Here is a 72,089-nt window from a genome sequence, read left to right as displayed (position 1 = left end):
AATTATTGTTATAAGCAATAAATATTATTTTCCTAGTCTTGAATATAATTAATAAGAATAACTTTGTACATTTGACCACTTAAAAATGCTTTCTAGAAAATATGTGTTCTTAATTAAATTATACAATTAGTCTTTTCTCTATTTTTATTTTTCTTAATTTTATGATTTTCTAATAAAACTTCAAAATTTTATAATTTTATATAAACTTTTATTTAAAAAATGATTTTATATGATTCTTAAAATTGCTAATATTATTTCATCTTTTATAATTTTTCAAATTATTTTTCATTTCAATTATTTTATTTTTTAGAAATTTTTTATTAAAATTAATTTAAAGTAATATACAGTAAATATTTAAATAACATTACCCATTATACAAATTTACTTTCCTTACTTTTATATATTAAAAAATGGAGCTTATTATAATAACTTGATGGTAATCCCGTAAATTTAAAAATAAAAAATTAAAAATTGTTTTAAATTAAATTAAAAAATCCCTTAGTTCTCTCTTTTATTTCACTGCTGACACCATAGAAATGAGGTAGCCATTTCGTGGGAGGTCCACTTGATATGGTTGGTCCATTTCGTGGGCATCTTCATTGAGATGATATAGAAATTCATTTCGTGGAGATCGGCTAAGAATTGGAGGTGCGCATTTTCAAAAAGATTTCAAACCATACGTATTTAGGGAATTAAAGTATCTCTCGTGCGCATTTTGGTAAAAGAGCTGTGAGAAGAGTGTGTTTGGATTTGTGAAGAGAAAAAAGAGGAGTATTTATGAAATTATCAACAAAAATTTAAAAATTGATTTTTTTTTTTGCAAACAAAATATATCATATATGATATAATTTTAATTTCAATTTTTTCATGGTCAGTTTGTCAACGTTCAAATTTTTTATGATAAGAAAGGATTATTTACTCTTATTTTTATTATCGTTTTACAATAGTGTTTTAAAAGACAATAAAAAATAGTTAAAATAATCAAAATTTATTTTATTTAATATTTATCAATTGTCATATTTATCAATTATAGCGACAATTGATAAATATTAAATAAGATAAATTTAATTTTTTTCTTTTATCTCCTAACATTACCGATAATTTTATAATGCACTCTCTAAAAATGCAAAAACTCACTTTCAGTCTTTACTGCCAAAACAATTAGTAGAGGTAAAATCTTTGGCATTAAATCCTAAATCTCCTTAAATTGATTTAAACAGGTAAATAATATAATTTTTTAGAATAATATTGAGGTAAAAATAAAGTGAAGTTTTGATGGATAGTGAATATTATTTTTATTAGTGAAAATAATTTACCAATTTTTTTTAAAATATTATTTTTATTCTTAATATTTGAGATAAATTTTAAAGTTGTCTCTAACATTTTAAAATTATTTTAATATTGTTCTATTATTAATGATCTGTTAATAAAATTGATGATAGGACAATATTAAGATGATTTTGAAACGTTAATGATTTAAATAGAATGAAAATGTTGGAGACAAAAATAATAAATCATTTTTAGAAGAATTATCAAATCAAATCAAATGACAGTCAATTTTAACGGAATGAATTATATTACAAATTTAAGATTTTTACTCATACTTATAGAATGATTAGTAGATAAACTTCTGAAAAAAAAAATATAACATGATACATATATAATAAAATATAAATTACACATTTTTATCTTTAATATACCGAATTTTTTTAATGTTTAATTTAATTAAATTATATTTTTAACTTTGAAATAAATTTTAGTTTTATTCTTTAATAATATTAATTTTATGATAAATAATTATTCAATTTATTTTTTAATTTTATTCTTAATAAAAAATAAATTCACTTAGAATAAAAATAATGTGATTAAGAGTAAAATTAAAAAAATAAATTTATTTAGAATGAAAATAATGTGATTAAAAATAACTTACTTAGATGTGATTAAAAAATTGAATAATTATTTACAGTAAAAATTGATATTATTGAAGGATAAAATTAAAATTTATTTTAAAGTTAAAAATAAAATTTAATTAAATTAAACATAAAAAAAGTTCGGTATATTAAAGAAAAAAAACATATAATTTATACTTTATTATATATTTACCGCATTTTTTTCTACTTTTTTAAAAATTTTATCTACTAGCTATTCTATAAATATTTTATGATGAGTAAAAATCTTTAAGAGTAAAATTAAAAAAAGTAATTTTACTTATAATAAAAGTAATGTGATTAAAAATAATCTACTTAGATGTGATTAAAAAATAATTGAATAATTATGTTCGTAAAAATTTGATATATATTGAAATATAAAATTAAAATTTATTTTAAAGCTAAAAATATAGTTTATTTAAATTAAACAGTTAAGAAGTTTAATATATTAGAGACAAAAATGTATATTTTATACTTTATGGTATATATATATATATATATATATATATATATATATATATATATATATATATATAATTTTTTAAAAATTTATCTATTATTCATTTTACAAATATTTTATGTGAGTAAAAATATTGAATTTGTAATATAATTTATTTTATTAAAATTTATTTTTATTTTACTTTATTTGATAATTCTTATAAAAATAATATCTCGTTTTTTTTAATATTTTTGTCTTATTTAAATTCCTAATATTTCAAAATCACTTGAGATTGTTTTACTATCAATTTTGTGAATATATCATTAATAAGAGGACAACTTTAAAACTGTTTTAAAATATTAAAAATTTAAATAAAATAATTTAAACATTAAAAGATAATTTGAAGACTTACACCAATTTGAGAACAAAAATAATATTTTTTTAAATTTAATAAAAATTTTACTCTTCGCCAAAAAAAAAAAGAATAATGTCTAATGTAACACATTAGATCATATAAAGTTACGGATTCTTTACTCCCACATTTACAAATATTTATAGATTGAACCCATTTTTTCATTTTTCAAAAAATATAATTAAAATTTTTGCCTCTCTGATTTTGCTTTTTACATTTTTCTTCTTTTGCTATTAATTCTGCAAGGGTTTTTTTTAAGGTTCTAAAAACCGATTTAAAACTGTCCGGTTAAATTGGTCGAGCCGTGAACCCACAAAATTTGCGGTTCGATTAGAAACTATTACCATTAGATTTAAAAATCATTATTGAACCGTCAAATAAGCCGAGAATCGGTCAGTCAAATCGTACCGGAACCCGGCGGTTTTCAAAAAATTTTCCAAACGGCGCTGTTTTGTTACAAACCAAAGAAACCCTAACCAAACTCAAGCACCCTCACCACCTCACTGACTCACTCCTCCTTCCAGCCCCCTTCCTGAATCAGAAAGCAACCCAGCCAACCCTAGCCTCTAAACTCCAAAGGCTCAAACGGCAACCCTAGCCTCCACCACCGTCGTCGTCTTTGTCGAGCAGCTTCGTCGTGGTCGCCGTCGTCTTCGTCTGCCCTCTGGTCGCCGTCGTCCTCGTCTGCCCTCTGGTCGCCGTCGTCTTCGTCTGCTCGTCGAAGGTCCGTGCTCAGTGCTCCCATTGTCTCTTTTTTGCGTCGCGATAGCTCCACCGTGCTTGTTCGTGAGGTCGCGGTGAAGCACACCCGCAGAACCACTAGCGCCACCACCGTTCATCGCACCTCCATCCTCGTTGCCGTTTAGCACCCTGTCGCTGCCTTCAATCGCGGTTTCTTCTCCTTCCTAGTTCATTGCTTTGCTCCGCCGTGCGACAACAGATCCACAGTGAGTGAGGTCGCATTTTGCTCAACTGAATTTCTTAGATCCAAACTCTCAATGTGCAGTTTTTGTGCTTCTTCTACTGCATCTCTGATTTTTGAATTTTGGCATGAAGTTTTTTATTTGTTGCAGTTGGTTCTGTTGTTTCCGAATTTCTGTTGCTGCTTCATTGTAATTACTAATTTGCTATCATATAATTTTTGTTGCTACTGATTTTAGATCTGAAATTGTGTTTGATAATTGTTGAATTGTTGCTTGATTTTGGCAAGATTGAACGCATATCTGGTTGTTAGCTATGATTGAACCATCTTAGAGCTTTTCCTCCCATAACTTGAATCATTGAATGATTAGCTATGCTCCAGTACTGTTCTATACTCTATATTCTGTATTCTTGTGTTGATTGAATCATTGAATGATTAATTCACTGTTGGGTTTTTTTTGGTTAATTTTTGGAAAAAGATTGTTGTTAATCTTTGTTAAAATTGTGCTAAAATTTTGCTAAAATTGTGATCAGCTGAAAATCTTGTTAATCTTTATTAAAATTATGCTGTAAATTTTGTTAAAAGTTTTTTAGGGTTTGTATTTGTTCATTATGATCCATTTTTGTTATAGCGCAATATTTGTGAGAAAACAGGACTGCTGATTTGCTCATTTGATTGTCGATCAATTTTCCTATGAACATACTCTTGTTATTAAACTTAGTACTTACATTGTTTTCAAGGCTTTCACACTAGTAGGTGTGTTTATTGTTCAAATTGAAGAATAATTGTATGCAATGGTAATGGGAACCTTAAATACTGCTCATTTTAGTGCGTTTAATTCTTGTCTTCAGAATGCTTCTGTTTGAATTACACCACTACCATGATCCACTCAAGAAATAAGATATTAAACACAGGTGTGACATATTGTCAATAACTTTTTTGTTATTTGACTTTTGAGTTTGTATTTGAATAAGATTATAACATTGTGGTTTATGTTGTACTTTTAATTTGGATGATATTTTAAAGTTTATATTAGAGTATAATTATGTTTTAGTGTGTTTATTTATATTTTATTTATTATTTTATTATAAAACGATGCTTTTGGTTTAACCACGATCGAAATGGTTGAACCAATAAATCAATGAACCAGTAGCTAAAGCGGTTCGATGATCGGTTCGGTTTTCAGAACCTTGGTTTTTTTCACTAATGTTCATGTTCTCGTCCAATCCCTGCAGCTACTACCGTCGCTGTCGCTGCCTGCACTCAGCACCGCCACCACTCCTTCTACCGCTGCCGCACCCCACTTTCCGGTTCCTCTACATTGTTGTGCTTCTTCTCTGCCCCTGCGAACTACTCAGGTTCCATTTTAGTTTGTTTTATTGCTTTTTCTACGGCAATTTTTGTGAATTTGGATGAACTTTAATTTCAATTTGTCCTTTTTCAATTCTCACTCACAGTCTCACACTCTAGTCCGCTTCTCGAGCACTCCTCAACCCTCAGTCAGATTCAGTCCCTCTCCACTCTCCTCTGAGATTTGAGAAGATGAAGCACGAGGCTGAGGCTGAAGCTAAGGTTCTCCCTCTTGAATTGGTGGAGAAAATCCTACTATGGTTGCCGGTAAAATCCCTGATTCGGTTCAGGTGCGTCTCTAAAAAATGGCTTTCTCTGATTTCGGATTCACGTTTTGTAAAATTGCATTACGACACTGCTGATGCCGCACCCACCAATAAGAACACTAGGCTTTTGTACTTGTCGAGTGAGGTTCCTGAGGCTCGTTGTGTAGATCTGGAAGCTCCGATTTGCGGCGATTACGCGCTTCAGCTTCCTCTATGTTGTCGTCATTTCAGCCTTAGTATTCTAGGTTCATCCAGGGGCTTCATACTGCTGCGCATTCATGTTTATGGCGCACCGCTCCTTCTGTGGAACCCTGTCACTGGTTCTTACAGATCAGTGCCATACCCTGTTGTTGACCCTGATGCTTCTTGTTGGACGGATTCAATTAATTTATGGGGTGGTCTTGGTTATGATGAATCCAGTGATGATTATTTAATAGTAGTAGGATGGGGTGACGGACATGAATGGAGACCTCAGTGGGAGTATTTCTCTGTTAGAACCAATTCCTGGAAAAAAATTGAGTGTGGCCATCTTCCTCCCCATTTGGTTACCATTGAAAGTGCACTGTTTTGTAATGGGGTTCTTTATTGGTTGGCCGTTAAAGATATGGAAGTGAATTTTGTGATTGTTGCCTTCGACTTAGCCGGAAAGCATCTATCATTGGTGTCATTTCCAACATCAGGCGGTTCCGGCCGGCTGTTAAATTTGTTTGCTGGATGCCTTGGGCTATATTACTTGAACTTCACGGAAGACCACCAGAAGTTTGAGATCTGGGTAATGAAAGAATTATCTTGGACTAAGCTCAATGTTGTGCTTCCTTATGCTCATGGAATCCACCCTTTGTGTTTAACTAAAGGTGAACTTGTTGGCATAAAAAACAATGAGTTAATCAAAGTCAGTGATAAAGGTGTATCGGTGGAGTCTCTAAGAATTAGTTGTCGTGACAATGACTTGAAGATGGTTATGTTTACTCAGAGTTTGCTGTCACTTCCGGACGAGTTTGGCTGCACAGGGGAAGAACAAGGAAAGTAGGGTATGTGATGTTCTGAAAACCTTATAAAGCAAGTTAATTCTGTTCTTATTTGGTCATACTTAAACATTTCTCTTAGAATTCTCTTCTGAACTCATTATGGGGTTTAGTCTTTTTGTTGGCATTTACAATGGTTAATGGCTGAACACATTATACAATTGATTTAATTCTACTGCTGTTTGATCCTACCTAAACATTTCTCATGGCATTTTTCTCGTGTCATTTTGCAATTGATTTCTCATGTTTTGATTCAAATATTCATCAATGCCACTGATTCAGTAGTTTTTCGGTTAAATACTTAAATATTTTCTCTTGTTGCATCTATAGGTGGTCACACATGAGATATCAAAAGTTGTTTGTCAGGCTCTGGTGTGCATGTTTCAGCAAGTTAGGAGCATCTTTGATAAGGTGTTTTGTATATATCTTCTGTCCAGACACAACATTACAACATATGCCTTCTAAATTTTGTATTAAATGTATTGTTTTAGGATTAATGGACTTATGCTTTTGTTTTGTTCTTGTTCTTGTTCTTAGAAAGGGATGGATTGTAAATTGCACAATACTTTGATTAAGACTAATGGAATTTTTTTTTCCACACATTCATTTAATTATGGAGGACAAAGTCCGGGCTAATGGGGCTCGCAAAACTGCTTCACACCGAAGTTTGTCTTCGATATAATATATATGGTAGAACGAATGTTTAAGTCTTATTTCATTTCAATTTAAATATTTTTAAGTTTATAACTTTCTAATTAAGGATTTATCATTAATAAGTCATCTTTCTGTCGATATTTCTATATTATTAGGAATGCTTATAATAAAATTATTCGTTACTAAAGTAAGATAATTTGTATGAAATCTTTTCTTAACGTTCAAATGTGTTCACATTTAATTATGTAAACTTGATAGAAATAACGGCATAATTTTTGTTTAAAAAAATTTTAAAATTTATAAAACTTATCTTTGGAGGCGTGAGTCTAATTATATGTAGAAAATGGTAGAAACTTATCCCCCTATTATAAAACGGTTACAAAGTATACTATGCAAAGTAATATATAAATAATATTTCTTTCCTCCTAAAAATAGATGTTTACAGATGAATAAAAATAGATTATTTACAACTATCAAATAATCATCATAATAAATAAATAAGCGAAGAAGAAAAGAAAAAACAAATTGAAAAGAACCAAAAGAAAAGATGAGGATTGAAAAAAAAAATAGAACATTTGTATTTTTCTACAAAAAGTTGTACTTATTGATAAAGAGGTGAAAAAAAAGCTTTCCATATTTTCTTTCACAAATTTATGTATTTTCTTTCAAAATTTGGTATTATTATAGTTCTCCAATAATAGTTGAGTAGTTAGAACATTTTAATAGTGTGTGGATAACATGATAAGTCTAAAATTATTATAACATATATATAATAATAATAACATTCATAATTTTTCTATTCATAGGATTTGAATCCATAAATATTTATCAAGAAAATAACGTATTATAAACTTGTTAATCTACATTATTATAAAATTCAATATAATAGCAAGTATGTAATAGCTATTATAGTTAATACTTTATTCTCTTATTGAGAGATCTTAAATTAAGTTTTAGAAATAATAAATTATTTTTATGAATATATCAAAATAATATTTTAGAAAAAAAAATAAAACCAAATCCAACAAAAAGATATTAATAAGGGATTACGATTAAATAAGAAAAAAAAAAGATGTGGGTCAATAATAAGGCCTAACCCGATTAACTATGAATGAATGAAATCTGATCCAATAACAACATCCGCGTGTTCAAAAATATGAAATCACAAATAAAAAAAGCCCATTACAAATGAAGAACCCTAATCAAACTATATATTTTCAAGTATCTAGGGTTTTGTTCCTCTCTGCACTTGCCATCTCTTCCAGAGTCCAGCGACAATGGTGGCCGCCAAGAAGACGGTAATCTCTTTCTCTCTTTATGTCTCTATCTGATTTCCCCTTTCCGATTTCGAAAATGGTATTAAGTGTTGGAGTGGTTTGAATTTGATGTTATGCAGAAGAAGACCCATGAGAGCATCAACAACAGGCTCGCCCTTGTCATGAAGAGTGGCAAATACACCCTCGGTTATAAGACCGTTCTCAAATCCCTCAGAAACTCCAAAGGTATTTGTGATTTGTGGCCTTTTCAGAATCTGGAGATTTGTGGTTCCCCTGATTTTTTTGATTAATTGAAATCGAAATGATTAGATAATTGTTTTGAATCTTGCTCTGTTTTTAGGTAAGTTGATTATCATTGCTAACAACTGTCCACCTTTGAGGAAGTCAGAGATTGAGTACTATGCCATGTTGGCAAAGGTTGGCGTGCACCATTACAATGGGAGTAAGTTCTTAATCTCTCTGTGTGCTTGCACATATTCTGTTATTGTAGTTAGCTACCTAGAACCACTTTGGTTGCTGTAAACCTAGGAACAATATGTAATTCCCCATTAAAAAAGTTATGTGATAATTAGGGGCGGCCGGTGCACAAGCATCCCTGTTTAAGGCAGGCTCCATGCATCGGCCGCACCCTTAACGTAGGTGGCGTACTCTGATAATTACATGTAGCTGATTTTACGGTTTGAACCCGTGACCTTGAGGTTACTTGGAAACAACTCAACCGCTGCTCCAAGGCTCCTCGTCAAGTTATGTGATAATTAGATTTCAAAATCTGTTGTCCCAATTGGAGTGCATCTATGCTTTATTATGTGAATTATTAGAAGTCAGTTTCTGAGTCTGTGGTTATCAATATTAGGTGATGGAGATTTTTGTTGTACCATGTCTATTTCGATATTGTTTTTAGTTGCATTGTATCAATCATGTTTTGAAAATGATGTCTTGTATTCGGGAATTGGCATTTTGATTGTTATAAACATGGTGTTTTCTGCTGGACATGATGTGAACTTGCTATTTCGCTTTTATAACAGTATTGTACGCAGACGTCCAGCTGATTTTGTCGATTAATTTACATTAAATTGGTCCTGGTTTATTTCGGTCGTCATAAACAAGTAATGGAATTATTTCTTGTTGGTTGCAGACAACGTCGACTTGGGCACCGCATGTGGAAAATATTATAGAGTTTGCTGCCTTAGTATTATTGATCCTGGTATCTTTTCTTTCCATGAACACTTATCATTCTACATCATAAACTAGGTTTACATTTATGATGAGGTTAATTGTTGCCTTTATTTTCAGGTGATTCTGATATCATTAAGACACTCCCTGGCGAACAGTAAAAGTGGAAAGTGTTTTGATTGTTATATCCTGCTTTTAGTTTTAAGCTATTCGGTGTAAGGTGCATTGCTTTGGGGATTCTAGCAGATTGTGCATTTGAGCAATTTTGACATTCAAAATTTTGAACATTCTGTTGATGTTTAGTTCATGGAAGTTCTCATATGTTTGGTTCATATTAAATTTGTAAAAGCAACTGATGGTGCTATTGGTATAAAATTTTGAAGATTTGCTCGTTTAGAATTATAAAGTTGAGTAAACTAATAAAATGGTATATGAAGGTAGAGTGATTTTCTTCCGTTTATTTTCAATTTATCCAAAAGACGATGGAAACAAGGGAGGATGAGTGAGTTCAAGTTCAATTTCAATCTATCCTTTTTAATTTATCATTTTTATGATTTTATCAAATTTCAATCTCTTTTTTTCTTATTTATCCATCTGCTTCTTTATGAATTTATTTAAAAGGATCCTCCTTGCAATGTGTCCCTCCTTAATGTTGTTGAAAAAGATTGAGTGAGTTCAATTTCAATCTCACACACTTTTGTTCAATTTCAATTTATCCAAAAGAATGATGTAAACAAATAAGGTTGAGTTTAATTTTAATTTAATCTTTTTTAATTTATCATTTTTATCAATTTCAATCCTTTTCTTATTGATCCATCTGCTTCTTTATCAATCTATTTAAAAGGATCCTACTTGTAATGCGCCCTTCCTTAATAATTTGAAGAATGATTTTATGCAATCTGTAATGTGTTATTACTCCAAGTAAGATCTTTCAAACCTTCCTCTAAGAAGGAAGCAAGTTGACTTGTAACAAGCAATTGAATACCATAGTGTCCTCCTTAGCTTTAGCTATATGTAGGTTTTAGCAATTAGCATAGTGTTAGAGTAAGTTACTAAAATGCTACTCAAAATATTTTGGCTATTGATAAAAATAATCTCAGAAAGATATAAATAATAAATTAACTCTAAAAAATTTACCAAGTTTGAGAAAAACTATCAACCGTCAATTGATTTTGTTTCTGTTAATGGAAAATTCTTCCACGTCACTATGATATGATTTCTGTTAACATAGTGTTATTATTTATTTATTTACTTGATTTTTAAAATCCTTCTTCAAACCGTATTTAAAGGGGCAAGTAGTGTTCCTTATTTATTTTTTGCACTCCCTTCTTTAAAAACGCAGGCTTTTGAAAACCGTCATAATTATAATTTTGAAGCGGTGGTTTCCTAGTTTTAGCTTTTTTTAATTTAAATTTATTTATTTTATATATTTTACGTGTTAAATAATTTAAGATATTTTATTTTTTTATAATTTATTTTTTAATTGTAGATATTAAAATTTATAATTTTAAAAATAAAAATATAAAAAAGTATTTTAAACTCAATAAATATTAAATAAAATAAATTTTAACTATTTTTGGTTAATTTTTTTTCTTACCAAATATTTCTATTTATTCATAATGCTTCAAACATTCTTCCAACAAAGTGATCGGCAAAAAAAAAAACAAAAAAAAATCAAAGTAAACATAGTTGAATAATTAAACCTGTCAAAATAGAATAATAAATTATTTTATACTTAAATTTATAATGATGCTTAAAAGAATATTTTACCAATCACATAATTTTATAATCATAGTTTTCCTTTAGTTTTTTTTATTGAAGATTTTTTTTATTATTTACACATTAAATATTTATTTAGAGTGCGTGTTTTAAATCTGTGTAAATAATCTTTTACCTAGTTAATCAAATCTAAATACAGTCACAAAAAAATAATCTAAATACGAATCATCAATCCATGAGTCAAAGATTAAGTGTTTGTTTGGATGTTATTATCTTGATAAAAAAAAAAATTTTTCAATAATTTTTTTAAAATTTTTTAACGTGTTTGGCAAATTTCTAGAAATAAAAATAAAACATTAGAAAAAAATATCTTTTTTGAAAAATTGCAATTTACATCTTTTTTTAAAAGATTTTTTTCTTAAAAAAATATTTTTCATGTAATAAATAAACAAAAAAAGTACTTTTATATTGTTATACCCAAATATAATTGATAAATAAAAATTTTTTTTCATAAGATCTTTTAAAAAAAAAGATAACACGAAAAAATATCTTTTTTTAGAAGCTCACCCAAACAAACGTAAGATATTTGATTAGATTAGATTAAATTAATCGAATTCAAATTTTATGTCTAACTTATCTAACTATAAATCTACGATTCCCCCATTCCTCTATAAATTAATCTTAATAGCCTCCTTAATCAACCAATAGTTTCAACATTAAAAATAACTCTCTAATATCAAAATTTGCAAAGTGCTATATTTTTCTTCTCAAAGGACATGGATCCACCACTTTGTGTCAATGGTTGCGGCTTCTATGGTTCTGCTGCCAACAACAATCTTTGCTCAAAGTGTTACAAAGATCACATCAAAGAAACCTTCATCATCGAGGAATCACAAAGCAATAATAATAATGGAACATTATTATTAGATGATACCAAATCTAATGATAAACCACCATTAGCTGATGTGTTTGAAAGATTTACCAAAGACCTTGGTGCAACGGTTGATGATATTTCTAACAATAACAAGAAGAATGAGACGAAGAAAAGGTGCAAGACGTGCAATAAAAGAGTTGGATTAACAGGATTTGAGTGTCGATGTGGAGATTTATTTTGTGGAAAGCATAGGTATCCAGAAGTTCATGAATGTAAATTCAATTTTAAGGATATTGGTCGCAATATTTTAGCAAAGCAGAATCCTCTTTGCATTGGTGATAAGTTAGATGAAAGAATTTAGGATGTTTATTGAATAGTTTTTCTTTTTAGTGAAGATTTTTATTAATATGTTTTAATTTTTGTCGTAATAATTATTTTCTTTTGCTATAATACTAAATATTGGATATTTTTTATTTAATTTACACTGATAGTAATATTTTATTTTGTTTAATACCTAATAAATTAAACTTGAAAAATGAGAATTTGGTGTCCAATTATTTCTTTCCATTATAATACCCTGTACAAAATACACGTGCAGTAATGCTGTTTATGAACAATTTTAAACATGTATAAATCGCAACAGGATAGAGCGGTTCATGAAGAAAGAATACTCAAAATAATCTGCTGGAGGTATAGTGATTTATGAAGGAAGAGTGTTTAGGATAATCCGCTAGCCAATTAAACTTATATATGGTATTGAAGTATTTTGGACACGGTATTTTAGATTCTATATCCTAGCCAACAGATTAAAGAAACTAGTCAAATTACACAGTGCAAACAAATACCTTTGTACTCTTCTTGTATACTCCTACCTTGAGATATTATACATTTGTTTTTATAATTTAAAATAATTTAATATCAATAAAAATAATAATTTATTTTTATTTTATAAATTATCATTTAAAATAATAGTGATTTGATGATTTTATATTAAAATAAAAAAAATACAAATGTCATAAAAGACCGTAGGATTATAGTTACCGTTATAAGTTTTTTTTTAATATCATTTGTTATATTAATTTCAACTCTGGTATAAAATGATATTTTTATTAATCATAAAAATAATACACATAATACTTTAAATATATTTAGATATACTCATAAAAAAAATATGATCAATATTTTAAAAAGAAATTATAAGATGAAGAAATTACCATATTTAAATTATTAATTTATTATTATTTATGAATTTAAGATATTTAGTGTACTCATAAAATTTATTATATATTATAAACTTTTATATTTAGAGAGATAAAGCTAATTAAAATTTTATTAAAATTTTACAATATAGAAATATAAAAGGACAGATGTTTAAGAGTTTAAATAGGTAGCATAAAAAATATGTATTTTTTTTAAATAATATTTTATAACTTTTCAAAAGTTGTAATCGCATAATTTTAAAGTTTATTTAATTTATTTACGTAGCTTGTCCAAAAAAAATGAAATAAGGCATGAAGCTTCTGCTACCACTGCTGCAGCAGCCATTCCCGTGAGGAGATACGGGCGAAAGAATGAAAGATCCCTTTTCTTTGAAAGGATTGGAGACCTAAGAGATTTTTATTCAATTACCTTCCACCTAGTTAAAAGAAATTAGTGCTTATAGAGATACAAGTGTTGCCACTGTGATAAAGCTATTTTTTTTTATCACAAGATAAAAACGGAAAAACATGTAAAAAAAGCACGCTTTATATAAGATCATTTGCAATTTTTGTGGTAATGCTTTTACGAAGAGTTGAAGATATAAAAGACCTCAATGACAATGTTCATCAATTGGAGATAATTAGACTCAATTTGAAGAAATAATTTAAATAATTTTTATTAAAAAAATTTAAAATGTAAGCTTTTTTTATTAATAATAATTTATAAATAAATTATATAAATTTAAATTTTTAATTATAAAAATACTTATTTTAAAGTTATATACTAAAAATTTATGATTAAAATAATATTAATTTAATTTTTATTTTTAAATTAATCTAATTTTAAAAATTAAATATTTTTATAAATTGTCTTTCTAATATAATTTAATTTTATATAATAATATTAATTTTAATTTTTTATCTAAAACTAGTGATTTAAAATTGTTTATTTAAAATGAGTATATTATTTTTTTTAAAAAACTCATTTAAATTAGTACTAAAAAGAATACATAAAAAATATATTAAATTAGATTGATTTAAATTAAAAATAAATAAATAAAAATAAATTATAAACCAAAAGTAAAATACAATTTATTTATAAATTTAGTGGTAAAAATTTATGGTCCAAACGTTATAAAAATTTTGTTGAGTTGAAAAATTCACTAATTATAATTAATAATAACAAACATTATTTTATTGGGTTAATCATCCAATTAGTTTTGATTGCATTTGTTTTTGGTTTACCACGGTATCCCCCAACCCGGCAGGCCAAGGACTAATCTGCCGCGGTACTGAGCTTTATTTAAGGGTTTGCCGCTGGCCAATGGGTTGTTGCATGCACAAGGCGGGATTCGAACTCCCGACACTTAATGCAATCTTAAATAAAAGTTGCAGCAGCTCAAACAAATAAAAACAGAAACAAAATCTTCAGTGGGCCTTCTAACACTCAAAGCCCAAAGAAGAATAATACAAAGCAACTAGCTGAGCTGAATAAAATTATTCAAACCCAAGCCCATGAAGACTCCATTCAAGCTGAAGCCTTCCAATGCACCTCACAAGTTTGCTTCGGTCAGAACCTCAGAGAAAAAGAGATAGAAAGCTTCGTTCTTCTTCTTGCTCATTTCATCAAAGAAGAAAGAAAGAGAAAGCTTAATCAAAGAAAGCAAAGGTCTAATCACCCAAATCAAATCCATTTAAGCTAAGTCAGAAGATAAATGTGATTTATTTCCATTTGCATGCATGTTAATTTCTTCACTCCTTCTCCAACTTTCTGCAATACCATTTTTGGTTAAATGAAGAAAAAAGTCTTTGATTGCTGCTGATGTAAATCAATGGCTTATAAAGTTTCTGGAGTCAAAGCACATTACTAATGGTTCGGATTTAGGTTTTCCATTAAATACCTTTTTCACTGTTTCCTTGAGGCCTTCGGTCAAGTAAAAGGGTCAGATTCAAAATTTCTAATTTAGGGATTAATGGAAGATAGTGAAAGGTTAAGTTAGTAGCACACAGCTCGAGAAGTTGACTTGGAAGAAAGCAACTCAGCAACATGAAAGGAGATACAAAAAAAAATGTTTCTTCTTTCAGAAGACAAGGAGAGAGAACCTGGGTTTTGAAGTTTTGTTCTGAGAAGCTTTCTCAGAGTAGAGTTCATCAACTTAAACAATGCTTTCTAGTTAAAAAAGTATTTTGCCAGAATAAGGAACGAAATCAGAGTCAAGTGAATCCGGTTCAACCTATAGCAACAGAGGCTGTTAAAGCAATAATCTCTTTCGTGTTCTTACAGTTTGTATTTTATTTTCTATGTATATCTTTCTGTAATTTCTTAAGAGGTAAAAGGCAGAAAGAGAGGAATCAAGAAAAAGCTTATGAGTGATAAAAGGCTGAGTGATACACTTGAGTGAAAAGCCTAGAGTGATTTCAAATTTCTTTAGGTTGTTTCTTGTGTCTTGTATCTTGTACCAGTGAGGTACCCCTTTCTTAGTTGGGTAAGCACTAAGAGTGAAGAGTTAAATATTAGCATAGGCAAGTCAAGTTAGGTTAGAACTTGAGAAGGAAAGGATTGTGTCAATTATGTAAAATTGGTGTATGTAATACTTTAACTATAGTGGAAATTTCACCACTGTTGTAGTGGAGACTGGATATAAGTTGCATTGCACAAGGCAACTGAACTAGGATACATGCTGGTGTCATTCTTCTTCTCTTTCTCTGAGTTCGGTTTTTTGAAATTCATGAGACAAAACCAAATTGTCTCATAAATGTTCCGCTGCTGAGTTCAAACTGATTCAGATTAAAAGTTTAAAATTAAAGAGTTATTTCATTAAATTAAAAGAAAGCCATAGATTCAACCCCCTTCTCTAAACCTTCCACAACCTTCAATTGGTATCAAGAGCCAAGATCTCAAGAATCAAGCTTCACCCCTTGGGGCAAAAGTCCAATGACAAACAACTTGGGCACAACCACAGTTGTCTACACTCTAATTGAAGGCCAGTCAAACAGCAGGCCTCCCTTCTTCAACGGAAAAAACTATGCTTACTGGAAAGAGAGGATGCAGATCTTTATCCAATTCATTGACTATAACATATGGAAGATCGTTGTAAACGACCCTAAAATTCCAACAAAAATAAGTGATAATGGAGTGGTGACTCCAAAAGAAGAAACTGAATGGAATAAAGATGACAAGAAGAAAGTGGAGCTAAATTCTAAAGCCACCAACCTTCTACACTGTGCTATCAACTTTGAGGAGTATCGAAAGGTGTCAAGATGCAAGACAGCCAAAGAAATCTGGGAGAAACCTCAGGTTACACACGAAGGCACCAAGTAAGTCAAAGAAACGAGGATTGATATACTGCGAAAAGAATACGAGATATTTATTAACATGAGGGATGGAGAAAATATTGATAAAATGTTTGAGAGATTCTCAATCATAATCAACGACCTCGATGCTATTGGTACAACCTACTCGGAACAAACTCTAATGAGAAAAATCCTTAGAAGCCTCATAAAGGAATGGGAAACAAAGGCCATTGTCCTAGGTGAGAGTAATAACCTAAGTCCCATAACCTATGATAAGTTGAGAGGGAAACTCCTTGCCTATGAAACCACAAACACAAACCAAGACTCAAAGAAAAAGGGAATAGCCTTTAAGTCAAGAGTTGAATCAAAAGAAATTTAATCCAGTGATAGTTTTTTAGATAATGATGAACTTGTGTTTTATGCTAGGAGACTTAGAAGGCTAATGAGAAATAAAGGCAAGTACAAAGGTTCAAGTTCAAAAGAGTACAAGAACATGAGTAAAGTGATTTGCCACCATTGCAAGGAGGCTGCGCATCTCAAGTACAACTGTTCGAAACTCAAAAAGGAGGATAAAGGAAAGAAAGAAAAGAAAAGAGTGCTCATGGCATCTTGGGAGGATCTTGAAAGCGAGTCGGATGAGGAAGAAGACTCCAAAAGCGAAGCTCAAATCCATCACATGGCTGGTGAAAATCAACTTAATGAGGTAAATTACTATGACTTGTCCATAGATGATTTACATGTTATCATTGATGATCCCACCCTCAATTCTGAAAAATTGTTGAATAAATATAATAAATGCAAATCTGAAAAAGAAATGCTAAAAGCTAAAAATGATTTTTTGAGAGAAAAAGTGAAGGAAACTAAATGTGCTTTGGATATTATTGAAGAAAATAGATTTCTGAAATCTGAACTTGAAAAACTAAAAGGAAAGCACATTGTGGATCCTTCTCAAGAGCTCAATGCTGAAAACGAAAGATTAAATGAAATGATTAAAAGATTGAATAGTGATTTATCATAGTTTGCTCATGGTTCGAGGAACTTGGACAAACTACTTGCAAATCAAAGACCATTGTTTAAAAAATCTGGTTTAGGATATGTGACAAAAGATGATGCAGTTTTTGATAACTTCTCCACGAAATTCATGGCCTCTTCTTCAAAAACAAAATCCATTATCAACAAACCTGGTCTGAGACTTATTCCCACCTATGAAGAGGAATTTGAAAATTCTTATTTTGGGAAAACTAAATCATCTTCAAGAACTGATCCGATATCAAACAAGGCAGGTCTGGGCTATGTTTCAACCAATGAGGTTACCTTCAAAAATCCATCTTTTCAAAACATAAACTCATCTTCAAAAGGCCCAAATGCCTTAAAAAATTCTGGTTTGAATGCTTTTGCAAAAAGGAACAATAAAAACAAAAATCACTTTGTCAAAAGAAATGCATATCCTCCAAAAACCAGAAAAACTCAGGTCATTAATCATTTCCAGCATCAAAATTCGAATCAATTTCAGCAACATGTATCAAGAAATCATTGCTTAAATTAAAAAAAAAAGAAAGTAGGAAACCAAACTTATAATGTTGTTTGTGACTTTAATGCACTTGGGCAATCAAGATGGATTAACTTCAAAAGATCCAAATTAATTTGGATACCTAAGATTGATTGAAATCTTATGCAGATGTGTCTAGCATCCAATAAAAAGAAAGATATGTAGTACTTGGATAGTGGGTGTTCTAGGCACATGACTGAAAGTTTAACTTTTTTCATCAAACTCAACAAGTATGATGGAGGTTTTGTGACTTTTGGAGATGATGAAAAAGGTAAAATTGTTACTGTTGAAAAAGTAGGTAATAATCACTCTACTTTCATTGATGATGTCTTTTTGGTTAATGGTTTAAGGCATAATCTTTTGAGTATAAGTCAATTGTGTGATTTGGGTTATTTAGTGACTTTCAAAAGATTGGAATGCTGTGTTGTAGATGAAAAGACCAATGATGTATTGTTTATAGCTAAGCGATGTGATAATGTGTATGGACTTACACTTGATGAACTAAAGGATCAAAATGTAGCTTGTTTCCACTTTAAAGAATCTGAAAAGTGGCTATGGCACAAGAGATTAGGCCATGCTAGCATGTTTCAAATAAACAAGCTTGTCAAGAAAGGATTAGTAAGAGGTCTTTCTTTGATAAAATTTGACAAAGACATCACTTATGATGCTTGTCAAATGAGAAAACAAATAAATAGTTCATTTAAATTAAAAAAAAGATATCTCTACTAATAGACAACTTGAATTGTTACATATTGATTTATTTGGTCTAACAAGAACTCAAAGTTTAGGTGGTAAACATTATGGTTTGGTAATTGTAGATGACTATACTAGATTTGGTTGGATTTTGTTTCTTGCTCATAAAAATGAAGCCTTTTCGACTTTTGAAATTTTTAGCAAGAAAGTTCAAAATGAAAAAGATTTAAATATCACATCAATAAGAAATTATCATGGAACTGAATTCGAAAACCAATTATTTGAATCCTTTTGTGAGGAATTTGAAATATCACACAACTTCTCTTATCCAAGAACACCACAACAAAATAGTGTTGTTGAAAGAAGAAACAGAAGTATTCAAGAAATGAAAAGAGCTATACTTTGTGAGAGTAATGTTCCAAAATTCCTTTGGGCTGAAGCAGTTAACACTGCTTGCCACATTTTGAATAGAACTATCATAAGAAAATTTTTGTAGAAAACACCTTATGAACTTTGGAAAGGTCATCCACCAAATTTAAATTACTTGCATATCTTTGGATGCAAATATTTTGTTCTAAATAACAAAGATAATTTGAAAAATTTTTATCCAAAGGCATATGAGTGTTTATTTGTAGGATACTTCACAAATAATAAATCATATAGAGTTTATCATCAAGATGTCAGAATAATTGAAGAGTCCATACCTGTTACATTTTGTGATACTAACTTGGTTCAAAGTATTTTGGAAGATTGTGATGCAGGAAACCATGTTCAAAAGGATGATGAAAAAGCCCAAATCATGATTGTGAAAATTCTGAACAAAACAAATAAGAAACTACAGCTACAGAAAATCCTGTACGAGACAATTCTATTTTGTCTCATAAAACTGGAGAAAATCCTGAAACCACCAGTTTATTGAATTCCTCAATGTCCGAATCTGCTTTTAAGTCCACAAGACTTTGTGAATGGAGATTCCTCAAGAACTATTCTCAGGAGTTTGTCATTGGGGATGTCTCACAAGGTGTCAAAACTCGCTCCTCCACTAGAAAAGCAAATGAAGAAACAAACATTGTTTTTCTCTCTCAAATGGAGCCTCAAAACATCAAGGAAGCTCTTGATGATCCCTCTTGGATAAAGGCAATGGAGGAAGAGCTTCATGAGTTTGAAAAGAACTAAGTTTGGGCATTGGTTCTAAAGCCAAGTGACAAGAAAGTGACAGGAACCAAGTGAATTTTCAAGAACAAGATGGGTGAAGATGGAAGAATTGCTAGAAATAAGGCAAGATTGGTGGCACAAGAATACAACCAAGAAGAGGGAATAGATTTTGATGAATCCTTTGTCCCTGTTGCTCGAATGGAAGCTATAAGACTTCTTCTTGCTTATGCTACTTATTGTGGTTTCAAATTGTATCAAATGGATATGAAGTGTGCATTCTTGAATGGTGTGATAGATAGAGAAGTGTATGTGGCACAGCCACCTGGTTTTGAAAATAAAGAATTTCTTAACCATGTTTTCAAACTATCAAAAGCTCTCTATAGTTTAAGGCAAGTCCTAGAGTTTGGTATGAGAGACTTAGCTCTTTTTTTTTGAAAAATAGTTTTTAAAGAGGCACCACAAACACTACTCTATTTATTAAGAATTCTAATGATTCTTTTATTCTAGACCAAATTTATGTTGATGACATTATTTTTGGATTAGCAAATGAATCTCTTGGTACTGAATTTGAAAAACTCATGACAAGTGAATTTGACATTAGTATGATGGGTGAACTTAATTTTTTTCTTGGGCTTCAAATTAAGCAAACTAAAAATGGTATTTTTATTCATCAAGAGAAGTATGCCAAGGAACTAGTTAAGAAATTTGGTATGAAAAATGCCAAACCCATAGAAACTCCCATGCACCCTAATTCAAAATTAGAAAAGGGAGAAACTGAGAAAGATGTTGATGAGACTAGGTATAGAGGAATGATTGGCTCTCTTATGTACTTAACTTCCTCTAGACCTGACATTGTGCAAAGCGTTGTAATGTGTTCTAAATTCCAATCTAAACCTAAAGAGTCGCATCTTTCAGCAGTTAAGAGGATCATTAGATATGTTCATGGCACATCCAATTTTGGCTTATGGTATCCTAAGATTGATGATTTTTCTGCAGTCGGTTATTGGGATGCAGATTTTGCTGGAGATAGAGTAGATAGAAGGAGCACATCTGGCATATGCTGTTTTCTTAGAAAGTTTCTAAACGTATGGTCAAGTAAGAAGTAGTCCACAGTGGCTTTATCCACTGCAGAGGCTGAGTATATAGCTGCTTCTTGGTATTCTCAGCTTATTTGGTTGAAAACTCAACTTGCTGATTATAAATTAAATGCTAAAAATATTCCTTTATTGTGTGACAATATGAGTGCCATTAATATTTCTAAAAATTCGGTTTTGCACTCTAGAACTAAACATATTGAAGTGAGATTTCACTCAATAATAGAACATGTTTAAAAAAGAAATATTAGCATTCAATTTGTCAAATCAGAGGACCAATTAGCAGATATTTTCACCAAACCTCTAGCTGAAGACAAATTCTGCATGCTTAGGACTAATCTAGGAATTTTAAGTCGTGATTCATTATTTGCGCATTGCTACTGTGTGTGTTGAAATTTTTGTCTCACAGGATGGGATGAGACAATTCTGGACAAATGAAGAATCATCTTTCTGAACTTCATTTTCTGGGCTTTTATGCACATGCTAAATCAGTTGGGTCAACCTTAAAATTCAGATTTTGTGTTGTGCACATGTCATTTTATTTTGTCTTTTAGTAAAAAAGGTTTGATTTTTTAATTTTAATTTATTTTATTTTTAATATTTAAATAAAATCAAATCACTTTTTGTGATGTCAAGTCTTTTCAATGTCTAGTCATAATAATATAGCTGCATGGGTACAAAAAAATTCTATTTTTGGCAGTTACTAAATCTCTCTACTTATAAAGCCTTCCACTAACCGTTCGGTTTCTTCCCCACTACCATTAGTGCTCCTCTTCATTCAAAATATGGGTTCACATAAATGAGGAAAAAAACTGTTTTTTAAAAGCCTCCTCGTGAAAAGATTTTCAAGCTCCCAGCAAAATCAAAACCTTCCACACGCTCTCAAGATCAGACCTTTACACCATCTCTATCTCCTCCTACCTCTCCTCCTCGCACAAACCCTATGGCTCGCACAAAGAACCCTTTGAGGTCTCCTCCCTCCTTCAAGCCAACCGCTCCTCCCAGCGCTCCTTCCAAGCCAAGAACTTCGAAAGGGAAGCACCCTACTGCAGAGAAACCTGCGTTTGAACTCACAAGACCTAAACCTAGGTCTGCTCCTTCTCGTCCTCAAAGAGGTAAAACTCGAATCCTTCTCAAATCTATTAAAGAGCCTTTCATAGACCATTTTGCACCCAAAGCTCATTTCATGACTTCCCACTCAAACTACAATCCTCACTGTTTTCGATCTGTCATGAATAATGATTTCTATGAGGGTGTCATTGCTCACCATACCTTATGTCACACCTTTTTGGTTGATTTATCAAATCTAAAAAGAAAGATTTTGAGTTTGTTGATAATCTTATTTTTCTGGACTGGGACCATCTTTTTAAAATAAAAAAACCGATTTATCCAGTGTTAGTCAAAGAATTTTATGCAAACATGACTTACCATGAGGGGACTGTTCATTCCTATGTAAAAGGCCATGACATAATTCTGAATAATGAAACCATCAGTAATTCTCTAAAATACACTGATGTTGGCGCATGTGCCTATACATCGGGTAAGCGAGATAAAGGGGTAGGTCTCTCTTTCATTGATGCTCTGGCCTATATCTATGAACATATTTCTTTGATTGATGGCATCACTCTAACTCACAAAGCCCTGGGATATACTCGTGCTCAGTTGCATCGCATAGTAAACCATATCATCCTTCCTCAGAGTGGCTCATATCAAAGGGTGTCTTACACTGATATTCTAGTTTTTTATGCTATTCTTACTAAAACTAAAATTTCTTTTGCTTAATTAATGGTAAGATATATGTTTGATTGTGTTAGAAGTGAGAAGAAGGATAAAGCTCTTCCTTATGGCATGTTCTTAACCTGTATTTTTGAATATTTTGGTGATGACTTGTCAAATGAGTCATATGAAAATAGACACTCTTATCTAAAAGGATGTGGTTTAGTGAAACAGAAGAAAAAGGGACTCACTTGTTCTGAAAGGGTGGTTCTTGATGATGATGATGATGATGATGATGACTATGTACCAGAAGACACTCCTCCTCCTTCTACCACGAGTACTTCAGCCTCCACTGGATACAAATTTGTCTTATATAGAGTGGTTAAGGATGTGGTGCAAGAGTTTGTCTCTCAGTCAAACTATCTGATTGCTATGAGTAAGGAGCAAAGGAAACTAGCCACCAAGCATGAGAACTTCCTCAGAAAAATCTAGAGATAGAGTGGCCGTTTTCTTAAAATTTATTGATAATCTCCAAGAGCATGACAATGCTACCACTGATCCTGAAGAAGATGCTGACTCTGAAGAGGATGGTTCGGATGTCTGAATTGTCTCATGTTGCTGCAGCCTTTTGTTCACTTTTGTCTCATAGAACTGTTGTTGTTTACTTTTGAACTACTTTATGTCTATTTTGGATAACTGTAATACTTTTAACAATTGTTGCACTTAATTTTAGTTACTTACTTGTTTTAGACTTTGAACTAACATTTTGTTGTAGGTTTTTTTTAGTTCATCTTTGTTTCACCCTTAATGACAAAAAGAGGAGTAGTAGCATATGAAAATTTTGAAATTTTGCTGTGATTCTAAAATTTTTCTACTGTTGTATTTTGTTTGGCATGTGAATGTGAATTTGCCTTACATGATCTGTTGATGTTTTGCCATTATTAGTCTTGATGCTCTGTTTTGTTTAAGGTTGAGGAGTTTTGAACTGAATATTAGTTATTATTGTTGATATGGTTTGTTCAGTTATGGGATGCACATTTTGGTGTTTGCACACTCCCTTGATTCAGCTTCATTAGATGATAAACTGTTGAAAAACTTTACTGATTGCTTCATCCATGGATAACATATTGTATATAGTTCATTATTATGTTTCCTATTAGAATATGCAAACAAGAAAAAAGAAAAGAGCATAAATCTAGGGAGAGCAACTCTTGAAAAAGAAAGGGAGAGCAACACAAAAGCAAATGACATCACTTAAAAGGAAAATTTCTTAACTTTATCCAAATTCAATTCCATTTGATCAATCTTACAATTATGTTTGTCATCAAGGGAGAGATTGTTGAGTTGAGAAATTCACTAATTATAATTGATGTGACAAACATTATTTTATTGGATTAATCACCCAATTAGTTTTGCTTGCATTTGTTTAAGTGATGCAAGCCTAAATAAAAGTTGCAGTAGCCCAAATAAATAAAACAGAAACAAAATCTTCGGTGGAACTCCTAACACTCAAAACCCAAAGAAGAATAATGCAAAGCAACTAGCTGGGCTGAATGAAATTATTCAAACCCAAGCCCATGAAGACTCCATTCAAGCTAAAGCCTTCCAATGCACCTCACAAGTTTGCTTCGGTCAGAACCTCAGAGAAAAAGAGAGAGAAAGCTTCGTTCTTCTTCTTGCTCATTTCAACAAAGAAGAAAGAAGAGAAAGCTTAATCAAAGAAAGCAAAGGTCTAATCACCCAAATCAAATCCATTTAAGCTAAGTTAGAAGATAAATGTGATTTATTTCCATTTTTATGCATGTTAATTTCTTCACTCCTTCTCCAATTTTCTACGATACCATTTTTGGTTAAATGAAGAAAGAAGTCTTTGATCTCTACTACTGTAAATCAATGGCTCAAACGCTTCTTGGAGCTAAAACACATTATTAATGGTTCGTATTTGGGTTTACCATTAAATACATTTTTCACTGTTTTCCTAAGGCCTTCGGTCAAGTAAGAGGGTCATATTCGAAATTCCTAATTTCGGGATTGATAGAAGATAGTGAAAGGCTAAATTAGTAGCACACAGCTCGAGGTGTTGACTTGGAAGAAAGCAACTCAGCAACATGAAAGGAGATACAAAAAGAAAATAATGTTTCTTCTTTCAGAAGACAAGGAGAGAGAACCTGGGTTTTGAAGTTTTGTTCTGAGAAGCTTTCTCTGAGTAGAGTTCATCAACTTGAACAGTGCTTTCTAGTTAAAGAAGTATTCCGACAGAATGAAGAACGAAATCAGAGTCTAGTGAATCTGGTTCAACCGATAGCAACAGAAGCTGTTGAAGCAATAATTTCCTTCACGTTCTTACAGTTTGTATTATGTATATCTTTTTGTAATTTCTTGATTGGTAAAAGGCAGAAAGAGAGGAATCAAGAAAAAGCATATGAATGATAAAATGATGAGTGATACACTTAAGTGAAAAGCCTAGAGTGATTTCAGATTTCTTTAGGTTGTTTCTTGTGTCTTGTATCTTGTACCAGTGAGTTATCCCTTTCTTAGTTGGGTAAGCACTAAGAGTGAAGAGTTAGGTATTAGCATAGCCAAGTCAAGTTAAGTTAGAATTTAAGAGGAAAAGGATTGTGTCAATCCTGTAAAATTGGTGTATGTAATATTTTAACTATAGTGAAAATTTCACCACTGTTGTGGTAAAGAATAGATATAGATTGCATTGCACAAGGCAACTGAATCAAGATACCTGCTGGTGTCATTCTTCTTCTCTTTCTCTGAGTTCTATTTTCTGAAATTCATGAGACAAAATCAAATTGTCTCATAAATATTCCGCTGCTGAATTTAAACAGATTCAAATTAAAAGTTTAAAATTAAAGAGTTATTTCATTAAATTAAAAGAAGACTATTGATTCAACTCCCCGTCTCTAATCTTTATGCTCTTCCACAACCTTTATCCATTATACCTTAATTTACAAAAACACTAACTTTTCCTGAAACCCTCTGCCGTTGCTTGGTCGCTAACAGCTCCTCAAACTTGTTCAAGCAGGGTTTACAAACAATGGGAAAATTTCTCTCATATTTGCCATTGGAATGAACTTTCATATCCTCCTTTTTCGTAAACACGGCCCGAACACCTCATACAATGGTAGGCCAGCAATTCTGAAGCCATCACTACAACTCAATCTCGTGAAACCCAACACCCGACAACCAGTATCGTGCACCACCTGCCAACTCCAGACCGGCGGCAACCAAAGGATAACGATCGTCAGCCCAACAAAACTCAAGCACCCGAATATCCGATGGCTTAGGAGAAAAAGTAATTCTGTCTCTAATTTACGTCCATAATCTCGATCAAATTTTTTCTCTTCTGTTCTGATACATTTGAAACATTCATTCATCTTTGGGGTGCCGCCCTTCTCCTCTCAACAATTTGCCGCTTCTTGATTGCCCAAAACCATCCTTTGCGTCACTGTCTCATTAGGATTTGTATAAACGTGTGTAACGAATAAACTTGTGTATAAATGTCGTCTCAATGAAGTGTTGGATATTTTTTTATTTATATTTTTATTTAATTTATGCGACAATAGCATACTTAAATATAAATAATAATAGCATAGTCATTTAAATAAAATTGGACACTCATATTACATACGCTATTAGCAAAAATAAATAAAGAGTTTTTTCTAAATAGTCAACAACATAGAATAAAAAGTATTATTTTTTGTGATAAAATTAAATACACTTATAGCATACCTATTCAGATTTGCATGTAAAATAATATATCAACTTATCGGATCAGATTGGGACTAGAATGAAAAAAAATAAAATCTAACATAAAATATCAATAATAAACACTAAAATATATGTATTTTTAAAAATTCTAACTCAAATCTAATAATAAAGAGAATAAAATTAAAAAAATAAAAAATAATTTGGGGCACTAAAAAAATATGGTTATTAGTAATATTATTCTATAAATATTACTTAAAACTTAAAGTGTCTTTAAAATATTTATTAAATAATTTAAAAATTTTTATTTTTAAAATATTTATAAATATCAAAATCTCATCTTTTATTATTTGTGAAAAATAAAAGCTTTTTTATATTTAAATCTATATTTTGAGCTAACACTTTTAAAAAATGAAGACAAAGATAAATATTTATGATATTTAAATATAATTTATTTTTATAAATAATTAACATATATTTTGTTTTATATTAATTTTTTTATCAAAATAATATTATAACCATTAATTTTTGAATTATTTATTTTTCAAAAGATAGATATATGTTTATTGTGTATTTTTATAATTTAGTATTTTAAAAGTCTTTAATATTTTAGTGATTTTATTTTCAAAACAAAAAGTTAATATCAATAAAGTCACAAAAATATTAAAATAATAAAAAATATTTAATTAACAAATTAAAAAGTAAATAATATATAAATTTTTTTTATAAAAACAATAAAAAACGGCTAAACAGGCCGCTAGTCTTTATAAAACTATAACATCACATGAAAATTTAATAATCATATTTTATTGCATGTCACATTATAATTTACAGCAATGAGACATCTATAACAATTGGGCTTCGAACATGATAGGTCCCATCTGACCATACCATTGATGAGATTACCGCAGTTTCATTTGGTATCATACCAATGACATTCACTACAAATGATTTTTTCTCGTTTAATGCTTTGAAGGATAAAACCCTTGGTTTCACCGTGATGTTAATAACTTCTGGTTTCGGTGTGAGTCTTACCCTGTAACTCGAGTTGGCTAAACCAACATTTGTAACTATTCTACTAAAACTGATGTTAATATGCACCCTGGGTTCAACCAGAACTGTAAGAGCTGGATAATTTAAATTTCTTATCAATGATTTATCTGCAGCTCCCTTGCACGGATTCAATTCTCCAGATATCAATTTGATTTTGCGATTATCGTACCCTAAGTTACACATCATTTTCACATAATCTCCCTTGTTAATGTCATAAACTAGTCCAGGATTGATTGCTAGAATTGGATTGGCTTGTCCAGATCCATATGCATATTCTCCCACATCATATGTCAGATTCGTAATCATCGGTTTTGCTGACGTCATAATAGCAGATTTAATTGCCGCAGGTGACCAATGAGGGTGAAAACTTTTCACATATGCGGCTATTCCAGAAACATGAGGACAAGACATTGAAGTTCCACTTAGAATATTGTAATACACAGATCTGTTATCCGTACCAGGATCTTCTGTTGGTGAACCAATTGGCGAATAAGCAGCCAAAATATTAACCCCTGGGGCACTTATATCAGGTTTCAAGATCTCTGAAATTATAGCATTTGGTCCACGGCCAGAAAATGCTGCGGCTCTAGGAGCACTCTGATCTTGACCGCTCTCACTCTTGAGAATCTCAGCTTTTGGATCTTTTGTTGAGTTTGTGTATAATTTAACAACGTCATAATCTTTTGGCAGCAATGACACCGAAGGCATTATAGTGACATAACCTAGGTTAAGATCAGCAAGATCTATTTTTGCAATTGTACCAACTGCGCCAGCAGATTTGGGTTCAGCTTCCGCATGATTGTCACATAAAACTATCTTTCCTTTCACTAATTTTTTATCCAAGCACCCACATATATCCGCGTATTCTTTTTCACACTCACTTGAATTGTCGTTGCTCAAAGCAATAGGAACTCTTCTTCCGTTTGACTTGAAAGAATTAACCGACCTCCCGGTTAACACTTTTCCATTTCCAAGAATGACCTTGTCAACGATTTGCCGATCTAGGGTGCTTGCTGCGACGGTTATCAACCATGGCGCAACGCTTGCTACAGTGCCAGGATAAGGACCAGCATTTCCAGCGGATTGGACTACAAGTACTCCTTTGGCCATTGCATGAAATGAACCGATGGCAACTGAATCTGTGTCAAGCTTCAATGCGGCAGTAGCCCCAAATGAAACGGAGATGACGTCAACTCCGTCAGCAATTGCGTCATCAAAGGCAGCTAAGATGCCGTGGTCTGCACAGCCTGCAGAGCTGCATACTTTGTAAGCAGCGATTCTTGAGGAAGGAACTGCTCCTCTCGCGGTGCCTTCTGCAATGCCGTAAAAGCTGGCATTGTCAACGTCGTTTCCGGCTGCTATTGATGCTGTGTGGCTTCCATGGCCATCATTGTCTCTTGCAGAGTCCTCTGTGTAGAATCTTGCTCCGATCAACTTCTTGTTGCATGTGAAGTTCTTGCCACCTGCACATGTACCTTTCCACTTTTTTGGAACAGGTTCTGTGATACATTTGTCGCTGAAGCTTTCCGATTCCGGCCAAACCCCGGTGTCGAAGAATCCGACAACGAGATTTGTCTCTATTGTTTGATGTCCTTTTGGAGCCTTTGGAAGTCCCAAGAAATCCCAAGATCTTGTTGTTTGGGTTTGGAGAGTCTTGCTTGGGAAAACTGAAACAACACCTTCCATTTCGGTTAACTTTGCCGCTTGCTGATTCGTGAGCATGGCAGCAAAACCGTTAAAGCTCCTCTTGTAGCTACGGACTAAGGATTTTGTTGGGTTGCTACCATCAAGAACTTGTTGCAGCATATTAAGGTGGTGAGAGGTGGGAGAATAAGAAGTTTTTGTTTCAGGTAATGAGCCCAAATAAACAATATGAATTTTCGGATTATCACCATCATTAGCATCACAAATAAAAAGTGTGAATGCTAGAGTGATCACCAGTACACTGCACACAACATAATTAAGCTTCTCCATTGTTTTCAAATGTTGACAGGAATTAGATATTGTAATAAATACTTTTGACTCTATATATATATATAATAATCCATAAGGAATTCATACCAGTTTCTATTTACGAAATACATGTCATAAATATTAATTTTTGTTGTCATAAACATTAAATAGGAATTTAAAATATCTTTTTTTTTTTAATTAGAAAAAACTAACTTTAATTTTTATTGTAATCCTATTTAATTAATTAATTAAAATAATTAAAATTAATATAGTTATTATTTTGTTTACAATAATATTATGAAAATTTATAAATTCAAAAATAATTTACTATTAAAAATATTAAAATTAAAAAAAAATTAATAACTTCATATATAACAATAGTACAACAATTATTTAATCGCTAGTATTGTAATAGTTATTTTTGTAATATAGTTAGTATTTTAAATTTTATAAATAAAAATAAATAATTGAACTAAAAATTATTTTATAATGTGTAAAAATTAAATTTATTTTTTTATGTAAATAAATTTAATTAATTATATTTAATATAACAATATAAATAATATTCACTACAAGAAAAAGCGTATTTTTCGACGCCAAAAATCGACGGCCGTCAATATTACTAAAAAAATAATTAAAAATAAAAATATTAAAATCGACAGCCTAGTCGTCGATATTTTTATAATGCATTAATTTATTTTCCTATTATCGTCATATTATAGATGAACCAGAAGTCGAAAATAAAATCGACGAATATGGCGTCGATTTTATTATTTTAAATATCGACAATCTTGCCGTCAATAAATTTGAACGGTTTTGATTACTTTCTAAAATGGAATGAACGGTCTAAATTTAATCTATATAGTAGATGCTACATGTGTTGTTTTTTATATTAAAATCGACAAATATAGCGTCTATTTTATTATTTAAAATATCGACACCTTTGCCGTCGATAAATTTAAACGGTCTTGATTGCTTTCTAAAATAAAATGGATGATGTAAATTTAATCTATAAAATAGACGCTATATGTGTTTTTTTTTTAATTAAAATCGACAAATATGTCGTCGATTTTTATCACTAAAAAAATATGTTCTCGCGGCAGCTCCCGCTTCCAAAGTTCAGAAACGCAAACTTCCCCAAATTCAAAATAGGTATTCTTCAAGCTAGGTATCCTTTGGTTGACTTCGCTTCCTCTTCACCACCGCCTCCGTCTGACACCACCACCGGCGACCACCATTGCCTACCCTCTCTCTCTTCCTTCTTCTCTTTCTTCCCCATTTCTCCATTTCTTCGTTCCTGCGTGCGACACCCCTGTTCGTGGAGTTATCCTCTGTCCGCGTCTTCAAGCACCGACAAGCAACCACCAGCAGCGGCGACCTTCTGCGCCACCGCGACATCACCACCACCCCACTGCCTATCCTTTCTTCTTCCTCATTTCATCAATGCAGGTTCCCTTCCCCTATTTCCTGTCTTTTTTTTCTTTATTTTCACTGCTTTTTAATTCTGTTTTTAGAAATTTTGGTTAGGCTTAGGTTTGTTAAAACTTGTGTTTTTGGACTGAAATTGTTGTTGGCCGTATCTTTCTGAAATTACTGGGTTGAATGCTGCTTAGATTGAATTGAAATTTACTGTTTTGAACTCTGCACACCACATGTTCGAAAAAATGCCTGAATGTAATTTTTGATTTAATTTCTATGTCTGATCAGCATAGGCTTTACATTATGGAACACTTAACTTAATTAAAGTAAATATAATATTGCCGGTGGCTTATGTAAGCTAAAGTTTCTTTTGAAAGTTTTCAACACTTTGATAAGTAAGCGTGGATAACTTATTAGGACATATACCAACAAAGGCGAGTGACCTAAAAATTTGATTTATGTGAACTTCTTTCTAACAAATGATTGGTATAATGTATGCACAGCTAACTTGTATTGTGCCTTGGTATTCTGTTGTATTTGTATTGTGTCTTGGTCCTTTTGGGGTTATAGTAACTAAAATCTTTTAGGTGTGTATTTTGTTGGAACAAAACAAATAAATAAAAGATAGAAAATAAAATCCGATCCATGAAAAAAAATATCATTCAATAAACCTAGAAAGTATATATTTTATCGTTTAAAAGCATTGATAAGAACTAAAAAGGTTATCGATTTAATAACATGGAGCAGTTTATTTTCTCTTTGTAGCTTAAACATGTAATGAGTTGATGAGATAATTTTATTGTGATTTTAGAATTTGTATATGTGAACATTTATTCTGTTTCTTCTTTGTATATTTTTTATCTATTTGATCTTAAGAAAATTGAGGTCATTGAGTTTGAAAGATTTGTTCGATTATTGAGTATAACTTTTTCAAATACACTCATGAAAAATAATCAAATGTAAGATACAACTCCTAAGACATTATTATTTGCACTACTTTTATAAGAATGATTAGTTGTATAAATTTTTCTTTTTACATTGATATTTATTTTGTTTTTTTAAAGAAAAATCAAGGTGTTTCTTTAATATGTGAAGAGAGTTTATATTAATAGTATTTTAAATTTTAAATTTTTTAGTTATAATAATTGATAAAGTTTCTGAATCTTCTAGTTATACTTTTAAATTATATCTATTAAAATCGACGGAATAGTTATAGCTTTTTAAGTTTAAAATAGACAAGCGAACCCAAATACGGACATATAATTTGTCGGTATATGAATAATAAAATCGACAGCAACTGCGTCGATTTTATTGGATCCAATATCAACAGCAAAATTGTCGATTTTAATAAACATATTGTCGATTTTAATAAACATATTATAGACAAAGGTATCATCGATTTTATTTGTATCAAATATCGACAGTAGAGACGTCGATTTTATATAATAATATCGACGCCCTTGTTGTCGATTTTAGTAACAAGATATGATAGCTGATAATTGTTTTTCTTTAAAATCGACGGATTAGTTGTCTATTTTAATAATTATAATATCGACAACTTTCGCCGTCGATAAATTTAAACGATGGAAATCTTCTTTTAAAATAGGATGGAAGGTGTAAATTTATTATATAAAATAGACAGTTAGCATGTTGATTTTTGTTTTAACTAAAATCGACGAACTTACCGTCGATTTTTATCAACAAAAAATTATGCCGCGTTTATTACCCGCGTCCTTCGTTTCAATTTCCCAAACATTAACCCCAAACCTCCAGAGAATCAAAGTTCAGAGTGAAGCTGCTTCTTCTTCTCCAACGCTTGAGAGTACAGACCAGAGAAGGAGTTACCGTCACGGAGAGAGGCAGAGAGAGCTTCTTCTTCTCCGACGACTGAGAAAACCCACCGTCTTTCGTCGGAGAGCAGAGCTTCTTCTTCTTCTTCTCCTCCTCCGCCGAGTCCGCCGCCGTGCCATCCTCTTCATGTAAGTTCCTCTCAGTCTCTCTGATTATTATACTTATTTTTGCAATTGTTGTATCTACTATTTTCATAATGAAATTCTGAATTTGCGTTCATTAATAACAATCGCATCAATATTATTGAAACCTAATTAGCATAATCAATCGCTTTGTCTCTCTGTGCCGTTGTTGCTGCTGCCTTCAATTGACCGTGCTCAATCAAAATCAGTTACTCTCTCTCTCTTTCGTTCTTCAATTGATTTTTTTCATCAATAAAAAATTTGCTCAGCATTTGTAGATGATTCACTACTGTTCTCAATGATATAGGTCTTCAATTCAAAGATTGATGAAGGAAGAAAGGCATTGCAGGTGTTATCACTACTTTTGTTCATTTTTCTGTGTTATCCTGCAATTTTGTATTCTTTCTTCATGACTGACATGGATTTATAGGATTCTTCTCTATTTTCGGTGTTAGTTCTCTAATTTTTTATTTAGATTCAATATGCGGATCAACTATATGTAATCTTGTTTTATGCTGAAGAAATCTATAAAGAACTTCAGTGTCTTGCAATGCTTTTTACTAGGGACATTAGAGACACTTTAAGCTTCTGCATAAAGGACATATGAGTTATATAAAAAGTTTACTGGTCATTTCTGATGCCATTGTGTTGTAAATTTAGTGTCACTATTTATAGGCTGGCAAGTACAAGTAGCAAACTTACAAAGAAATGTATGTATGAGGTGATACAGAAAGTTGGAAGCTCTATCCGCAGTTGTGGTTACGGGCAAGTAAGTCATCTATGCCTATTTAACACAAAAGGAAACCTTTTTTTTCACTTGTTTTGATCAATGCTCTTGTATGGTACTTCTTTGATGCTGCTGCTATCCTTTCATGAAGAGATTAGAAATGATCATTTAGTTATTTTATTTTTCTTAGGGAAGAATCATCTCTTGTAGTCTGAGATTAATCAATATGATGCCAATTTTCAAGGAGTGAAATGCGGTATCTATGGTGCCAATTGCCCTGGGTGGATAATAAGCATGGAGGTTCATTTTTATTTCTTCGCTTTCACATTTTTTTTCGTCATCCTTTCATATGTATTCTCCAGTCTTTTTTCACTCTTTTGATAGATTACATTCATTTTTAGGGATGAGCATAATGCCGATCCAGTTGTTGCTGTAGAATTTCTAGCTAAGTATTGCAAAAGGGCTGTGGTAACTTTGGGCCATAATGGATGCATTGCTAAACATGGCAAGGAGGTACGTAAATCACCTCAATTGTAATTTTTTCTGCTGGCTTCTTTCCCAATCTTATTCTCTTTTGCTTTGGTTGGAAAATGTGTAGTTGACTCTGCTGTGAACTGTTTGCTGTTGTGCATTGATCACTTGGAGAACATGACTAACTATACAATCATGGTAGTTTGGTTCACCCTGCAAAAATTTGTTCTCAAGCCATTGCCTCCCAATATAGTGCATATCAGGATCTGATTCATTAAGCTTTCCTGCTGGAATTTTATTTTATTTAGTTTCTTGCATTAGATTTTATAGGCTTAAAATTTGTGTTTTGCCTACCAAAACAATTGAGATATATCAAAATCTTTAGAGGTAATAAAGGCGGGAGGTAGAAGGTGTGCCCAAAGGCATTCTTCATTCTCTTATATCGTCCTTATCAGCAAAATTCACCATGTATAGGAGCATGGGACTAGTTATTTGCAAAAAATGTTTTAATTGTGTTATGATGAATACATATTAGGCACATTATTATGATCTAAACTGGAAAACTATTAAGATAAAGTTCAGGTTTTCTTGGTAGTTTTACATTTGTGGCACTTGATCATAATGTCAACTAATTTAATGCAATTGAGTTTAAACAATTTTATAAAGTATTCTGTTGGTATTTGACAGCAAATCTTGAACATGGGTTTTAATTGGGACACTAGTGACATGAGTATTTTGATGCTTGCCAAGCTTGCCAAGCCATTGATGGGAACTACCCGAATTATGATTAACAGTCTTCATATCAAGGGTGATGTATGTCAAATAGGATCTATATTTCTTTAAGATTCTAAGGCACTAAGTTATATAAAATGAAACAACATATATGAAAACAAATAAGCAAGTTTGATTTTTGAAGCAAGTAATAACACTTATTACTATGAGAACTATAAAATACTTTGCCCGGATTTGAAGAAAATTCATTTCTAAACGCTTGTGCCTTGTGTTTGTAGCCACTAATTATTAGTTAAATTATTTTTCTTTACTAATCTAATCATTCACATTTTTATGCAGCTCCTCATTACACCAATTCTAGATGGAAAAGCTCTTATGTATTCATTTTCATCAAAACCTGAGGTGAGAATTGAAATTGCGTTTGGAAGTGGCGGAACAGAGGTGCCTGGTGTTTCTTCTTGGCTGGTGCGTCTTGGAGGATTTATTTTTGAAAAAGCTCATGTTTATCATTTCTGGCATAATTCAATCCATTTTGAAATAATTAAATCAAGATGATTCTATATTCATTTTTGGCATAATTATTTAGATGAGTATGAGTAGATGAGTATGAGTAGGTTATTTACTTTAATTTGAATATTTTGTATTATTAGTGGATTGCAATTTAAACAAATATAAGTCTAAGTTTAGTTATTTATCTTGTCTTAAGTCTTTATGTTAGAGGATTATTTATTATTTTGATAAGTTTATCTAATATTTAGTATAAATTTTATTTTTATATTTAAAAGTTTATTTGTCTTGTTATCTAATATTCTGTATAAATTTTATTTCTATATTTAAAAGTTTATTTGCATTAATTGTTTACTATTTTTTAAATAAAAAAATAATTAAAAAATGGCTATTAAAATCGAGGACGGTGTTGTCGCTTTTTAAATTTAAAATAGACAAAATATAGACAAATAATTTATCGGTATCTAAATAATTAAATCGACAGCCATTGTGTCGATTTTATTGAATCAAATATCGACAGAAAACGCCGTCAATTTTATATAAAAATATCGATGGCAAGATTGTCAATTTTATTGAATCAAATATCGACACAAATGGTGTCGATTTTAAATAATAATATCGATGGCGATGTTGTCGATTTTAGTAAGTAGACAAAATTTCCAAACTCATATTATAGACGAAAATGCTGTCGATTTTATTAAATTATTATCGACGGCTACGCGAGCCGTCGATTTTATTAGAATTTTGAAAAATCGACAAGCTTAATAGCGACCATCTCTGTCGTCCATTTTGCCGTCGATTTTTAATATTATCGACGGCTTAGCCGTCGATTTAGCTGTCGATTTTAACGATGTTTCTTGTAGTGAGATTTTTGGTCTCATTTCTTACGAAGGACTCTCTTCATTTTTTATTCTAATAACTTTTTTCTTCTTATGTATTAGAATAGAACCTCCATTTATTATTATTGGAGTTGCTCTAAGAACAACTTCAAGATGATAAATACATGTTCTATTCTGACAAATGAGAACAAAAAAGTCATTGGAGTAAAGAATGAAAAAAGTCCTTTCACAAAAATTGAGATTGAGAGTCCTTCTAAAAAAATATTTCAACAACTAATAATTTTTTGTCAATAAGTTATTAAAAAAATAAAAATATTATATATATTACATTACATGTATGTTTATATTAAATAATTTTATTTCACATTTGACAATTTGTTAATTAATTAAATTATAATTAATTAGATAATTATATTAAATAATTATATTTTTATTTAATTAATATAAATAATTATATTAAATCAATATTAATAAATATTGTTTATATTGTTATAGTAAATTATAATTAATTAAATTTATTTATAAAAAATAAATTTAATTTTAACACTTTATAAAATAATTTCGACAGTTGAAAGAAGACTTGATTAAATACATATGGCAATTTCATGCACCATGTTTATCGTCAATTATAGAGTTTAACTATGTTTGTCTTTATATTAAGTAATTTTACAAATTAGTTTAATCTCGAATAATATATTGTGTATTATTGTTATATATAAATTTTTTTAATATTAATATTTTTTAATAGTGAATTATCTTTTAATTTATAAATTTAAATATTATTATAAAAAATAGTAATTATATTAATTTTAATTACTTTAATTAATTAATTAAGTAGGACTACGATAGAGATTAAAGTTAGTTTCTTTTAATAAAGAAGAAATAAATGTTTTGAGTACTTATTTACGGTTTATAACACAAAAACTGATATAGAGTTATTTTTTATGACATGTGTAGGCTATAAATAAAGATTGAGATAAATTTTTTACTAAAAATAGTCTAAGAACGTATTTTTGTAAAACTATTCCTCTAAAAAATTCAAGCAATAAAGATATTTGTTTTCCATTTAAAGTGTGATTTTATACTAATTGAAATATTTATTCCCCGTAAATAGAGATATCTCATTGGACAGGCTTGTTAATATCTTATCTGAAACTAAATTTAAAGTAATATCTTATAAGAACATTATGTAGTGTTTAAAAATTTTATATTGCAATAAATGTACATAGTGATAATTGATTATAATTGATTACGATTCGATAAAGAGGAGAAAAAAAATAGAAGAAGAGAATATAATACGAGAAAGAACAATACAATATAATACAACAGTCGTAATGAATTAATCTTGGATTTATGTTTAGATAATGGCTAAAAAAGAAGATAGTGTGTGATACACAAAGAGGGAATAATGAAAATAAAACTTAATAATTTTAAAAGAATAATAAAATTAAAAATAATTTAAGATGTTGAATATATATTTAAAATGAAACATACAAGTGTTATTTTATTAATTAGAATTATGTATGGATATATAAAGTTCTTTAATTTTAGAATTTTATATTTTTTAAAATTAAATACGATTAAAAAATAAATAAATTTAATAATATTTATAAATAACTATTTTGTGAATAATATTTATAAATATTAATATTAATCTTTTATTTTTGTTATAAATAATAACAATATAATAATTTTTTGATTATATCTTATTTAATTTAATTTAATTTAATTTATATATTTTAAATGTTAAACAATTTATAAATATTTTTATTTTTATTTTAAATTATTGATGATATCAAACTCAAAATTTTTAAAATAAATATATAAAATTTAAAATTCTTAAAAATAATAGTAACAATTAGACAATAATAATAACAATGAGACAATAATTAAATTAAAAATAAGTAATTTTAAAAAATAATGAAATTAAAGATAATTAAGACGTTTAATACAAGATTCAAAATATTATTTTTTTTATCTATTAGAATTATGCATGGAGATAAATAATATTTTGAATATAAATTTTAAAATTTATTTTAAATTAAAAAAATTAAAAAAATAAATAAATTTAATAATATTTATAAATAACAAATCTATAAATAATGTTAGTAAATTTTTATTTTAATATTATTACACATAATAATAATGTAATTCTTTTTAATCTTATTTTTTAATTTAAATTTATTTTATAAATTTTAAATGTTAAATAACTTAAGATATTTTATTTTTTACTTATGTATATTAAATTTATAATTTTAAAAATAAAAATATAAAAAAAATTTCTTAAATGCAATAAAAAAACTGACCATATCTGTTGAGCCGCTAATTTAAGTAATACAAATACTAAACTATTTTGAGATACATTATGTATTTTATAAAAAAAAAATTCTAATTTATTTGGAATGCATTATATATATATATATATATATATATATATATATATATATATATATATATTTTGTACACTCATCATGCTATCGTTTTTTTCTAACTTAATTATTATATGTCAACAAGTGTATTAACTCGTGCCATGCACGCGATAAAATTAAAATTATGATTTTAAATTATTTTGTTAAGATTAATTTAAATTATAATAATTTGATTAATAAAAATATAACATGTTATGTATTATTTGTTTTTTCTTAATCTAGTATTAAATATATTAACTCTAGAATAGTTATTAATTGATTTTAGTAATCTACTTTTTTCAATAAATCAAACGTATATACTCAATATGACTATACATAACTTAATAATACTTAGACTTACCAACAAATTTTTCTATGTTGTTTTATTGTCAAGAAAGAACACATCAAAATTAACTCAAAATAAATAATAAATTATTAGAGAATTTTAATGCACAAAATTCTTTAATAAATAATAAATAATTTAAATCTACTAAAAAATAACTCAATATTTTTTTTATGTCTGCAAAACATATACCTGAAATAATATTATATCAATGTTAGTATACAGTTTTACAATCATCGACCGTATTTACTATACGTGACTCATTCTTAAAAGTTATTCTACATACTTGTGCAGTTGGAAGATAAATTACTGAACTTTATTTTATTTTTCTAAATTATTATAATTATGCATTATTCATTAAATGCTAATTGTAATATTGTAATATAATTATTAATAATGATAGTTTTCTAAAATAAATTTAGAAGAGAGAATAGTACTTTCATTTTGGAGGAAAAATGAATTCATGAGGAATTGATACCTCACTTTTATTAGTTGATAATGTATTAAATATTAATTTTATATAATTATAATAAAAATATTTCTCTTAATATAATCATGCATTATTCGTTAAATGTTAATTGTAATATAATTATAATAAATATATTTTTCTGAAATAAATTTAGAAAAAAAATAGTGATTTCATTTTAGAGAAAAAATTCATAAGGAATTAACACCTCACTTTTATTAGTTGGAGAAAAAATCCGATTTTAGTATATTTTGTCATTATTATACATTTTTCTCTAATCATATATCCACTGTTTTCTTTTCTTTATTTCAGCATTTTGAATCTGGGTTTAACTTTTCGTAGTTCTCACTTCTCAGTCATTCTATTAGATGTAGTTGATAATTATTGAAATTCTTCGATTAATATAGGAGAAAAATATATTATTATATGATAGGACTAATATGAGTATATTTTATTATTAAATAAACAAAGTTAATATAAAATAAAATTATACATAAAAAAGCAAAGAAAATAAAATTAAAATAGCAAAAGTGATAAAAATATTATTTTTATAATTTTGTTTTGTCATTTTTATGTATAGAAGATTAGAAAATAGTAAATTTTTAACTAAATTAATTTATATTTGTTGTATTCAATTTAAATAAGTAATAAATTATCTTATTTTAATTTATTCATTAAATTTATATATCATAAAAATTAAATCAAATAATTAATATACACAATTTTAAATTGTGTGATGCTTAAATATCTATTCAAATAAATTAGTTAATATAATTAATTCATCATAATGAATTGTCTTTAATAAATTAAACAAAATAAAGCAGAAGCATGCTACGTTGATTATATCATTAAAGGTAAAAATTTAATTTTTATATAATAGAATAGATAATATAATAGACGGCGAAAAAGAGAAAGATAAACATTTTAGATCTTAAGTTGTTTTATTTGGATGTTGCAATGTGGGTATCACATTATTTTACTTATTCTACTCTATAGACCCTTTTGTAACTTTATTTCAGTATCAATGGAATTTTACTACCTTTGAGTACTAAATTAAAATTCAAAATGAAACTGAAAAAAAAGTAAAGAGTATAAAATTATTGATCGAAAAACACTCTAAATAATAAAATATCAAATTAATTTTAATATTAAATTCATTAATACGATTTTAATTTTATATAATAGTTAGATAATAGATTAGTAAAAGTATAGGGAATAATGGCTTTAATTACTATTTTATAAAATATTCATTTAAAATAATTAAAAAATATAAAATTATGATATTATTAAAAATAATACATTTTTATGTTAAAAAATTATATTTAAATAAAATATTTATAAAATATAAAATTTAGAGTAACATAGTTTCATGAACATTAATCATTAATCAATTATGAACTAACATAAAATTATAATATAATTTTTTTATGAAAAATAATCAATAATTAATATTAATAAATATAAAAATCATCCAAACACTTTGATTAAAAGTATGAGTGGTTAATTATTATTCATTATTAATAATATTTTGTTCATAACAAAAACTAAAAATATAATTATTTAGATTTAAATTTTAGAAAAATAAACGTATAAATAACAAATGATCTATTTTATCATGTATATGATAAATTAATGAATTAAACTAACTGATATAATGAATTATAATTAATTAATTGGTATAAATTATAATAAATTGTATGATATTTAAAAAAAATAAAATGAATAAAAAAATAGAATAATAGAAGACTATAATAAAATAAATTGAATGTGAGTTTTTTTTTTACAAATTTTATATCACATCCGCTTCAATAATAATAAATAAAAATACATCAACTTAATATCTAAGAGAAAATGATGAGATAAAATCATAACACAATTCTAAAATAAAAGTTTAAATTAAACCATAATATCATTGCACAACACAAATTGAAAGTAATTTCACACTACAATATACCACATAAATATGTAAATGACTTAAACTTAATTACGGATTTTTTTTTATTTATGCTTACATGATAACACCATAGTCTATAAATGTTTAATGGATAACATGTCATATATTGCTCTAAATGATGAGCATGGGAGTTGAAGAGTGTGTGCTGATTTGTGTCCATGATAGTTGCTTTCTTGTGACGACGCTTCATAGGAAAAAAAAGATTTGTTGTAAAAGTTACTCAATGAAAGAGTAATTGGTAAATTAATGATATTTTCTTCTAGCATATATGATCTTTTATAGTGGTAAAATAAAAATGGAAGGAATAAAATTTTGTATTTTTATATTAGAAATAAAATTTGATATTTATCATAATAAAATTAAATAACTAATTAGTTATATTTAAATAAATTAAATAAATTAAATAAAAATATTTTTAAGAATTAATCAAATCAATTAGTCAACACAAATAATTAGTATAATTAATTTTATTTGATTTATTGGATTCAAAAAATAAATTAGAAAATAATTGATTGAATTAATTAGTTGATATAATTAAGTTATTATAATTGATTGGATTTAATGAATTAAAAAAAAATAAATAAAAAAATATAGGAGACAATGATTTTTTTAACTAAATTAATATGTATTTATTGTATTTAATCAGTATAAGTAATAAATCATCTATATTATTATGTACCTTATAAATTAATGAATTAAAATAATTGATATAATAAATTATAATTATTTGATTGATATAAATTATAATAAATTGTGTGATATTTAAATACCTAATCAAATCAATTAGTTGATATAATTAATTTAGTTGATATAATTAGTTGATATAGAAGTATGCCACGCTCATCATAAACTGCAGAATTCAATTTTTATATAATAAAAATATATATTCTTATATATATTATAGAAATATGATTTGATTCCATTAACTTGCTTATTTTTTTTTTAACTTGCCACCTATATTCAGCATGGAATTTTAATTTTTCTAAAATAAATTCAGAAGAGAGAATAGTACTTTTATTTAGAGAGAAAATAAATTCATGAAGAATTGAAACCTCCCTTTCATTAGTTGATAATGTATTAAATATTAATTTTATATAATTATAATAAATATATTTTCCTAAATTAGTATAACCATACATTATTCATTAAATGTTAATTGTAATATAAATATAATAAAGATATTTTTCTAAAATAAATTTAGAAGAGAGGAAAGTGCTTTCATTTTAGAAGAAAAATGAATTTATGAAAAATTGACACCTCACTTCAATTAGTTAGGAAAAAAATACAATTTTAGTATATTAAATAGAAGTATATTATTATTATTATTATTAAAATAATTAAAAATATTTTCAATTGATAATTGATAAGTAGTTTAATAATGTATTAAATATGAATTTTATATAATTATAATAAAAATATTTTTCTAAATTAGTATAATTATGCATTATTCATTAAATGCATTCATTTTAGAGGAAAAATGAATTTATGAGGAATTCATACCTCACTCTCATTAGTTGAGAAAAAACTCAATTTTAATATATTAAGTAAATTATATAAATAGAAATACTTGCTAAGTATATATAAAAAAGGAGATATATAATTATATATAATATAATTTTTATATATGTAACAGATATAAATTGTTATAATTTCAGAGACTTACTATAATTATATTAAATTTAATTATGAATGTAAATAAATAAAAGTGATAATAATTAATATTATTTTTTTCTTTTTTATATTTAATATTTACCGTAAATATAAAAAATATTGAGAAAAAAGTAGGTATTGACTTTATTTTATTTTTATTTTACGTCATAAATTTTTTTACTAAAATTAATGGAAAAAAAATCTTTATGATTATATATCAATCTCAATCACAATAAATAAGATGAATCGGTTGAGCAACTAATAAATTTAACGGATAAATGTTATTTTTCATTTATGAAAAAAATGAGATAACATGCATGCGTATATTAATATAGGAAGAATATATACTCACAGCTTTAAAATCTTCAAGAATATTTGATTGTATTATCCTTCAGGCCAAAAAATTCATCATTTATTTTTATTAAATATTTATATTAATTCAATTAAATAAGTATTTTAATAAAAGAAAGATTATTATTATTATTATTATTATTATTATTATTATTATTATTATTATTATTATTATTATTGAAGAATAACGACAATTATCGTTATTAATATTAAATTGATTATTAATATATATATTGAATTATCATTAATATTAAATTAATTATTTATATATATATATTTAAACTTGATTATTTATATTAAATATATTTAATGATTATTAAAAATTAATCATATAATTATCATTATTAATAACCTATTATTAATAACTAATTTATATTTCTCTAAAATATAATTTTCTATCTTTTATTATTATTATTATTATTATTATTATTATTATTATTATTATTATTATTATTATTATTATTATTATTATATAGGTCACCATTAAGATAATAACTTGTCATTAATAAAATTTTAGGATAATGAATAAAAAATATAATTATATCAATATAATTAAAATTAATATAATTAAAATAGTTAAATTAAGTAGATTTGTATAAATTATAATAAATTACATAACATTTAAAAAGAAAATAAAATGAATAAGAAGAAAATAAAAATAAATAAAATAGATAGAAGACTACAATAAAATAAATTGAATGTGAGAGTTTTTTTTTGGTACATTTTATATCACATCCATTTTTTAGTAATAATAAAAAATAAAAATACGTCAACTTGATCTCTACGAAAAAATGATGAGATAAAATCATAATACAGTTATAAAGTAAAAGTTTAAATTAGAACACAATATCATTACACAACACATATTGAAAGTAATTTCACACTACAATATATACCACAAACAGGTAAATGACTTAAATTTAAATACGAAACATTTTTTATTTATGCATACATGATAACACCATGGTCTATAAATATTTTATAGATAACATATCTTATAAAGTTCCGAATGATAAGCACCAAAGTTGGAGAGTGTGGTAGTTTATGTCCACGATAGTTGCCTTCTTGTAACGACACCTCATAGGAAGAAAAAAAATTGTTGTAAAATCTATCAAATGAAAGAGTAATTGGTAAACGAATGACATTTTCTTCTAGTATACATAGTCTTTTATAGTGAAAAAATAAAAATGGAAGGAATTAAATTTTATATTTTTACATTAGGAATAGAATTTGATATTTATCCTAATAAAATTATTATTATTATCAATATAAATGGATTAATAACTTGCCACTAATAAAATCATTGGATAATGAATAAGAATTAGAAGGATATCAATATAATTAAAATGTTTAAAAATATTTTTGATTGATAATTAGTTTAATAATGTATTAAATATTGATTTTATATAATTATAATAAAGATATTTTCTTAAATTAGTATAATTATGTATTATTTATTAAAATAATTAAAAATATTTTTGATTAATAATTAATAAATAGTTTAATAATGTATTAAATATTAATTTTATATAATTATAATAAAGATATTTTTCTAAATTAGTATAATCATGCATCATTCATTAAATATATTCATTTTGGAGGGAAAATGAGTTTACAGAAAAGTGACACCTCACTTTTATTAGTTGGAAGAAAACCCAATTTTAATATATTAAGTAGATCATATTAATTACTCAAGATAGTTGGATACAAATATTTTAATTTTAAATAATTATTAGTCAACATAACCCACTTTAAAATTTGACCAAAAAAATGTTAATATATTATTAGCACTCGATCCTACTCTTATTTTTAATATATTATATAATATATATTTAAAAATAATATATACAGCGAAGGAAGTGAATATTAAATCTACGATCATTTTTGTTTTTGTAAAAATTTAGAATAATTGTTAAGTTAATAATTTAAATTATTAATTTAATACGTTTATTATTTAAAAAATAATGTTACAAGAATTTAGAATTAAAAGAAAAGTAATAAGATATTTATTTTTATTTGTGTTATTTTAATTTTATTAAGAACTTGATGATTATACTATTATAATTTTATGTTGGATTTTTTAAAATTTTATTATTTTTAATTTTAATTTGAATATAATATTTTATTTTTATTTTATTAATATGTATAAAATATGAGTAGAGTAGGATTGAATAATTTTAAAAAATATTTTTTTTTCTTGTTTAACGTTTTTTTTTCATATCACATGTGTCTATACCTGTATCTCTTTTATTATTGATGATTTAGGATGCATTATATGTTTTATTAAAAAAATTTATAATTTATTTGGGATGCATTATGTTTATTATTTTGATTTTTTTTCTGGTCAATATTCAAATTGTTCCGGTCAATATTATTCAAACTATGTTTAAATGCTTTTGCACACACTTATGGTGCCATCGTTTTTTAAACTTAATTATTACATCTCACTCATAGTTAGACACATAAATTTTAGCTTTAGATGATCATTAGTCAAGATAACCCACTTTGAATTTTAACTGAAAAAAAAATAATATATTCCGTGTAAAATATTTATGTATTTATTTTTTATTTTTTTACATTTTTTTAAACATATGCCTATATCTATAGTTATCTTTATTAATGAATTAGAAATTTAGAATACATTATGTGTTTTATTAAAAAAAATTATAATTTATTTGGAATGTATTATATTTACTTTTTTAGGAAACATTTAAAATACTCCTGGATCTTATTAATTATTCAAAATAGTTAGATTTTAGTCTCACATGATCCTTAGTTAAGATAACCCACTTTAAAATTTGACCAAAGAAAATATTAATGCATTTATTTATTTTTTTTTACTTTTTTGCTTCTTTTTTTAAAACATTTACCTATTCCTATATATATTTATCTTTTTGGATGAAGTAGGATGCATTATGTGTAATATTAAAAAAATTTATAATTTGTTTGGGATGTTATTATATTTATTATTTTGATTTTTTACCTTTTTTTTTAGTCAACATTTAAACTGTTTTTGGTCAATATTTAAACTATATTTACACATTTACTCTTATCATTGATAAATTATAATTTACATATAATATATATAAGGGTATTAATGTAATTTTATACTATTATGATTTTCTTTCTTCTCACTTTTCTTTTCATCCAAACAAAAGAAAATTTTCTCTCTATTTTCTTTCCATCCATTTTCTCTTAATCCAAACAACATACAAATAACTCTACTTTTCCTTTTATTTTCTTTCCACTCATTTTCTTTCCTCTCATTTTCTTTCCTTCCATTTTCTTTTCTATATCCAAACAAAGCCTAAATATTTATGCACACGCATCAATCATCATACCATCATTTTTTAAATTTAATTCTTAAATTTATTCATATTAGTTACTCAATTGAACACATAGATTTTAGCCTTAAATGATCATTAGTCAACATTACCGACTTTAAAATTTAACCAAAAAAAATATTAATACATTTGGTATGTAATATGCTAATTTAGTTGTTTTTCTGACATATGTCTATATTTATAATTATCTTTATTATTGAATTAGGATGCATTATATGTTTTATTAAAAAAAATTATAATGTATTTGGGTTGCATTATGTTTTTTTTTTCTTAGTCAACATTCAAACTGTTTCTGATTAATATTCAAAGTATGTTTAAATGCATCTTTAAATGGTTTTGCACACGTGTCATGCCATTTTTTTAAACTTAATAATTAAATATCAATCATGTTAATTACTTAAGATAGTTGAAAACAAATATTTTAGCATAAGAGATCATTAGTCAACATACCCACTTAAAAATTTTACCAAAAAAAATATTAATACATTTCGTGTGATATGTTCATTCATTTATTTATTTATTACGCATTTTCTCATACGTATGACTATACCTATTTCTATCTTTATTGATAAGTTCGGATGCATTATGTGTTCTTTTAAAAAATTTTGAGTTACTTGTGATGAATTATGTTTTTTTTGTCAAAATTCAAATTATAGTTTTAAAAATCGGACTGAACCGGTCAGTCCGATTGCGAATCGACAGCTCCTGCAGTTCAGTTCACTAGCAGAAATCGCTGCTTAAAAAATCGAATACAAACTGCTGAGTCGGTCAGTTGGATCAGACCGAAACCCGGTCAATTTATAATAAACACTGCCGTTTTGTTCGTTTAACAAAAAAAACCCTAGGAAAAACTCCCTCAACCCCACCTGCTCCACTCTTCTTCCTTCAGAAAGCAAACTATCCTCAATGACTCAACCTTAACCAAATTAAAGAAAAACCCTAACTCCCACCAATCGCTGTCGCCGTCCGTTATCCGTCTGTCGGAATGAGAGATTGCTGCTGCCGCCATCCGTCGCACTTAGGAGCTCCCTCTTCATGATGTCAGCGTTCTTCAAGACTCAGAGTATCCAACCCGTTGTTTGCTCTCACGAATCGCCTAGTCACCGTCCTACTTGTCCATGGACGATCAATGCTTGTTCTTCGTTTTTTTGTTGCTTTGTTTAGAAATCAAACCCCTTGTGCTTGTTGATTGAGGGTCAGTGATCGTCTTTCTGCTCGTCGCCTGGTCTTTGTCTTTGTTGTGCTCCTCCCCCTTTGGTCAAACTACTCAGAACAAGGGCAATGGCTTCAATTGATTTTAATTTTCGTTTTCTATTCTTCTTCATTCTTTGCTCAAAACATTGATTTTTGTTTGGGATTCTGCTAGTGGTACTCAGATTAAAATTCGAATAATTGAATAGTTAACTCTGGTCCTGTGCTGTATTGTACATTTGTTACTCGATTTTTTTTGTTTTGGATTGAATCATTAAACGATTAGTTGATTTAGTTCACTAGTTAACCTTTTTAGTCTTTATTAAAATTGTGCTACTGTTTTGTATTTTGTGATTTTTATATATAGTGATGTGTTGCTGTTTTGTATTTTGTGACTTAATTGTACTTAGAACATGATTGACTTAATGACTTAATTGTGCTTCACATTGAAATTATCGAATGGTTAATTGATTATTGATTAGCAATGGCTACTCTGTTATGATGCTGTTGTGTTTCATGATTTTTTTACAGCAATGCGTTGTATTGTGACTGTCTTGATGACTTAGTTGTGTTTAGATTGTATGACTATTGATTAATTGTGATGTTGTGTTTTATGATTTTTATAGTGATGTGATGCTTTTTATGTTTTGTGATTCAATTGTAATGTCTATAATTATGATGTAAGGTGTTTATTTTGACTGTCTTGATGACTTAGTTGTGTTTAGATTGTATGATTATTGATTAACTGTGCTATTGTGTTTTGTGATTTTTATAGTGATGTGATGTTGTTTTATGTTTTGTGATACAATTGTATTGTCTATAATTATGATGTAAAGTGTTTATTTATAATTTATTTATTATTTTATTATAAAACAATTTTTTTGTTGGACCAGTAAACCAGTAATTAGAGCAATTCGATGACTAGTCCAATTTTTGAAATCTTGATTCAAACTGCTTATGGTCCTATTTAAACTATGTTTAAAAGCATCTTTAAGGTTGCGTTTGTTTACATGTATGTAGGGGTGGCAAACAGGCCTAAACTCGCCAGGCCGGCTTGCGTAACCCGCCAAAAAAAGCGGGCCGGGATAAAAAATTGAGACCACCAAATAATGAAATTTCGTCTAACCCGCACCGCTTAAACCATGGGCTTTGGCGGAGTAGGCTTCCCCGGCGGGCTAAACATATTTTTGGCCGGGAGTGTTTTTGCATTTTTTGGCCAAAAGGCCAAAACCCAACTTCTCCACAACCCCAACCCAACTTGACCCAATGAAACCATACCCGCCCTAAATCCCAAATTGCAGCCTCCTTACCACTCGGCTACTGTCACTCTCACTCCCTCCCACTCAGAACATAGAGCTTTAGCTTCTCCAGTTTCCATCTCCACCTATAGTCACTCACACCTCACACTCACAAGTCACACCGGCCACCGCTAACCGCTCCCAACCGTACTGCATCTGGTGCCGTCGCAATCTCGCACAGACGTCCTCACTCTTCATGCTCACACTTCCATCCTCACGCGCACAGTCTCGCACAGATAGCAAAGTCGCACCCAGCAGTCGTGGCACTCCTTGTCATTGTCGCTCTTCGGTCCTCCTGGGATCTAACCACTGCTGCTGCTCCGTCTAGCCGTTGTCGCAACTGGTCTAAGTCTTGGACTCCTGGGTCCTATCCTCTCGCTCTCTAGGTATGCTCGTCTGTTCTCTCGCTCTCTGGGTCTGCTCGTCTATCCTCATTACCGCTGCTCCTTGTCTCCTCTGTTCTGGTCATCGGCTCATCACTGCTGTCATATCATATTTCTGGTATGTTAGTTTTCTGGCTTAGGTTTTAGATCAGAGATTTAGGTTTGTTTGCTGTGTTTTGTGTTGTTTGATAATGGTTGCTGATACTTGTTTTAAAATGGTTTTGAGTTTTGATTAAATTTGATGCAGATCCATATATTGTTTGCTGTTTTTTATGTTATTTGATAATGGTTGAGTTTTGATTAAATCAGAATTGTTGATATTTATTTGAGTGAGGCAACATTATTTTGCAATGATGCAATCATAGATGGTTTACAATGGTAGAAAGACAACCAACATCATTTTTCAACACTAACACTAACGGCACGAGATTTGTTGAGCATTCCTATTGCCACCGTGGCTTCAAAATCTGCATTTAGCATGTGTTCTCATATTTTGAATAAGTATAGAAGCAGTTTATTGCCAGATAATGTTGAAGTTGTGATTCGCACTCGAAATTGGACGAAATTAGATACGTGGATATGATGATTATGGTATAATCATATTTATAACATACATACTTGAGTGATTTTGTTCATTATGATGTATTATTTTTCTAATATATTTATTTACTTTTTTCTAGAGGAAGATTTAGATGAGGAAGATATTGTAAAAGGAGAAGGCTATTCTTCAGGAGTTGGTTCCAATGATGTTATTGACTTACATGAAGATGAAGATGAAAATTAAGTGTTTTGAATTATGTTTATTTTGCTTTGGAGACTATTTATAATTATATTTTTAGATTTTGGATTATATTTATTTTGCTTTTGAGACTATTTATAATTATGTTTTTGGATTTTGGATTATATTTATTTTGTTTTGGAGACTATTTATAATTAACATTTGCTTTTATATTGATTAAAACAAAGAAAATTTTTTATGCCTTTATAAATATTATTAAAAAATGGAGATTAGGTGGGCTTAGCCCGCCACTAGGCGGGGTGGGATAGGATTCTGGAACCGCCTCACAAGGCGGGGCGGGACGGGCTTCTCCGCCTGCCACCCTTACATGTATGGGATACTGAGGCACAAAACTGTGTTTGGCAGATAAAACATGAACAGAGTTGTGTCCAGAGACATTGAATTAGTGTATTTTGTGTTTATCCTGACAGGAAAGACACAGAGACACTAACAAGAGACACAACTTATTTTTTATTTGTTCTTTCATTATTCCTGTTAATTTTTCATAATTATACATTTTATCATTATATTTTTCTTACCAAATTTTTTAAATAAAAAAATGAGAATAAATTAGACTTTCATGATTTATTCTAGTTTATCACCAAATAAAATATAAAAATATTAATTTTTGTATTTCTATCATTTATGTTTTGTTCTTAGTATCTTATCTTATCCTATTCTCGAAACTAAACGCAGCTTAAATGTTTCTATGTACACGTGTCATGTCATCTTTTTTTCAACTTAATTATTACATGTCAAACATATTAATTACTCAAGATAGTTTTTTTTTTGTTTGCACCAGGGTATCCATCAGGTCGAAAACCCAATGACTAATCTCTTGGATATTGTAGAGACAAAGTGGGTGACCCTCCCAAGCAAACAAGCTCCATTCCCATCCTTCACTAAATATCAAATCCGAAAAAGATAGTTAAAGAGACACAGACCGTCATCTATCTGTGCCAACTTACATCGGTTTACTCAAGATAGTTGGGTACTAGATTTTAGCCTCAGATAATCATGAGTCAACATATATCTATATACCTATACATTTCGTCTAATACGCTAATTTTTTAATATTTATTTTTGTGTCTTTTCTCAAACATATATCTATATATACTATCTTTATTGATGAATTATGGATGCATTATTAAAAACTTTTATAATTTATATGGGTTATATTATGTTTCTTCTTTTAATTTTTTTTGTCAACATTTAAATTATTCATAGTCAATATTTAAAGTATGTTTGAATGTATTTTTAAATGCTTCTACACATGTCATTATTCTTTTTAACTAAACTATTATATCTTAATCATATTAATTACTCAAAAGATAGTTGAAAACATATATTTTAGTCTTAGATAATGAGAAAAATTTTCTAAAATAAATTTAAAAAGTTATTTATTTTTCAAAACAAATAATTTTATCTTTATTTTTTGAAATATATATTTTTTAGAGTTTGAAATAAGTTCGCCCACTGCAACAGCGAACTTGCCTATTTTTATAAATTTTGCCTACTGCATCGGCAAACTTCATAGTTTTTATAGATTTCGTCCACTGGCGCAACAAACTTCATGTTAGCTCTAAAACGCGAAATGATCCCCTCATTTTTCACTTTTCACTGCGTTGAACCCTCCCCGTTTCACTCTTTTATCTCTTTTTGACTTTCAATATCTTCTCTCAAGATTCTCTCCTCTCATCTCCTCTCTTTAAATTAAATTTTAAGTAAATTATCTAAGTTACTTCTTTGTTTTTAATTTATTTTTTATATAATTATTTTAGAATAAAGTTTTTGATAGATTAGTTAACATTAGATGGTATTAAATTTATAATTATATAGAATTAATTAATTAAAATTTCAGAGTTTATTATTTAAAATAAATTATTAAAAAATATAAAAATAATCATTTAGAATTAATTATTCAAAAAATATAGGAATAATTATTTAAAGTTACTGATTTAGAAATTATTATAAAAATTATTTAGAGTCAATTACTTAGAGTTATTTTGTTAACTATTTAGAATAGTGTATTAAATCAGTGTTTTTTGAATTTTATAGGTGTAGAAATTATTGATATTGATTTTGTAATTATTTGATTTTAGATACTTTGATGAACCAAGAATTAGTATGTTACGAGGATATGTTGTATAGATTAGACCAGGCAGAGCACATTGCTGGTAGACCTAGTCAACTGGTATAATGTTTACTTTTTGAGTGTTTAATAAGTTTAAATATATATATATATATATATAAGCATGTATTTGACATAAATGTTAAATTTTTTTTAGCCTAATAGGGTGTTGTCGATGCATCGAAATTTACTGACGAGACCTAACGAGTGTATTAGAAAATACTTCTAATGGGCTAGTTTCGACCATATGGTATACATGGTTGAGTGGGACCATGACTGGCCTTTAGTATCTGTGTTGGTAGAGAGATGGTGGCCAGAGTCTTATACATTTCACATACCATGTGATTAGATAACAATTACCCTATAGGACGTGGAATATCTGATTGGTCTGAATGTTGATGGACCCAGCTAGTGGTTGCGTTGGTGGTTGGAAGCAGTACTATGACGGGCGTTCTATGTAGGACCTGTATCAGCAGTTACTAGGACATGTACCAGGTCCGAACTACAAACATGGTCAGAATAAGTGGACCGTCAACTTATCGTGGTTCAGAGACGTTGTTTGTGGAGAGTTGGCTGAGGATGCGACAGATGAGCGACTACTGTAGTACTCCCTTGGTATGGGTTCATTATGCAGATCTTATTAAGGGTATGTTATTTCTAGATGCATCTGACCCTCGTGTGCATATGAGGTGGTTATCTCTGTTGGAGGACCTGGATTGCTGTGGCTGATTGTCTTGAAATTCAGTTGTTCTTGCATGGTTGTACCGCCAAATGTATTATGCTACGGACTATAGGCAACAAAATTTGGGTGGATGCGGAGGGTTGCTTCTATCATTGGCATATCATCGCATCTCGAGTTGTCAGCCCACTGGTTTTGTTCAGTGATGATTTTCGTTAATGGAGAGGTACGACGTGCATTTAGAAAGTTTATTTTTCGTTTTCATGCAAGTTAGTGTAAACTACTATTTATTATTGTGTGAATTATAATGTTGCAATGTATGACAGGTAGTGGATGGGTCACATGTCGTCAATGACATTGCGGAGACCAGACTTCGATATTGGAGGCGAGTTCTAAACGAATCAGCATCTACTAGGTATGTGATAAATGTTAATAATAAAGTTAAATACGTTGTTATGTCAAACGGATTTTGACTCATATTTGTAATATTTTTAGGTCGATTGGACTCCATATGCTGACCCTTATATCTAGGAGTTGATCCCAGTGTGAGTCATACATGGTGAGCCATCGTATGCTGCCTAGATCCTGGTACATACTGCTGTTAACTCCTCTACTGTAAATATTGTTCTCAAACGATTAAATTGGTAAACATTCATCGTGTTCACATGCTTGGAGTTGAACTCAATAGTTTTCACAAATGTTTGTGAGAATTCATCCCCCACTTGAACTTGTGCTTGAGCTTCTGTCCTCTTCCTTGCGAAAAGCTCACCCAATCGGAAGTAAGTTGACTTCACAAGAGCAGTTATCGATAGGTTGCGTATGGCCTTCATGACAGCATTCATGCACTCAGAAATATTCGTAGTCATGTCCCCGAACATGCGGCCTTCATCACTATACTGTGCCCGTTGTTCACGCGGTATTTCTTTGAGCCAGTTCGTGATTGTCACATTCTCTCCCCTCAATCTATCGAAGTAATGACCAAATTCTTGACGTGACTTCAAATATGTTGTGTTAACCAAGACCTTTTTCAAATTCTTATTCTTAAAATGTATCATAAAGTTAGCCGCAATATATCTTGTACAAAATTCTTGATAAGCATTTAGAGGTTTCCACCAACTGCCATTGGCATTTAACGCAATATCAATGGATTCATATCTGTCTAAGATGACCAAAAGGCCTGGCTGAGGCGTTACTTGTTCCTTGAGGAGGTTGGACAAAAAGAATGACCAGACCTCCTTTGTCTTTTCCTCGACCACAGCAAATATAATGGGCAATATGTTTGAATTACTATCTTGGGCAATAGCCAAGTCCTTTCGTATTTGCCATACAAATGAGAGCCATCAATCGAGATAAGTGGCTTGCAATGCTTGAAAACTTCTACACATGGGGGAACGTCTAAGACACACGATGAAATATGGCACTATCATTATCACTAGGCCAACGTTGCAAGTTCCACCCATGTACCTAAATCAGTAACTTGGTTAGGACATGTTAAAATATAATGAACCACAAGTGATGTGCTAAATGCAATGCAATCAATCTTATTGGATAGGTACATCTGCATTGCGAATAACCACCTAGGAAGCTCGTTATACGATGCTTCCCAATCATTACATATCTTCGCAATCACTCTCTGCTTTACAAGCCAAACTTTTCTGTAAGATGTCTTATAACCAAAGTGATTCTCAACTGCTCTGCTCCTTGGAAAACTCTTATGCTGATAGTATGATCTACCTTCACCATAGAGAATATGTGTTCAGCTACCACCTTCAAATCTAACCTTCCATAGTCCTGACCTAATGTTGTTTGCATGCAAGAATTAATGGGTACTACTGTATCTCCTAACCTCCCATTTCTCCTGCTTTCGACGATATGCAATGCGTATGTTCCATTGACATCCCAACCCAACATGAGTGCAATGTACATCATACTTCAACTGGTCACTCTCCAATATCTTATACTCAACAACTCTCTTGATGCTATATATCTTTACCGCCATCACAGCTTCTTCTTTGTTGTCGAACTGTTGCCCAATCTCAAACTCATGTGTTGGATCATCCTCGGGTCCTCCCTGACTAAAGGACCATCTACATTAATTGCGTCAAGGTTCAACATGGAATAGTGCACAGAATGATCATACAGTTTAGAAATAGCAAGCTGAGTTAGCGCAACTTGTGACACTTTAAAGTTGTTTAACTCTTCATTTTCCTCCTCAAGTATGTCCATTAGTTCGACATCTATATCTTCATCGTCGAACACAGGGTGAGCTTGATAATGATCCATCGTTGGGTCTCAACCATAGAATCATCATGACTTTCATGATCTACTTCCAATACACCATCATTATAATTCCCATGATTTGACTCCTCTTGAATCTCCTCGGGTGGCATGTTCAAATCAACCATCAGCCTTCTAATGTTTGTTCTGACTGCTACAGATGATTCATTCTCATCACACACTTTCGACGAAGTCGTTGGACACATATCAACCAAAAACACAAATAATTCCAGCAGATGAATGTTTGAAAAATAATTGTGTTAACCCCTGTTTAATTGTATGTCTTCGTCATTATGTATTCAATACTTTGATCAAATGAAAAATTGTTAAAAGACATGTTTACATATAAAAATAATATAAAAAAATTTTGACAAAAAAAAAGAAAATAAGAAAAAATAAAATACCTTTTATAAAATTAAAGTGTCTCCACTTCTATCGGATATCTGTAATAAATTTTTCTCACCTTGTTCATATGTTGACCAATTGCATATACTATACAATTTTTCAATGTCACCACCTCTCTCACTTCATTCAGCAAGTATAGAAAGATTGGTTGTGCAGAATTAAATACACTAAATTTATCTTTATCAAATACAATTTTTCCATCATAATGAATTGATAATAATGATATTCCAGACATTATAAAGAGTATAATAACGAAAAGTATAAAAGAGAAAAAATAAATGTAGATGTGAATGAAGAAAATTCGGTGTATGCAAATTTATATTATAAATTGGAAAAAGTTTACTACTGGCGCAGCATAGACGAAATTCACCGATGCAATGAACAAATTTTATAAAAATAGACAAGCTCGTCGTTACTGTGGACAAACTTGCTTCAAGCTCTAAAAAAATGTGTTTCAAAAAATAATGATAAAATTATTTGTTTTTGAAAATAAATATTTTTTTAATTTATTTCAAAAAAAAATTTTTAATAATCATTAGTCAAAATTAATAAGTAATTGATCCGATAAAATTACCGAATATTAAATGATTAGTTCAACCAATTACTTAAATTTAAGTAAATAAATATAAATATAATATATTAAGTAATTATATATAAATTATAGTTTAATTGAATATTTTATCGAGCTTATATAATTATTAGAAAAATGATATGTAAATATCTTTTATATACTTCTTTTACACATTTTTTATGACATATATAAAAAGAATAATATTGTCGATGTTTCTTGTAGCGAGAGTAAAAATTATATTTTTACTAAAATAAATCCAAAAAAAGAATTGCCATGTCAATGCACATGTTTTTTTTATTTAATAAAAATATTTATTCTTTATCTAATTCTATTCTTTACCAAACAAATTTTCATATAAAAGTGGCATATATAACATTATTCTAATTATTAATTAAGACTTAGAAGCACAATGACTGACTTAGCTAGGTGATAAGTGATGCCAGATATCGATGTGGAGGATTGGAGGTAAGGCAATGGCCTCAAGTTCCATGGAGTGAACGGCTTCAACTGAAGTTACCGTTCATGCAAACCAACTAGTTTTGATTAGGTTTGACCAATTGGACAATGTAAATCAACCGATTTTCACCACATTTGGCATAACTAGTTTTTTTTATTGGTAATATTAAAAAACAAAAAAAAATAGCCAAAATTTATTTTATTTAATATTTATTGATTGTCGTAATAATTAATAAATATTAAATAAAAAATTATAATTATTTTTTATTGGTTTTTTATTATTAAATATTTTTGAAAAAGAAAATAGTGGAGAATACCGATCGATAGAATCTTAAAGAAAAAACATAAGTAGAAAATAAAAATGTTAAACAATGTAAATAATGAATATATCGAATGTTCAATTTAGTAGATATTCAAATGATTATGGTCATTATTTTTAATTACATGGTTATTTTTTTAATTTCATTTACTTATGCATAGTTAATAATGACTGGATGTTCAATTCAATAGATGTATAAATGGTTATCCTAATGTTAAAGTATAAAAAGTAATTTGAAAATAGAATATTTTTTTACTTTATTAGATCAATTTTAGAGCCAATTATTCACATTATTTATAAAAAGTCATTGTTTATCTAATAAAACCGAATCTTAAATTATATTGTCTTCAATCTAATAGAATCTAAAAAAGTCATAAATTTTATGAATTTTATTTTAATGCATAGAATTTTATACCATTATCCGCTTAGATTCATGCATTTTGATGAGCTTTTAATAGTGTTATTAACATCAAACAATTAGATTTTTATCTTTTAAATAATAAATTTAAAAATTAATCACATTACTGATTTTAGAATATACGATTCATTGTGTTCACAAAATTATAACATTACATGGAAATTAATAAATGATCATATTTTATTCCATGTAACATTTATTAATAGTTCATGGTACCGAGACATCTATAACAATTGGGCTTCGAACATGATGGGTCCCATCTAACCACACTATGGATGAGATAACCACAGTTTCATGTGGTATCTTACCAACAACCTTCACTACAAATGATCTTTTCTCGTTTAATGCTTTGAAGGACAAAACCCTTGGTGTCACCGTGATATTAACTTGTGGATTCGGTGTGATTGTCACGCTATAACTTGAGTTGGCTAAACCAACATTTGTAACAATTCTACCAAACCTGACATTAAAAGGCACCATGGGCCGAACATGAGCTGCAAAAGTTGGATAATTTAAATTTCTTACCAATGATCGATGTGCAGCTCCCTTGCACGGATTCAACTCTCCAGATATCACTTTAATTGTGCGATTATTATACCCCAAGTTACACAGCATTTGCACATAATCCTCCTTGTTAATGTCATAAACTAGTCCAGGGTTGATTGCCAGAATTGGATTGGCTTGTCCAGATCCATATGCATATTCTCCCACATCTTCCACCGAACTCCTAACCATGGGTTTTGCTGACGTCATAATAGCAGATTTAATTGCCGCAGGTGACCAATGAGGGTGAAAACTTTTGACATATGCAGCTATTCCAGAAACATGAGGACAAGACATTGAAGTTCCACTTAGAATATTGTAATGCACAGATCTATTATCCGTACTAGGATCTTCTGTTGGTGAACCAATTGGCGAATAAGCAGCCAAGATATCAACCCCTGGAGCACTTATATCAGGTTTCAAGATCTCTGAAATTGTAGGGTTTGGTCCACGGCCAGAAAATGCTACCACTTTAGGAGCATTATGATCTTGAGCGCTCTCACTCTTGAGGATCTTAGCACTTGGGTGTTTTGTTGAGTTTTTATAGGATTTAACAATGGCATAATCTTTTGGCAGCAATGTCACTGAAGGCATTAGAGTGTTATCAGCCACGTTATCAAGATCAGATGCTTTTCCAATTGCACCAGCTGCACCAGAAAAGAGTATATCTTCTTGTAGAAAATAGTCACACAATATTATCTTTCCTTTCACCGATTTTTCATCCAAGCATGCACATTGATCATCGGATTTTTTAAAACAGCCCCTTGTATTACCGTTGCTCAAAGCTATAGGAATTGTTCTTCTCTTTGACTCGAAAGGATTAATAACCGGGATCCCGGTCAACACTTTTCCATTTCCAAGAACGACCTTGTCAATGATTTTCCGATCTATAGTGTTTGCTGCGACGGTTATCAACCATGGCGCAACGCTTGCTACGGTGCCAGGGAAAGGACCATAATTTCCAGCGGATTGGACTACAAGTACTCCCTTGGCCATTGCATGAAATGAACCGATGGCAACTGAATCTGTGTCAAGGGGTCGGGCAGTGGTCCCAGAAATTGAAAGGGAGATGACGTCAACTCCGTCAGCAATTGCGTCATCAAAGGCAGCTAAGATGTCGTGGTCTTCACAGCCTGAATCGCTGCATACTTTGTAAGCAGCGATTCTTGAAGAAGGAACTGCTCCTCTCGCTGTGCCTCCTGCAATTCCATAAAAGCCGCCATTGTCAACGGTTTTTCCGGCTGCTGTTGATGCTGTGTGGCTTCCATGGCCATTGTTGTCTCTGGCAGAGTTCTCTACGTAGAATCTTGCTCCGATTAACTTCTTGTTGCATGTGAAGTTCAAGCCTCCTGCACATGTACCCTTCCAATGTTTCGGAACAGGCCCTTTGATACCTTTGTCGCTGAAGCTTTTCGATTCCGGCCAAACTCCGGTGTCGAGGAATCCAACAACGAGATTAGTTTCTACTGTTTGATGCATTTTTGGAGCCTTTGGAAGTCCCAAGAAATCCCAAGATCTTGTGGTTTGGGTTTGGAGAGTCTTGCTTGGGAAAACTGAAACAACACCTTCCATTTCGGTTAACTTTGCCGCTTGCTGATTCGTGAGCATGGCAGCAAAACCGTTAAAGCTCCTCTTGTAGCTACGGACTAAGGATTTTGTTGGGTTGCTACCATCAAGAACTTGTTGCAGCATATTAAGATGGTGAGAGGTGGGAGAATAAGAAGCTTTTGTTTCAGGTAATGAGCCCAAATAAACAATATGAAATTTTGGATTACCATCGTCGTCGTTAGCATCACAAAGAGAAAGCGTGAATGCTAGAGTGATCACCACACTACGCACAACAAAATTGAGCTTCACCATTGTTTGAATTGTTGACAAAAATGTGTGTCTACTTAGCTTTTATATATACAATTTTGACACACTCTTCTTATAAAATAATTTTCTATGTCCTTTTAATTCATTAATTGTGTGAATATTAAATACAATTGTAAAATATTTTAAGATATATATCTATTATATATTACGTGTATATTAAAATTAATAATCAAAATTAACTATCAGTATTTTATACATATTGTAATATAAATATATATTAAAAATAATTAAATTATACATATAATTTATATATAAATATATTGATGAATAATATTAGTAGTTGATATTAATGTTCAAATAGTATTTATATATATATATAATTAATGACACTTTTAAGTTTTATCTCATGCACTGCACAAATTTTATTTATTTTCTTTTAAAAAAATGGCAGTTTTAAAAAAATAATAATTAAAATAAATGTTCAGATTTTATTTCTTTAAACAAAAGGGCAGTTTTCAAAAAATAGTAATTAGAAATTTAGAATAAATGTTCAGATTTTTTTCTCTTTAATTATATATAAATAAGAACGTATTTTATTAAAAAATTTCTATAAAAATCAATAAAAACAATTTTCTTTTCATTTTAATCTTAAAATTTATGATAATAATTCAAGAATATAATTTTTTTGGGTGACTATTCAAGAATATTAATATTCAAATGTTATTCTTGTGATAAGAATGTATAATAAAAAAATGTATATTTAAGTATTATAGATGAAAAATATAATTTAATTATAATGATAAAATTAAGATAATATCAAATTAAACAGACATAAAATCAATTAAAGATATACTTAAATATTATATTAAATTATAATATCCTAAATATATTTTAATATTTACTAAGGTTTACATTTATTGGATTACTTAATTACCATAGTACAGATTATATCTCATGCATTGAGGCAACTTGTAGATTTTCTTTGAACTTAGTTTTAAAGAAGTCTGCGTATCATATAATATCAATAAGATTAGAAGGATTTTGGTGCATAATTTGTTATTTTATAATATTCTTCTTCGTATACAAATATCCATAAGAACTTAAAAAAATCTCATTTCTGAAATTAGACCCAAAACTATATATATAACAAAAACAATTAGAAACGTTTTATTTTTGTTACAAATATTTTATTTTAATCTATTTTTATCTTCTAATCAAAATATTTTTTATCTTCTATTTTTTTATTATTTGGTCACCTTCACTTTCGCTTCCTAAAAGAAACTAATAATAGAAAAATATAATATTTCAAAAAATATTAATTTTGACAAGAGAATTAAAATTTAAAAAAAATTGAAACTAAATGATTTCAAATGTGGAAATTAAACCTAACTTAGAGGATTTTAACATAAAGTACACAGCTTCATTGTTATTTTATTTATTTATTTATTTATTTATTAATTAATTATTATTATTATTATTATTAGGATAAAATACCATATAAGTTTTTAATATTTGGTCAAATATTAAATTGGTCCTAACATTTTACTAAAATCTTAATTAATCCTTAGCGTTTTAATTATTTTATTTTAATTTTAAATAATTTAAAATGATATTAATATAGTCCCACTCCCATCGTTAACTTTGGCAATAAATACTTAACAAAGCATCTTACATAGCTGTTTACAACGTTTGTAGTTAAAATGAAGAAGGATTACGTGGAGCTGTTTGTTTTCAAGACTAGTATCTATAGGATTAGAATGTCTTGTACCATTGAGCAGAGGTGTTTGCGGTACAATTTGGTTCGATTTTTTAAAAAAAAGTCATCCGATCTAATAGTTAAATTAAACTGTGGTTCGATTTGGTTCGATTTTTTTATTAAGATCATTCAAATAAAACTAAATCAATTAAAATCGATTTGGTTTAGTTTGATTTGTTCGATTTTTTCAATCAATTCATAGAAAAGTCTGCCATACTATTTCACAAAATTATAACATTAAAATTATATAACATATATATGCAATAACTAACAAAAGTCTTGATTCAATAAAATTCAATGACAAAAGAAATTAAAATAAATGAAACTCAAAATAACAATTTCACAAACATGTCAAAGAATTTCTAAATGTAATAAAACAAATGAACTAACTCTATTAAATGACACAAAATAACACAAAACTACCAGAAGTGTCATTGCATTATGTAAGAAAATAACACATCTAAAGGTATATTACAAACAATAAAATTCTTCCTTTCTACTTTTAATACCATTATATCAGTATATTTAGAATATTAAAGACATCTTTCATAGTACAAAGAACTTTATAACTTGCAATTGAAATACACTTTTTCACACAAAAAATGCAGGCAATACATAAATACATTGTGCCCACCTAGTTCTCTTGAAATTAAAAGCCGCAACCGAAAACATGTATAAAAAGACCAATTACCTTAGACAATTGCACCTTCTGTTCATCAATTATATTGATTTCAAGTTCTCTTCTTATATCCTGCCAAAGACCAATACCAAATAATGAACAACAAATACTAGGAATCAACAACAATGAATAAATAATTAAAAAAACAGAAGCAGAAATACAACAAAATAAAATTACTAGCATTCAACAACAATGAACAATGAATAATGAACAACAATCAGCAACAATGAACAAATAGATTGAGTAGAAATTGAATACAAATAAATCACAAAATCAACTCAAAACAAGCAAAAATAAATTAAACCCAACAGCTCAGAATCACAGAATTAGAATTATTAATAAATTAAATCACAAAATCAACTCAAAATAAACAACTCAAATTAACAAAATTAGTAAACAAGCATAGTAACTCATCAGTATTATTAACAAAATTTCAAAACAAGCAAATAAGTGAAGAAAACCAAAAATCAATTCAGAATCATATAATCACAGAATCAGAGAATCATAGAATTTGAACTAAGCAAAACAAGCAAATTTGAACCCAGCAACTCAGAAGCACAAAATAGAGTTATTAACAAGAAAATAACAAAACCATAAACAAATCCAGCAACTCAGAATCACAGAAATTATAATTAACAAAATCAAACCCTAACTATTTCATAATTAACAAAATCAAACCCTAATCCAAGTTACCAACTTTACCTAACAAACACTCAATATTGACTCGGGTAAATAGCAAACAATAAACAGAAAACAGCAAGTTACCCAACAATGCATCAGTAAATAGCAGATGGTAAACATTACCTGAATTGGTGGCTCGGGTTCCATATTGACTTGGGAGGAAGGCTGGGTGGGAGACTGGAAGGTGCTGGGTTGAACTGATGATCGTGGGCAGAACCCAGAAATGTTGCTAGTTGGTGGCGTCTCACTAGCGTGGTGCTGTACTGCCCTGTTGAGTCAGTGGGTGATGGCATGTTGCTAGCCTGCTGGGTCAGTGGGTGGCGTGCTGGGTTGAAGAGGAAGGCTTCGCGGTGGTGGGACTTGGGAGGATCTCTGCTCTGTCCGCGAAGAGGAAGGCTTCAGTGTTGGGATTCGACGAAGGCTTCGCAGTGGTGGGACTTGGGAGAAACGTGGGTGTCACAGGTGTGGAGACTCAATGACGTGGGTGGCTGGCTCCGTGGCTGGGTGGTAGGTGCGCAGATGGAGAGATTTGGAGAAGAGAGAGCTATTGAGTACTGAGCTAGGTTTCGATTGGAGATATGGGGGGTTAGGGACGCTAGACACGCACTCGCACAGCACTATAGCAGCACTCGTTTCATTCGTTTGGGTGGTGGAGGTGGGGGTTTGGGGTTAGTAATTTTTAGGGTTTTTTGCCGAACCGAGTTGGTTCAGTTCGGTTAGGGTTTTCATGGTCAAAACCAAAAACTGAACCGAACCGTAAAAAACAGCAAAACTTGTTTTTTTTTCGATTTTTCAGTTATCGGTTTGTTCAGTTTTCGGTTATTTCGATTCGGTTTGTTGGTTTAGTTCGGTCCGGATCAATTTTGAACACCGCTATTGAAGAATTGAAAAGGTAAGAGATTGTTGGGTTTGATGAAAGAAGTGAGGGGTTGATGGGATTGGGCAATTGTTATACACAAGGCTCACATTTTGGTAAAAAAAAGGGCTTTAAGAGGCCCAACATTTTGGAGTAGTCCATAACAGTGTGGGAACAACTAATGTGGTTGATAAAGAAGGTGTAAGATGGAGAGGAACCGCCTTATCTCTGTAAGGAGAACTCTTTTCTTATAAGGAGTGTCTTCAGAACTACAGGCGAAGCTGTCTATATCAATTCAGAGGATGACGAGAGCTTTATTGAAGAAAATTTGAATATGATGAAAAAGATTCTCTCGAACAAAGAGGTTAGTTTCAACACTTGCAAAGTGGCACTTTTAGGAATCTCGGAGAATTTAGAAGGAGTAGCAATCTCGAACTGAAACAAAGTGCTTCTCAGCTTCAGGGATATTAAGAAGGGTATCTAGATACGTAAGGGAAGACCTTGGAGCATTAGAAGAAATCTTGTTAACCTGCAGATATGGAACGAAGATAATTAGTGTACAATATGGACTACAAATATATGGAATTATGGGTACAAATACATGAACTTCCACTTAATTATATAACAAGAAAAACAACTTTGACTATCGGTAAGAAAATAGGAGTCGTGATAAAAACAGAGAATCCACGATTGAATAACATACTACAGAAAACTTTTTTGAGGGTGAAGGTAACGTTGAACATCACTAAACCTTTACCTATTGAAAATCATCAAACTCTTTCGGTTTATTTTAAATATGAAAGGATTCAGGATAGTTATTGTCTAAACTGTGGAATCCTTGGTCATAGTAAGAAGGAATGCAAACATTCAATAGCTACGGCAAGCTGGGACTCGATGAAAATTATTTTGCCATGATATGTTAACAGAATTGATAGTAGATTAACGCTTAGGCAATTTAAAAATATTAGAAATTTAAACAGAACAAAAATGATACATTATTTTTAGAATAATTATCAAATCAAGTAAAATGAAAGGGAATTTTAATGAAATGAATTACACTATAAATTCAAAATTTTTACTCATGATAAAATATTTGTAAAATTATTAGTAGATAAACTTAAAAAAAATAATATATATACAATAAAGTATAAATGATATATTTTTGTTTCTAATATACTAAACTTCTTTAGTGTTTAATTTAAATATTTATTTTTAACTTTAAAATCAATTTTAATTTTATCTTACCATAATATCATTTTTTACCTAAATAATTATTTAATTACTTTTAATCACGTCTAAATAAATTATTTTTGATTACATTACTATTATTATTAATAAATTTATTTTTTAAAATTTTACTCTTAAAAATTTTTATTCTTCATAAAATATATATAAAATGACTAATGTATAAACTTCTAGAAAAAAAAACAAGTATGATACATATATAATAAAATATAAATGATATATTTTTGTCTCTAGTGTACCAAACTTCTTCAATGTTTAATTTATTAAACTTTATTTTTATCTTTAAAATTAATTTTAATTTTATCTTTCAATAATATCAATTTTTACAGTAAATAATTGTTCAATTTTTTTAATCATATCTAAATAAATTATTTTTAATGACATTACTTTCATTCTAAATATATATATTTTTTAATTTTACTCTTAATCATATTATTTTTATTTTAAATAAATTTATTTTTATTAAAAATAAAATTAAATAATTAAATAATTATTTATCATAAAAAAATAATTTTATCGAAGAATAAAATTAATATTTATTTTAAAGTTAAAAATGCAGTTTAATTAAATTAAACGTTAAAAAAAATTTGATATATTAAAGATAAAAATGTATAAGTTACATTTTAGTGTATATGTACCATGTTTTATTTTTGTTTTCTCTAAAATTTTTCTACCAACTATTCTACAAGTACGAGTAAAAAATTTAAATTTATAATATAATTTATTCCGTTAAAATTAATCATCATTTTATTTCATTTTGGTAATTCTTCTAAAAAGTTATTTAAATTAATAAATTTTTAAAATCTTCTCAAATTCTTAATGTTATCCTATCATCAATTTTACTAATAAATCGATCATTAATCGTAGGACAGTGTTAAAATAATTTTAAAATATTAATTAGAATAACTTTAAAATTTATCTCAAATATTAGGGACAAAAAGCGATATTTTGACAAAAAAAATTTGACAAATTATTTTCACAAATAAAAATAATTTTTACTATCCATCAAAACTTCACTTTTTACCTTAATATTATTCAAAAAAATTATATTATTTACCTGTTTAAATCAATTTAAGGAGATTAGCATTTAATATCAAAGATTTTACTTCTACCAATTGTTTTGGCAATAAAGAGTCAAAGTGAGTTTTTGTATTTTCTGATAATGTATTGTTAAATAATGATAGAGATAAAAGAAAAAAGTTTAAATTTATTTTATTTATCATCTATTAATTATACCAATAATTAATAAATATTAAATAAAATAAATTTAAACTGTTTTAACTATTTTTTATTGTCTTTTTTAAATATGATTGTAAAACGATAATAAGATTAAAGCTAATTAGGTACGTGCCTATAAAGCCAAAATAATTACTGAGGATGATTAGATTTAAATAATTATATTTAGGTAAAGTACGAGGAGTTAATGGAATATTTGTACAATGGAGGTTTAAGAAGTATTAGAGATATAACTATTAGTGTTACTTTTTCTCATCAGCTGAAGCTTTTAGAGAGTATTTAAGGAAATATATTTATTATCCCTAGTACTCGGATAATTATTCTAAATAGTATAGAAGATGTTCATTTTGTAACTCAACCCATTGTACACATTGTACAACTAGTCCATTATCTTCCTAGCGATATCCTTATATTTATATATCAATCAATCACTTATATAAGAATATAGTATAAAGTAGTCTCATGTTTATATTTATAATCCAATTTTATAAGAAATATCATCAAACTAAATTGACCATTTTCTATCAATAAACAATAAAATCGAGGTAAATCGTGTTACATTCTTTTCTCTTTTAATACGATGGTGCTTTTGAGTTTTGATTCCTTTCTAAAGATGGGAAAAAACTGATTAACTTAATATAATAATATCATATTATAATGCATAAAAATTAATGTAACTTGGGTAAAAAAAATTCAATCAAATACATGCTCAAAGTCCTACCAAGTTTTGAGTAATAATAATTTTAAATTGTGTGAAGGTATCAAGCTTAAAGGGAAAGAGAGTGAAGAAGGAGCAGAGAAGAGAAGAAGTGCAGAGAGAAAAGGAAACAGAAAAGAGATAAAAGTGATTAGTGATTCTTCAGAGAAAAATGATTTAGCCTCAGATATTTTACAAGTTCTGCAGGTATATATACACAGTTGGTGGGTAACTTGATTTGGTTAACTAAGGCCTAACTAACTTCTTCTGGAAGATTCTGATTGTAATTAATTCTCTAACTAAATGCTGGTTTACTATTTGTGCTGCGTCAAGCTTGCTTGTTATTATTGCTAACATCAACCCTACTGTTTTGTCTGTCTGAGTTTTCTTTGGCAGCAATGTGTTTGTTGGAGCTGTTGATTTGGATTCATTCTGTGATTCTGAGTTTGGATCTGAATTTGTGGAAGTTAAGGCTGGAGATGGGTTTCGTGAATATGTCTGCTATTTGGTCTTGAGAGGGAATATGCAAGACACTAACTTTCTTTTGAGTAACATAGTCTCTTACAAAGTAGAGGTCAAGCTCAAAGTGTTTGCTTTTGCTATGAAGAATTGGGTTTACAGCCATTAAAACTGCACTTTGGCTGTCACAGTAGAGGTTGGGTGTGATGGAGCATGGGATTCTCATTTCACTCATTAAATTTTGGATCCAGAGAATTTCAGTTAAGCAAGCAGCTAGCCCTCGATATTCTGCCTGTGGAGCTCCTAGAGACTGCATTTTGTTTTCTGCTTGACCATGAGACTAGGTTTGGTTCGAGAAATACGTAGAACCCACTGGTTGATTTCCTGTCATCAATATCACTGCCCCAATCGGAGTCACTGAAGCCATAGATTCTGCATTCACTCATTCTTTGGAATCTCAGCCCCCAATTTGATGTCCCAGCAAGGTATCGTAGGATCCGTTTGACTGCTTTCCAGTGGCTTTCCAGAGGAGTTTGCATGAATTGAGAGACTTTGTTCACAGCATAGGTAATTTCAGGTCTGGTTATTGTAGCGTATTGAAGTCCCCCAACTATAGACCTGTAAAGCGTTGGGTTGTGGTAAACGTCTTTGCCATGTGCTGACAGCCTGACACTTGATATCATAGGCGTTGTTGCTGCTTTGGCACCGCGCATTCCCGCCCTGGTTAATAGGTCTTGAATGTACTTTGTTTGGCACAGGAGTATGTCAGTGTCATTGAGTTTCACAGTTTCAATGCCCAAGAAATAGTTCATATGCCCCAAATCTTTGAGGGTAAACACAGCATTCAACTCAGAGATTAGGGTGGAAATTTCAGCTTGGGAGCCCCCGGTGACCAAGATATCATCCACATAAATGAGAATGTAGATGACTGAGGAAGGGAAAAACTTGGTGAATAGTGATGCATCAGATTTGGTGTTCATGAAGCCAAATGGTTGAGGGTGTTCTTGAGCTTTATGAACCAGGCTCGAGGGGCTCGTTTGAGGCCATAGAGGGACCTTTGGAGTTTGCAGACATGGTGAGGGTGAGTGGGAGAGGTGAACCCTTCTGGTTGAGACATGAAAACGGTCTCATGTAGATCCCCATTGAGGAAGGCATTATTGAAGTCAAATTGCCGGATGGGCCATCCCTTGGAGAGTGCGAGGCTGAGCATGATGCGAACTGTGGGTGGGCGGACGACAGGGCTGAAGACTTGGTCATAGTTGACCGCTTCTCGTTGGTGAAATCCTTTCGCGACAAGGCGAGCTTTATACTTCTGAATGGTGCCGTCTGGGTGCCTTTTGACACGAAACACCCATTTGGAGCCAATGACGGGGTCTGTGTGGTGGGGGTTTGGGTACCAGCTGCCAGGTTTGGTTGCGCATTAGAGCATCAAACTCCTCCTGCATGGCTTGTTTCCAGTGGTGGCTGGCCAGCGCTTGTTGAACAGAGGAAGGGAGAGATTCAGTGAGATCGGAGGCAGGGGTGGCGAGGACTGCAGCATAGGTTTTGGGCTTGAGGTTTCCTGTCTTGCTCCGAGTTAGCATAGGATGACGATTGATGGGCGCTGGTTGAGGAAGTGGCAGGACAACTTCAGGGCGGCCTGGCTGCAGGGTACCTGTGGTGAACGAAGGAACACTGACAGGGTCGTTAACAAAAGCAGAAACACAATCATGAGTTACAAAGCCAGGTAATGTAGATAATGAATCAGGTACTGAATTAATTATATTGGAAGTATCATTCAATGTATGCAAGGGTGGAGGGGAGGGGCTGGGTAGTGAGGATTGGGTGAGTTGTGGAGTTATGGTGGGTGGGGATGGTTGGGGTGGGGAAGGAACTCTAGGGGGGATAATAGTTGGGGTATTAGGTAAGGGTAGGTAGAGAGGAGGAGAGGTTTGGGATGGTGGGACAGCAGTGGTTTCGGGAGGGAATAGCTCATTGTAGAGGAACTCAGATTCATTGAAAATGACATCTCTAGAGGTGAACTCTTTTCCATTTGAAGAGAGGCAAGTGTATCCCTTATGATCTGCAGCATAGCCAATGAAGATGCAATTCTGTGATCGATGACTGAATTTGGTTTGGTTGTATGGCCTGAGGAAGGGATAACAGGTGCAGCCAAAAGGTTTGAGGAAGGAGTAATCAGGTTTGGTGTTAGTTAGGGCTTCGTAGGGTGAGATATTGTTTAGTTTGGGATTTGGCAGTAGATTGATTAGGTAGGTTGCTGAGAGGGCTGCTTCTCCCCAAAAGGTTAATGGAAGGGTTGCTTGGGCTAAGAGGGTTAGGGTGGTTTCTGTTATGTGTCTATGCTTTCTTTCTACTTTACCATTTTGCTGGTGAGAGTAGGGACAGATGAGTCTATGTTGGATTCCATTGGTTTCAAGAAATTGAGTGAATGCTGCAGATAGGTATTCCTTCCCATTTTCAGTTTGCAGTGCTTTTATTTTCAGCCCAGTTTTGAGTTCAATTGCTGCTTTGTACTTTTGAAAGGCAATAAAGGCTTGTCCCTTTGTTTGCAGCAGATAGATGCTGGAGTATCTTGTACTGGCGTCAATGAAGCATATGTAATACCTGCAACCATTTCTACTATACACAGGAGCAGGTCCCCAGAGGTCAGAGAAAATCATATCTAAAGGTGCATAGGTAGTGTGTGAGTCAGGGTGAGGTAATTGATGTATTTTGCTGATACAACAAGCATGACACAATAATGGTTCAAGACTCATTTTATTTATTGAATCATTGTCAATTACATTGCATTGCTTCATTACAATAGAGGCAATTTTTTCAGATGGGTGACCCAATTTTCTATGCCATAGTGGAGCAGTGGGACTTATCTTTTTACAGGTTAGCAGTGCATTTGCACTAGACAGGTTCATATCTCTATTTGGTATATTTGTTATTACATTGGTAGAAAGTAGAACATTAGCAGACTTCACTTGCTCTTTTGGTTGGCTGAGTATGTTGTGAGGACTTGATTGCTTGTCGTGTGAGTGTGGTTGTTGTGATATTGGTTAGGATAGTGCATAGGTTGTAAAGGATGCGGTTTGGGTTTCTGCTAAGGTCTTTGAGGGCTGCTGTGAGATTGAGTTAAGGTTTGTTATTTGTGCTGCGTCAAGCTTGCTTGTTCTTATTGCTAACACAGGGTGTGTGGCTTTACTGGTGATGGTGGTAGAGGCTTTATGTGGTTTGCTATTTGCTGTCAGAACTAGGCTTTGATTTTCTGAAGTATTAGGAGATAGTGTGATTTTTGAAGTTAGCTGTGAGGGTGAGTAAGGGATGGGAGTAGGGGGCTGTGCTGTGGAAGAGTAGGTGGCAGGGAGGTGTGTGGTTTCATTTGGTTTGGTGTATGGGGTGTGATATAAGGGTGGATGAAGGTTAGTAATTGTGTGGTAGCAGGTTGAGTTGGTTATACTATTATTATTGGGGCTGGGAGTTTTTGGGATGATTTGAACTCCCTCAAACCTGTACAGTCCATCCTTAAGCAGTCCTTGGAGGAGGACTTTCTTGGATATCTGGCATTTTACATAGCACAAGTAAGGCCAGAATTCAAAGTAGACATAGTTGCCTAATGTAAATTTGGCTACACTTATTAGGTTTTTAGATATGGCAGGGACATGGAGTAAATTTTGTAATTGGAAGGGTTTGTTTGATAGTGATGCATGCATAAATGTACTTCCAATATGCTTAATTTTCATACCTTGACCATTACCTCCAAAGACCTGTTCTGTGCCATCATAACTGGTTCCTGTGGCTAGGTTCCGTGCATCATAGGTGCAGTGGTGAGAGGCTCCTGAGTCAGGGTACCATGCTGTGTCTGGCATTGCTGAGGGGACAGTGAGGAGAGCCTGCGGATTTTGGGAAGCCGGTTGTGCTGCATTTTGAGTTTGTTGTTGCTTCTGAGTGGTTCTTGAGTTGGAATTGTTGTTGTGGAAGGCAAAGGATGGGGGCTGAGTTGTGTTTAGAGGTTGAAGATGAGGGTTCATAAAATCTTGATCGAAGCGGTGATAGCACTGGATGACTGTGTGTCCAATCTTGCCACAGAGTTGGCACTGCAGTCTGCTTCCTTGCCACCAGGAGGAACGACTGCCTCCTCCTCTGTACTGTCCTCTACCTCTGGACCCTCGAAAGTCGCCTCTGTTGTTGTAGTTGCTATAGTTTCTTCTTTGAGAGTTTTCTTGAATTTCTTCATTGCTTTGAGCTACATTTACTTGCATTGCTCCTAGTTCTGTCTTTTTGAATCTTTCAATTAACTCTTCTTGAGTTAAGAGTTGTGTTTCAAGTTCACTTTCAGTGGTGTGATCTATTCTTGCTGTTGCAACTGTGACAAATGTATTGTATTCTTCACCAAGTCCTGCCAAGGCTACTTCAATGTAATTTTCCCTTGAGAGTGGAGCTCCCAGTGCTTTCAGCGAATCTGCCACCTGGTTGATCTTTGCCATATATTCTGTTACTGTTGAGCCATGCTTCTTGAGCATTCTCAGCTGCGTTTTCAGTTGCTTGATTCTTGTCTTCACTCTTGCAGCAAAGTACTCCTCTA

General features: G+C 30.1%; 8 protein-coding genes across 25 annotated transcripts; 4 read left to right on the top strand and 4 right to left on the bottom strand.

Annotated features, from left to right (window-relative positions):
* The first annotated feature begins 3,185 nt into the window (after positions 1-3,185).
* Positions 3,186-6,942, top strand: LOC112710310 (F-box/kelch-repeat protein At3g23880). Of its 4 annotated transcripts, none has more exons than XM_025762479.3 (5): positions 3,258-3,726; positions 4,553-4,615; positions 4,937-5,059; positions 5,159-6,348; positions 6,673-6,942. In XM_025762479.3, the coding sequence occupies exon 4, from the start codon at positions 5,244-5,246 to the stop codon at positions 6,345-6,347; it is 1,104 nt and encodes a 367-aa protein (XP_025618264.1). In that variant the 5' UTR covers positions 3,258-3,726; positions 4,553-4,615; positions 4,937-5,059; positions 5,159-5,243; the 3' UTR covers position 6,348; positions 6,673-6,942. The 4 variants fall into 4 exon arrangements, with proteins under 4 accessions (XP_025618260.1, XP_025618261.1, XP_025618264.1 ...); XM_025762478.3 differs by having other exon boundaries at positions 3,263-3,735; XM_025762475.3 differs by lacking the exon at positions 4,553-4,615 and having other exon boundaries at positions 3,186-3,735.
* Positions 6,943-8,137: 1,195 nt separating this feature from the next.
* Positions 8,138-9,852, top strand: LOC112710309 (large ribosomal subunit protein eL30). The gene is made up of 5 exons (XM_025762474.3): positions 8,138-8,294; positions 8,393-8,498; positions 8,614-8,715; positions 9,409-9,477; positions 9,567-9,852. The coding sequence occupies exons 1-5, from the start codon at positions 8,274-8,276 to the stop codon at positions 9,605-9,607; spliced, it is 339 nt and encodes a 112-aa protein (XP_025618259.1). The 5' UTR covers positions 8,138-8,273; the 3' UTR covers positions 9,608-9,852.
* A 2,035-nt stretch (positions 9,853-11,887) lies between these two features.
* LOC112712899 (zinc finger A20 and AN1 domain-containing stress-associated protein 1-like) lies at positions 11,888-12,505 on the top strand. The gene has a single exon (XM_025765768.3). It carries the CDS (start codon positions 11,942-11,944, stop codon positions 12,398-12,400), a length of 459 nt encoding a protein of 152 aa, XP_025621553.1. The 5' UTR covers positions 11,888-11,941; the 3' UTR covers positions 12,401-12,505.
* A 14,779-nt stretch (positions 12,506-27,284) lies between these two features.
* Positions 27,285-29,483, bottom strand: LOC112708843 (subtilisin-like protease SBT4.9). The gene has a single exon (XM_025760772.2). The coding sequence runs from the start codon at positions 29,481-29,483 to the stop codon at positions 27,285-27,287; it is 2,199 nt and encodes a 732-aa protein (XP_025616557.1).
* A 1,056-nt stretch (positions 29,484-30,539) lies between these two features.
* On the top strand, positions 30,540-35,474 carry LOC112710307 (uncharacterized). Of its 15 annotated transcripts, XM_072202461.1 has the most exons (9): positions 32,415-32,860; positions 32,991-33,062; positions 33,162-33,203; positions 33,515-33,623; positions 33,772-33,881; positions 33,983-34,094; positions 34,180-34,250; positions 34,740-34,865; positions 35,124-35,474. In XM_072202461.1, the coding sequence occupies exons 1-5, from the start codon at positions 32,529-32,531 to the stop codon at positions 33,829-33,831; spliced, it is 615 nt and encodes a 204-aa protein (XP_072058562.1). In that variant the 5' UTR covers positions 32,415-32,528; the 3' UTR covers positions 33,832-33,881; positions 33,983-34,094; positions 34,180-34,250; positions 34,740-34,865; positions 35,124-35,474. The 15 variants fall into 15 exon arrangements, 9 of the variants coding, with proteins under 9 accessions (XP_072058570.1, XP_072058565.1, XP_072058569.1 ...); XM_072202464.1 differs by lacking the exon at positions 34,180-34,250 and having other exon boundaries at positions 30,577-32,860; XM_072202463.1 differs by lacking the exon at positions 34,180-34,250 and having other exon boundaries at positions 32,414-32,860; positions 33,530-33,623.
* Positions 35,475-53,684: 18,210 nt separating this feature from the next.
* Positions 53,685-55,389, bottom strand: LOC112708842 (uncharacterized). Its single transcript, XM_025760771.1, has 4 exons — positions 55,247-55,389; positions 54,940-55,193; positions 54,614-54,840; positions 53,685-54,416 (listed from the first exon to the last, which is right to left on the bottom strand). Exons 1-4 carry the CDS (start codon positions 55,387-55,389, stop codon positions 53,685-53,687), a joined length of 1,356 nt encoding a protein of 451 aa, XP_025616556.1.
* A 2,325-nt stretch (positions 55,390-57,714) lies between these two features.
* Positions 57,715-59,955, bottom strand: LOC112708841 (subtilisin-like protease SBT4.3). The gene has a single exon (XM_025760770.3). The coding sequence runs from the start codon at positions 59,953-59,955 to the stop codon at positions 57,760-57,762; it is 2,196 nt and encodes a 731-aa protein (XP_025616555.1). The 3' UTR covers positions 57,715-57,759.
* A 7,821-nt stretch (positions 59,956-67,776) lies between these two features.
* Positions 67,777-68,499, bottom strand: LOC112708840 (uncharacterized mitochondrial protein AtMg00810-like). The gene has a single exon (XM_025760768.1). It carries the CDS (start codon positions 68,497-68,499, stop codon positions 67,777-67,779), a length of 723 nt encoding a protein of 240 aa, XP_025616553.1.
* Between the last annotated feature and the right edge of the window lie 3,590 nt (positions 68,500-72,089).

This window comes from Arachis hypogaea, chromosome 9, assembly GCF_003086295.3.
Source record: "Arachis hypogaea cultivar Tifrunner chromosome 9, arahy.Tifrunner.gnm2.J5K5, whole genome shotgun sequence".
Classification (NCBI taxonomy): Eukaryota; Viridiplantae; Streptophyta; class Magnoliopsida; order Fabales; family Fabaceae; genus Arachis; species Arachis hypogaea.
Note: the sequence above shows the minus strand (reverse complement) of the source record. Positions and strands in the feature narration are given on the sequence as shown.

Excerpts from the sequence above, each read along its gene's own strand:
- LOC112710310 (XM_025762475.3), top strand. The coding sequence starts at position 5,244 with ATGAAGCACGAGGCTGAGGCTGAAGCTAAGGTTCTCCCTCTTGAATTG.
- LOC112710309 (XM_025762474.3), top strand. The coding sequence starts at position 8,274 with ATGGTGGCCGCCAAGAAGACG. Across the intron at positions 8,295-8,392 it reads TGGTGGCCGCCAAGAAGACG|AAGAAGACCCATGAGAGCAT; the intron begins GTAATCTCTTTC and ends GATGTTATGCAG. Across the intron at positions 8,499-8,613 it reads ATCCCTCAGAAACTCCAAAG|GTAAGTTGATTATCATTGCT; the intron begins GTATTTGTGATT and ends CTCTGTTTTTAG.
- LOC112712899 (XM_025765768.3), top strand. The coding sequence starts at position 11,942 with ATGGATCCACCACTTTGTGTCAATGGTTGCGGCTTCTATGGTTCTGCT.
- LOC112708843 (XM_025760772.2), bottom strand. The coding sequence starts at position 29,483 with ATGGAGAAGCTTAATTATGTTGTGTGCAGTGTACTGGTGATCACTCTA.
- LOC112710307 (XM_072202464.1), top strand. The coding sequence starts at position 32,529 with ATGTTGATTTTTGTTTTAACTAAAATCGACGAACTTACCGTCGATTTT. Across the intron at positions 33,204-33,514 it reads AAGGAAGAAAGGCATTGCAG|TGTCACTATTTATAGGCTGG; the intron begins GTGTTATCACTA and ends TTGTAAATTTAG. Across the intron at positions 33,624-33,771 it reads GCAGTTGTGGTTACGGGCAA|GGAAGAATCATCTCTTGTAG; the intron begins GTAAGTCATCTA and ends TATTTTTCTTAG.
- LOC112708842 (XM_025760771.1), bottom strand. The coding sequence starts at position 55,389 with ATGGATCATTATCAAGCTCACCCTGTGTTCGACGATGAAGATATAGAT. Across the intron at positions 54,841-54,939 it reads ATGGGAGGTTAGGAGATACA|GTAGATCATACTATCAGCAT; the intron begins GTAGTACCCATT and ends TCTATGGTGAAG. Across the intron at positions 54,417-54,613 it reads CATTTAGCACATCACTTGTG|GACTTGGCTATTGCCCAAGA; the intron begins GTTCATTATATT and ends CAAATACGAAAG.
- LOC112708841 (XM_025760770.3), bottom strand. The coding sequence starts at position 59,955 with ATGGTGAAGCTCAATTTTGTTGTGCGTAGTGTGGTGATCACTCTAGCA.
- LOC112708840 (XM_025760768.1), bottom strand. The coding sequence starts at position 68,499 with ATGAACACCAAATCTGATGCATCACTATTCACCAAGTTTTTCCCTTCC.